The sequence below is a fragment of the Myotis nattereri genome, assembly GCF_964212035.1.
Source record: "Myotis nattereri genome assembly, chromosome: 6".
In the NCBI taxonomy this organism is placed as follows: domain Eukaryota; kingdom Metazoa; phylum Chordata; class Mammalia; order Chiroptera; family Vespertilionidae; genus Myotis; species Myotis nattereri.
In genome coordinates, this window is record NC_138081.1 from 3200046 (window position 1) to 3268552 (window position 68507).

Below are 68507 nucleotides of genomic sequence, written 5' to 3' on the forward strand. Positions count from 1 at the left end.
CTCAGTATCGAGGGAGGCGCCTGGGAGGCCGCCCCCTGCTCTCGGCCGCACCCTGCTCCCCTCACCCAGACAGGGCCCGCACTCAGCTCTGTGGGCCCCGCCTCCCCCGCCTCCCCCTCCAGCCCCAGCCGGGACCTGTCATGCTGGCGAGGTTCCCAGTCTCCGTGGCTACAGCACTGGGGGGGGCGGGGAGGGGGGGGAGCAGTGTTCCCAACCAGAGGAACGGAATTTTTATTTTTACCTCATTTCCATTAATTAGGCTGCAAATAGCCACATGCTGCTAGTGGCTTCCATGGGTCCTGGCCGGAGGTCAGGGGGCAGCCTCCCCAGGCGGAGGTCAGGGGCAGCCTCCCCAGGTGGAGGTCAGGGGGCAGCCTCCCCAGGTGGAGGTCAGGGGCAACCTCCCCAGGCGGAGGTCAGGGGGCAGCCTCCCCAGGTGGAGGTCAGGGGGCAGCCTCCCCAGGCCGGAGGTCAGGGGCAGCCTCCCCAGGTGGAGGTCAGGGGCAGTCTCCCCAGGTGGAGGTCAGGGGCAGCCTCCCCAGGCTGGAGGTTAGGGGCAGCCTGCCCTGGAGAGAGTTGATAAGGGGTGGGGCCTGGCCCCAGTCCCAGCTCACCTCCCAGCTGGGGGCCTTGCACCAAACTTTTCAGACCCGCGGTGTCCCCACCTGTCAGATGGGGCATTTCGGACGGTGTCTGCATTACAGGCTCAGTGGCCGTCCATGGGAAGATCTCAGAAAGTCCACACGGAGCAGAGGGGCAGGTGTTCCGCCATGGAGCCGCAGCGTCCTGCCTGCGTCCCCCACGGGAGCTCACCCTCAGCCTCCCTCAGCCAGGCTCTGCATCCCCGTCTCCTCTGCCCCCACCCCCACACCGCGCCCTCCTGGGACTCTCCGGCCCTGGTCTCCAGGCGGGAGGAGTAGCTGGGAGCAGGGAGGAAGGCAAGCAGCCTGGGGTTTGGGGTGAGGAGGAACTGGGCCCGCGAGGTGTTCCTTTCTAGCACAAACAGGCGTCAACGTTTGTCTTGTTTTCTTCCTCCCAGTCCTCCCGGCTTGTCAGACCCGGCCGCACCGCCCGCTGCAGGAGGCAGTCTCTGTGGGCCTCTCGCCAGGTCTCCGGCTGCCCACACACTGGTGTGCGGCCACATTCCCGCTCCCACGGTCCTCCCGTCCCGGCGGCTCTGCTCCCCGCTGTCCACCCACCTCCTCCAGGAGCTGCGCTCTGCTGTCCCTGGGGCTCACCACCAGCCCCTCTCAGCTCAGGCAACAAAGATCTGGAGCCAGGGGGGCCTAGGAGGGCAGGGGAGGGACACTGGCTGAGTGCCACAGGGCCAGGCCCCTCCTGGCCACCCACCAGTTAACTGACAACCACAGTTTGCTCGTTCCCCGTGACAGTTCCCCGAACCTGCTCTGATTTAAGTAGAAAGTAGGTCTCATCACTCCAGCCCCTCGTCACCCCCCACCTCCTGCATCCCCCACCCCCCAACCCCCACCCCCGCTACTGTGCTCAGCACCAGCACTGGCCACGCTGGGCCTGCTTTGGAGGTTGAAGGAGAAGCGGATTGGCCCGTCCTCAAGGAGCTGCAGCCCAGCTGGTCGCGGGCGTGGAGAAAGGGGGCAGGCACCGGGCTGCCTGGAGCCTGGAGGAGGGAAGAGAGGGCAGGGAGCCTGCGGGCTGAAGGCGCGTTTAGAAGAAGCTGGTTTGAGAGGGGAGGAGCAGTGGGTGGCTGGGAGGGAAGGCTGCGCCCAGCCCGCAGGTGGCCTGTGACCACAGGGCAGGGGGAGGGGAGGCTCTGAGCAGGGGAGGCCTGGCCCCAGGCGCTGTGGGCCAGGCCGCGGGGAGCCCTCGGGCCTGTGAGAATGCACAGGTTCCTGGCGCGGCGCCTGGGAGGTTAAGAGTGAGAAGCCCATCGAGGTGCTTCTCTCCTCTGCACTATGCCCAGGCCTGAAGCAGGACAGGCACGCAGCCCGTGGCAGACCGAAGGCTTAGGCCGGAGACGGGAGGGAAGGAGCGACAGGGACAGGAAGAGGAGGGGCCAGAAGAGGGGCTACTTTGTAACGGGGAGAAGTGGAGACTGAGGGCCGCCCCCTCCCTGCTCCGCACCAGCCCAGCGCCTTCCCTCTCCGGCCTCTCCCTCTCCCGCTCTCTGTCCCTCCCATGGAGCTGCGGCCTGGCTCTCCACCTGCCCCTCTCCGACCAGAACACGGGGCGGAGCCTTCGGGCGGCGTCCTGCTGGTCTGTGTGGTGGGCTCTGTAGCCCAGGCGTGCCACGATGGCTGAGGTCACCCCGCGGGCTCTCCCTCTACCGGCTCAGTGGTTTCCCGCGGAGAGGACACGGGCGGGGTCCATGTCTTCCTGGCCTGACCCCTCTGCCCTCTCTTCACAAGTAGACTTATCTGTCAGCCCCCACGGGTCCTCAAAGTGGGACCAAAACTATTGGCCTGGCCTGCAGGGTCCATGGCAGTGGACAAATCACGCGGCTGTCCACGGGACTCCCAGCACTGAGCCACAGCGGCCCTTGGTGACATGTCCAGGCCGCCCTTCCCCCACTTCCTCGGGCAGAGCCCACCGTAGGCCCAGGTGGCACTCGCCTGGCCGGTGGGCAGCAGGCTCTGACCGGCCCTGACCCAGAGCCACTCCCGCACCCGCGGACCCTCTGCCCCGCCTCTGCTCCTGGCGACATCCCTGAGCCGCGCTTCTCCCCACTGCACTCTGGTCCCCGAGAGGCAGCGCCCTCCCCGGCGCTGGGAGAGGGCGGGCAGTGCCCTGTGCCTCCATTCAGAGGTTCCGGGTGATGCTGTAGGGAATCCCACTTGGCACAACGCGTGGCCCGAGCTGAGAGCCACGGCTCTGGTGTGGTCTCTGCTCAGCGCTACCCTCCTCCTCCTCCACTCAACCCCTCCATCACTCTGTCCTCTAGGGCTGCCCTCCTGGGATGTGGCCTGCTCAGCCTCCACTGTGTGCTCCCTGTGCCCTGTCCACACCCTCTCACAGCCCCACGGGCACCCTGCAAGGGGCCTGGCACTGCAGCTGGGACCTGGGAGTGGGGCCTGGGGTCAGAGCGAGTGTCTTCAGGCTCTCAATCCCTAAAAAGGAGAATTCCAGAGGTGGGGCTCTGCCCACCACCTCCCACTCTCCCGCCCCCTTCCTGCAAACCTCTGGGAGTCAGCTGAGTGGTAGCATCCTCCCGGGCCCAAGACTTCATGCTCTAAGTCACACCTGATGTGGCCACAAGCTCTCTTGTCTTGTGAGGCCGTGAGTATGGAGGCTGTGATTAGCTCTCAGGGTAACAATAATATTTTTCCTCTTCCTGCCCGTGGCCTGTGCGCCAGGGAACCCGCGCCCAGCATGTGCTCAGTATGCTCACCACTTAGTCACTCTTTCTGCTGCGGCCAGTAATGCTTTTTATTGTTATTCGTCACCCAGAATTAGGGACCCACTCTTTCCCCAATGCCGAGGGCTGAGCAGGAAAGGGTGAGAGGGATGCCAGGGCGACATCTGGACAGACCCACAGGGAGGACAGACCCACATGAGGACGGACCCGCAGGGAGGACAGACCCACAGGGAGGACAGACCCGCAGGGAGGGCAGACCCGCAGGGAGGACAGACCCACAGGGAGGACAGACCCACAGGGAGGACAGACCCGCAGGGAGGACAGACCCGCAGAGAGGACAGACCCGCAGGGAGGACAGACCCGCAGAGAGGACAGACCCGCAGGGAGGACAGACCCGCAGAGAGGACAGACCCGCAGGGAGGACAGACCCGCAGAGAGGACAGACCCGCAGGGAGGACAGACCCGCAGGGAGGGCAGACCCGCAGGGAGGACAGACCCGCAGGGAGGGCAGACCCGCAGGGAGGACAGACCCACATGAGGGCAGACCCGCAGGGAGGGCAGACCCGCAGGGAGGACAGACCCGCAGAGAGGACAGACCCGCAGGGAGGACAGACCCACAGGTAGGGAAGAGCCGCAGGGAGGGCAGCGAGGGAAAATGCCTCAGAGCCCGGGAGGAGACCTTGTAGGCCCATCCTCTCTCCTGCCCCGTCTGAACCCTCCAGCTGAGAGCCCCTGGCAGGCAGAGAGTGCCTCCTGCCCGGGTGTCCAGCACCTGCACAAGGGCCAGGACACACCGATCCTGCTGCCGCGGCCGCATGCCCAGCTCTTAGGCCCAGGACAGTGGACAGGGGGTGGGCACGGCCCCTCCCCCAGGACAGTGGACAGGGGGTGGGCACTGCCCCTCCCCCAGGACAGTGGACAGGGTGTGGGCACTGCACCTCCCCCAGGACAGTAGTCAGGGAGTGGGCACTTCCCCTCCCCAGGACAGTGGACAGGGAGTGGGCACTGCCCCTCCCCCAGGACAGTGGACAGGGAGTGGGCACTTCCCCTCCCCCAGGACAGTGGACAGAGGGTGGGCACTGCCCCTCCCCCAGGACAGTGGACAGGGAGTGGGCACTTCCCCTCCCCCAGGACAGTGGACAGGGTGTGGGCACTGCCCCTCCCCCAGGACAGTGGACAGAGGGTGGGCACTGCCCCTCCCCCAGGACAGTGGACAGGGGGTGGGCACTGCCCTCCTGGCCCAGGACAGTGGACAGGGTGTGGGCACTGCCCCCCCCCAGGACAGTGGACAGGGGGTGGGCACTGCCCTCCTGGCCCAGGACAGTGGACAGGGTGTGGGCACTTCCCCTCCCCCAGGACAGTGGACAGGGTGTGGGCACTTCCCGTCCCCCAGGACAGTGGACAGGGAGTGGGCACTGCCCATCCCCCAGGACAGTGGACAGGGAGTGGGCACTGCCCCCCCCAGGACAGTGAACAGGGGGTGGGCACTGCCCTCCTGGCCCAGGACAGTGGACAGGGTGTGGGCACTTCCCCTCCCCCAGGACAGTGGACAGGGTGTGGGCACTTCCCCTCCCCCAGGACAGTGGACAGGGAGTGGGCACTGCCCCTCCCCCAGGACAGTGGACAGGGAGTGGGCACTGCCCATCCCCCAGGACAGTGGACAGGGTGTGGGCACTGCCCGTCCCCCAGGACAGTGGACAGGGGGTGGGCACTGCCCCCGGGCAGGCAGAAGCTGCAGGTGGCAGGTGGCACCAGTGAGGGGTTAGGGCCCACTGGCTCCCATGGGGCGCCTCCTCCTGGAGCCTCAGGTTTCCTCTCCTCCGGGACCAGCAGTGTCTCCCTCCTCTGCCATCTCTCTTCACCGCGGACTGCAGACCTGGCACCCTGTGCCCACACCCTGCGCCCTCCGTCCCCGGGCAGCTGAGCGTGCACGGCCTCCTCTGGGAGCAGCGCAGCGAACCGGGAAAGCCGGGATCAGGGTCGCGGGCGCAGCCGGAGCGAGTTCTCCTGAGGCCCTGGAGCTGCGTCATCCGTGCCTGACTCGCCCTAGAGCAGCGGTTCTCAACCTGTGGGTCGCGACCCCTTTGGCGGTCAAACGACCCTTTCACAGGGGCCGCCTAAGACCATCCTGCATAGCAGACATTTGCGTGACGATTCATCACAGTAGCCACATGACAGTGAGGAAGCCGCACCGAGAATAATGTTACGGTTGGGCCACAACAGGAGGAGCTGTACGAAAGGGTCGCGGCGTTAGGGCGGAGAACCACTGCCCCAGAGGGTCAGCCTGGCGCTGAGGGCGGCCGGGCGGCTGAGTGAGCGGCCACGAGCCACCGCCGGGAGCCCGGGCCGCCCGGGGGCGCAGCAGGGAGCCGAGCTCCGCGTGGGAGTTAGGCGGGGGTGAGGAGACACTCGCCTCCCAGGTGGCCCAGGGGGCACCTCGCTGCCGCCGTCCGCCCGCCGCGGGAGCTGAGGCGCTGCTGCCAGAGGCAGAGCGGGACGGTGCGCTCCGAGGCCGTTGGGGGCAGACACGTGGGGAGTGTGGTTTAAGTCACGGAGGCTGCGGAGCCAGTGCCGGGCCCTGCATTGACGATTAGCGGGCGAAGCGCTGCAGTGAGAGCCCTGGCTCACAGCACAGCCTCTGGCCAGCGAATTTGAAACGTGCAATCGGCACAGTGAGCACCCCCCACCCCCACCCCCAGCCCCCCCCCCCCCCCGCTGCACCCCGTTCCTGCCTCCGGTGCCTCAGTGTCAGTTTATCGCCCTGTTTGTTTCCTCCCTAGACAGAGCTCCTGGGGGGCAGGGGGGCGGGGGGCGCGGAAACTGCTTCCTGGGGCGTTGCCCTCGCCGGCACCCACACAGCACGGGAGGGGGCCGAGTCCGCTCCCTGTTTAGCTTACACACGCGCCCATCCAGGCGCTTCTCCCCGGCCACGCATCTGACCGCATGTCCAGGGAGTGAGTGCTGCCCAAGCCCGAGGCCCTGTTCTATCATCCACCTCCCTGACCCCAGGCTGACGTAGAGGCACAGCGTGCGCACCGCCACCCGCCGTCCGGGCGCCGTCAGCCACAGCGGGTGGAGCGGTGGGGGGGGGGGGGGCGCCGTCAGCCACAGCGGGTGGAGCGGTGGGGGGGGGGGGGGCGCCGTCAGCCACAGCGGGTGGAGCGGTGGGGGGGGGGGGGCGCCGTCAGCCACAGCGGGTGGAGCGGTGGGGGGGGGGGGGCGCCGTCAGCCACAGCGGGTGGAGCGCGGGCGCCGTCAGCCACAGCGGATGGAGCGGGTGGAGGGGGGGGCGCCGTCAGCCACAGCGGGTGGAGCAGGGGGGGGGGGGCGCCGTCAGCCACAGCGGGTGGAGGGGGGGGGCGCCGTCAGCCACAGCGGGTGGAGCGGGTGGAGGGGGGGGGCGCCGTCAGCCACTGCGGGTGGAGCGGGGGGGGGGGGGGGCGCCGTCAGCCACAGCGGGTGGAGCGGGTGGAGGGGGGGGGCGCCGTCAGCCACAGCGGGTGGAGCGGGTGGAGGGGGGGGGCGCCGTCAGCCACAGCGGGTGGAGCGGGGGGGGGGGGGCGCCGTCAGCCACAGCGGATGGAGCGGGGGGGGGGGCGCCGTCAGCCACAGCGGGTGGAGCGGGGGGGGGGGAGGGGGGGCGCCGTCAGCCACAGCGGATGGAGCGGGGGGGGGGGGCGCCGTCAGCCACAGCGGATGGAGCGGGGGGGGGGCGCCGTCAGCCACAGCGGATGGAGCGGGGGGGGGGGGGCGCCGTCAGCCACAGCGGATGGAGCGGGGGGGGGGGCGCCGTCAGCCACAGCGGGTGGAGCGGGGGGGGGGGGGGCGCCGTCAGCCACAGCGGATGGAGCGGGGGGGGGGGCGCCGTCAGCCACAGCGGATGGAGCGGGGGGGGGCGCCGTCAGCCACAGCGGATGGAGCGGGGGGGGGGGGCGCCGTCAGCCACAGCGGGTGGAGCGGGGGGGGGGGGCGCCGTCAGCCACAGCGGGTGGAGCGGGGGGGGGGGCCCGTCAGCCACAGCGGGTGGAGCGGGGGAGGGGGCGCCGTCAGCCACAGCGGGTGGAGCGGGGGGGGGGCCCGTCAGCCACAGCGGGTGGAGCGGGGGGGGGGGCGCCGTCAGCCACAGCGGGTGGAGCGGGGGGGGGGGGGCGCCGTCAGCCACAGCGGGTGGAGCGGGGCGGGGGGGGGCGCCGTCAGCCACAGCGGATGGAGCGGGGGGGGGGGGCGCCGTCAGCCACAGCGGGTGGAGCGGGGGGGGTGGCGCCGTCAGCCACAGCGGATGGAGCGGGGGGGGGGGGGCGCCGTCAGCCACAGCGGATGGAGCGGGGGGGGGGGGGGCGCCGTCAGCCACAGCGGATGGAGCGGGGGGGGGGGGGCGCCGTCAGCCACAGCGGGGGGGGGGGGGCGCCGTCAGCCACTGCGGGTGGAGCGGGGGGGGGGGGGGGCGCCGTCAGCCACAGCGGATGGAGCGGGGGGGGGGGGGGCGCCGTCAGCCACAGCGGATGGAGCGGGGGGGGGGGGCGCCGTCAGCCACAGCGGGTGGAGCGGGGGGGGGGGGCGCCGTCAGCCACAGCGGATGGAGCGGGGGGGGGGGGGGGCGCCGTCAGCCACAGCGGATGGAGCGGGGGGGGGGGGGGCGCCGTCAGCCACAGCGGATGGAGCGGGGGGGGGGGGGCGCCGTCAGCCACAGCGGGTGGAGCGGGGGGGGGGGGCGCCGTCAGCCACAGCGGATGGAGCGGGGGGGGGGGGGGGCGCCGTCAGCCACAGCGGGTGGAGGGGGGGGGCGCCGTCAGCCACAGCGGGTGAGCGGGGGGGGGGGGGCGCCGTCAGCCACAGCGGGTGGAGCGGGGGGGGGGGGGGGGCGCCGTCAGCCACAGCGGATGGAGCGGGGGGGGGGGGGGGCGCCGTCAGCCACAGCGGATGGAGCGGGGGGGGGGGGGGGGCGCCGTCAGCCACAGCGGATGGAGCGGGGGGGGGGGGGGGGGCGCCGTCAGCCACAGCGGATGGAGCGGGGGGGGGGGGGGCGCCGTCAGCCACAGCGGGTGGAGCGGGGGGGGGGGGCGCCGTCAGCCACAGCGGGTGGAGCGGGGTGGGGGCGGGGCGCCGTCAGCCACAGCGGGTGGAGCGCGGCCCCGTCTAACCGGGGGGAGAGTTGCAGTGGGTCCGCGGCTCATCCTCCCATCCAGTCCCCCTGTCTCCTCCCAGCTAAGAAACGGCAGTGGGTGCCGATCCTGGCCTATGGATAGGTATTAAATCTCCAGTCGCCTCACCCTCTTGCACATCCCTCCTTCTCTCTCCCACGCGCCCACCTGCTGTGTGACACTGGGGAGACCTGTTTGGAGCCCAGCAGCCAGGCCCGCGGCGTGCGCCTGTGCAGGGCAGCTTGATGGACACTTCTGGCCGGGCCGGAGAGAGTGAGGCACGCCGCAGACAAGGCTGCCTGCCGCAAGAAGCGCACACTGTACAAGAAGAGGGGGCATGGAAACCACATCATATTGTGGAAATTCAAGAAAAGAGCGAGCTCCCTGAACCCTTCCTGGGCCCTCGGCCTCGGGGTCAGCCCCTCGCTCTCCCCTTAGGAATTGTTTCCTTTCCATTCCCAGTGAGCTCCTTGCCACGGCATGGAGGTCAGCGAAGGTCAGCCAGGGCTCCAGGCTTCCTTCTTCCCTTCGCGGACGGAAAGGGGTGCTGCAAGGACTCCTAGACTCCTGACTGGGCGGGGCGTGGGGGGTCTCGCGGCCCAGGCCCCTGAGCATCTAGGCCGGCACACTGCGAGGCAGCGGTGATGCCCTCGAAGTAGTAAGAGAGCAACATCCCACCTCTCCTGGCTCGGCGCCGCCCCGCCAGCCCTCCTGGAGTCCTCCTCAACCTCAAGTGCAGAAAAGGAACTGTCACTTACTCTCCGGCCGTTGGGGGTCCCGCTTCCTGGCATATGTCATCCTTCTGGCTCAAAAAAACCTCACAAATTCACAGAGGGTCAGGGCTGACCCCTCCCAGGAATAGGGCATTTGAGGAGATAAATACTTATTTGGCCATCCACTTGTCAGTAGGAGGAGGTCTAATTAAAATAGAGATAAAAAATAATAACAATGGCCTGGCCAGTGGTGCTCAGTGGTTAAGTGTCAACCCATGAACCAAAAGGTTCTGGTTCCGTTCCCAGTCAGGGCACATGCCGGTTGCAGGCTCCGTCCCCAGTGTGGGGTGTGCAGGAGGCAGCGACTGATGTTTCTTTCTCATTGATGTTTCTAACTCTCCATCCCTCTCCCTTCCCCTCTTCCTATTTTCTTTTAAATGCAAGCTTCTTGTTTATTTTTTTTTTTAATTTCAAGGAGAAAGGGAGAGGAAGAGAGAAATACAAACATCAATGACAAGAGAGAATCATTGGTTGGCTGCCGCCTGCACGCCTGCAACCCAGGCATGTGCCCTTGACTGGAGTCGAACCTGGGACCCTTCAGTCTGCAGGCCCGCCCTCTAGCCACTGAGCCAAACCAGCTAGGGCTCCTCTCTTTCTAAAATCCATAAGATAAAATATTTTTTTAAGAAGACTGAGACACTAAGTGCTGTCCTCATATAAAAACTTTATTGTAATAATAATTACAGTGCCCCAGCCACACTCGCTGAGTGTTGTCCATACACCAAAAGGTTTCGGGTTCGATTCCCGGTCAAGGCACACACCTAGGCTGTGGGTTTGATCCCTGGTTGGGGCATGAATGGGAAGCAACTAGTGGATGTTTCTCTCTCTCTCTCTCTCTCTCTCTCTCTCTCTCTCTCTCTCTCCCTTCCTCTCTAAAATCAATAAAAATATATCCTCGGGCGAGGATTAAATAAATAGAAAAAAAGAAAAATAGTAACTGTGATCAGTAAAACAGTGCCCCCTAGGACCCCGACATGCAGCGGGTCGCAGCTTGAGAAGATCTCCCTCTTCCTGGGAGGCCCTCCGGCCGCAGCTCCACCGAGCAGCCCTGCCCAATACGCCAGCACCCTGTGGAGGAGTCATCCCCTCCAGGCTCAGGAGCCCCCCACCCGCTCTGAGCCCCACCAGGCCCTCCCAGGGAGAAGGGACCCAGGGATGTGCCCCGTTCCCCCCCCCCCCCTCCACCTCTCTCCTCTGGGCTCTCCTCTTCTCATCCACCCCCTGCCTGGCTTTCCAACACTGTCACCTCCTCCTCCGCTTCCTCCCTCCCACTTGTCTCTCTCACCTCCCTCACCTGCGTTCTGCCCTGCTGCTCCGGTCCTTTCCTACAGATCAGAGCCTGCCTTCCCACCTGACCCCGACGCTGACCCCGACCCCGACCCTGACCCCGACCCCGACCCTGACCCCGACGCTGACCCCAACCCTGACCCTGACCCCAACGCTGACCCCGACCCCGACACTGACCCCGACGCTGACCCCAACGCTGACCCAGACCCCAACCCCGACCCGACACTGACCCCGACCCCGACGCTGACCCCAACCCCGACCCCACCCCAACCCCACCCCGACCCTGAGCAGAGACTGGGATGTGCCCTGACTTGGCCTCACTGGGGTTAGACAGTGGGTAGCCAAGACCCAGGCTGCCCCTGGAACCTGGCCTTGGACACAGGACAGAGAGCCCCCAGGCAGAATGGGCGACCACTCCCAGGGCTCGTGCAGGTTAGACTTGGGGGGGGGTGGAGGACAGTGGGATGGCTGGGCTCCCCAGCCCCCCACGCCCCACCCGGCCCAGCTCCCCTGATCCTGGTTTCCCAAGGCCCCGAGGGGGACAGATGCAGGTGGCCTTTCTCAGGCTCTTTGCTGCTCACTCCCTGGGCCCTGGGCCCTGGGCCTCGGGTGGGCCCTGCGAGGCTGGCTGGGAGGGGAGGGTCTGGTTCCGGGCTGGGAGCCTCTGAGTGGTCCTGGAAGACCCGGACCAGGGAGGCTGCCCCGAGGCGCCTGGGGCAGAGATGTCCACACTCCTCTTCATGGATGTTGCACGCTGGCGCAGAGCCCTCGGAGAAGGGACAAGCGGTGGGGCCCTTCTCCTCAGGAGCCTCTGGGGACAGTGCGGCCGCGCTAGGACCTGGCGGCCCCAGAAATGAGCGCGGCCAGCCACCAGCCCGGGCACACGGACAGCGGGCACCCAGCAAACAGAGGAAAACGTCATGTTTCCTGCGCCCACGCCCTTCATCTCGCTTCCTGCAGTGCCCCTGAGCCTTCGCCCCTCCTGGCTGGGCACGCTCCCTGCTCCTTCCGCGCCCAGCACCCGCACCTCCCTGATCTCCCCAACCTACCTGTCCCACAACATCTCCATCTTTTCCAGGTTATAAACCCTTCACTCTAACCATTCCTACCACTCCCTGCTACCCAGCCTCACTATGCATTCAGTAATGATCGCAGCCATCCAGCGCCACGCGGCTAACTCCCTGCCCACTAGGCTGGGCTGTGGGACACCCAGAGAGCTGCTAAAATGGTGAGGGAGTGGGTGGGGGAGATTAGCATCGGAGTTGGGGGACTGAGCTCAGAAGAGTCGCCCTAGACAACTTGGGTGGGCGTTGTCCCATCTCTGAGGGGCGGAGAGAACTGGAGGTTCCCCTGTAGCTGGGACGCCCAGCCCCACCTACCCTGCCTCAGGCACCCTGGCCTCTCCTCCCTCCGTGACTGGTCTTACACCACCCACTCCCCAGCTCCCACTCCACTGCATCAGGGCACTGGCTGTGCTGGTGTGCAGCTTGCCATGGCATATAATGGCTCCATAGTCTCCAGCCAATTCCTACAATGTTATATGCTACTAGTGACCTGGTGCACAGATTCGTGCACATTAAGAGGAAATTAATTAGAAGGTTGCTGTCGGGGCAGGACTGGGGGAGAATGGCCAGACATGCCCTGGAGCCAACCTCCCAAGGTCCCTCCCCAGCCCGCCGCACCTGGGTGGCTCCGTGGCTTGAAAGGCATCTGCAGAGTGAGTGGGGTCCCTCCAGCAGGTGGGGTCCCTCAGCCTGGCCTATGCGGATCAGGCTGAAACTGGCTCTCCGACATCCCCTGGGGGGTCCCAGAGTGCGAGAGGGCATTCTGTAAAGTTGCTGTCGTACAGGGTGTGGAATGCAAACACAAGTGTGCAGTAACCAGATTCGGGGCCGACAGTGTCCCAGCAACAACATAACCCACAGCTGAAGGTGGAATCACACAGCCCCGCAAGGAATCAGGCTCCCTCCTCCCGACTCAGCAGCTCCTGTGTTGAGCATCTGCCCCCTGGTGGTCAGTGTGCATCATAGCGAACTATCAGGAGGAGGGAAGGACACAGCATATTAGCCTTTTATATATAGAGACTAGAGGCCCGGTGAACAAAAATTTGTGCACTCACGGGGGAGAGGGGGTCCCTCAGCCCGGCCTGTGCCCTCTTGCAGTCTGGGACCCCTCGGGAGATAATGACCTGCTGGCTTAGGCCTGCTCCCAGGTGGCAGAGGGCAGGCCCAATCCCTAGGTGCAGCCCCTGGTCGGGCTCAGAGGAGGGCCGATTGGGGAGTTGGGGCGCCACCCTCTGTCATGCACAGAGTAGGGCGGATTGGGAGGTTGCGATGCCATTCTCAGTCACGCTCAGGATAGGGCCGATTGGGGGGTTGGGGCACCGCCCCCTGTCACACTCAAGGAAGGGTCGATAGGGAGGTTGCGGCACCACCCCCTGTCACGCACAGAGCAGGGCCGATCAGGGGATTGGGGCGCTGCCCCCTATCATGCACAGAGCAGGGCCCATCAGGGGGTTGGGGAGCTCCCCCCTGTCATGCACAGAGCAGGGCCGATAGGGGAGTTGGGGCACCGCCCCCGGTCACACACAGAGCAGGGTGGATCAGGGGGTTGGGGTGCCGCCACTGTCACACTCAGGGCAGGGCCGATGGGGGGGCGGTTGGGGGGCCACACCCTGTCACACACAGAGCCGCAGGGCGATCAGGGGGTTTGGGCGCTGTCCTCTGTCATGCTGATCCCGGTGCTGGGAGGCCTTGCAGCTCCGCTGATCCCGGTGCTGGGAGGTATATTACCCTTTTACTATATAGGATAGAGGCCTGGTGCACAGGTGGGGGCCGGCTGGTTTGCCCTGAAGGGTGTCCTGGATCAGGGTGGGGGTCCCACTTGGGTGCCTGGCCAGCCTGGGTGAGGGGATGATGGCTGTTTGCAGCTGGTGACACACCCTTCAGGGTGGGGGTCCCCACTGGGGTGCCTGGCCAGCCTGGGTGAGGGGCTGAGGGCTGTTTTCAGGCTGGTGGGTGACTGAAGCTCCCAACCTGTCCTATTTTCCTTTTTTTTTTTTATTCTGGGCCAGCTTTAGCTCTGAGGCTCGGCTCCAGCTATGAGACCTCCGCTGCTGAAAGCAGGTTTCTGGCCTTTGTTTACCTTCTGTATTTGAAACAATGTTGCGGTCCTGCTGGCTGAAGCCCTGGGTTTTGTTTAGCTTCTATATGTGTTACAATGTTGCTCAGAGTGCAGCTGAGAGGCCGGCAAGGCAGGCAGGGAAGCTTGGCTTCCTCTGTCACTGAAGCAAGCAAGCCTCCCTATTCGCATCAGCTGCCTGGGTGCTGGCCGCCATCTTGGCTGGCAGTTAATTTGCATATCGCCCTGATTAGCCAATGGGAAGGGTAGCAGTCATACGCTAATTACCATGTTTCTCTTTTATTAGATAGGATGGGTTCTGTTTCTCTGGAGAGCTGTGACTAATGCAATGTATTAGAAGTCCTTGAAAGCCCAGGCACTGTTTGTTGTTTTTAATCCTGACCCAAGGATATTTTTCCATTGATTTTTAGAGAGAGTGGAAGAGGGAGGGAAAGACAAATATTAATGTGAGAGAACACATCGTTTGTTTGCCTCCCGCATGTGCCCCACCCAGGGCCCAGGCCCAGGAGGAGCCTACACCTGAGGTACATACGTGCCCTTGACCAGAATCAAACCCGGGACCCTTTGGTCTACAGGCCGACGATCTATCCACTGAGCCAAAGCGGCCAGGGGTATATTTTGTGTCAGGGGTACACAGGTGAATGAAGAGATGGGAACATGTAGTAGTTAAAACCAGACACACTGACATAGGACAGATCTGAGTTCAAATCTCAATTTTGCCATTTGTCCCCTGTGTGGCCTCACATGACAGTACCTCTCCATGGCCTGTTTCTCTTCTCCAAAATAGTGAAAATGGTGGAGTTATTGTGCAAATTAAGTGGAAGCTTAATCTGTAGGGCAATGACAACAGTGACCATACAGCACAGGCACAGGAAAAAGTAGCTGTGATGGTCTTCAGCGAACTGTACTTTGTGTCTTAGGTTGATTCACCAGAAGCAGATCCTGGGACAAATATTCAAGTAAAAGGGATTAATAAAAAGTGAGGAGGGTCCTAGCCGGTTTGGCTCAGTGGATAGAGCATCGGCCCAAGGACTGAAGGGGCCTGGGTTCGATTCCGGTCAAGGGCGTGTACCTTGGTTGCAGGCTCGATTACCCACTTGGTGGGGCACGTGCGGGAGGCAACTAATCCATGTGTCTCTCTTACATCAATGTTTCTGTCTCTCCCTCTCCCTTCTACTCTCTCTAAAAATCAATGCAAAATATATCCTTGAGGACTAACAAAAAAATAATAAAATTTAAAAAGTGATGGGGTGGGGAGAAGCAGAAGGGGGTAGGGATATTACTAGACTGGAACCTGCCCAGAGGGGGCCTGGCACAGGCCAGCTGGTGGTGTGTGAACTCCTGGCTTCCTGCAGGAAAGATGATTTTGAGAGGACGTTTATTAACGCTGGGGACAGTGAAACAAGGAAGGGCCTAGGGTAGAAGCAACAGGAGAGCCCAGGCTGGGCTGCTGGCTCACTGATAAGTGGAAGGAGAGGGGCCTTGGAGACAGGCTCAGGGGTTAGCCCCGGGCAGCTACCACCACCCATTGCTCCCCTGGTTGCACACCTCTTGCGGACCCTTAGCGTTTAGGACAGCCGTGGGCAAACTACTGCCCGCGGGCCGGATCCGGCCCGTTTGAAATGAATAAAACTAAAAAATAAAAAGACCGTACCCTTTTATGTAATGATGTTTACTTTGAATTTATATTAGTTCACACAAACACTCCATCCATGCTTTTGTTCCGGCCCTCTGGTCCAGTTTAAGAACCCATTGTGGCCCTCGAGTCAAAAAGTTTGTGCACCCCTGGTTTAGGAGATGCGCGCTGGGGGTAGGGGGCATGCTCCTGGGGAGGGCAGCCCACGTCCTTCCCTGAGGGTTTAAGGCTGGGTGTTAGGGGAGGTCTTAGGGGAGGATCTCAACCAGCTTTATGCTGATTCGCCAATATGACATTTATTCCCTGAACTTCGTCTGCCCTTAGGTGAGGGTGGCATAAATATCACTAATTAGACTTCTGCTATCTGTCTCCCAGAGTAGAGTGATTTAAGCTGTTTACCCTCTGATTGAGGAGAAGAATAAACCATTTACTTTTAAGTGTCCTCGGTCAGGGAAGACAGGAGTTTTTGATTTTTGATGGCTGTAAATTGCTTGCTGTTTTTAATAAACGGTTCTGCCTCAGTTTCCCTGCTCCGCTTGTCCTGACTGGCTGGCCTGTCTCAAGGACATGGACCTGGAAGGGAAAGAGACCAAGTGAAATCACACGGAGAGCAGCCTGGGCTCCGAGCACTGGGCGTAGAGAGCCCGTTTCTGTGGCTATTAGGGCTGGGCGGGAGGGGGCCAGTGGAGTCTCATCTCCAGGTGCGCCCAGCACTCCCTGCGCCTGGCACAGGCCCGGCAGCCGCAGGCGGGCAGCACACTGGGGTCAGGAGGCCCCCAAACGGTGCAGGTCGCAGTGGAAGGTACAGAACAGTCTCTGCTCCCCAGAGGCCGAGGGAGGAGGCCAGGCAAAACTGCACCCCAAGCAGTGGCTGGGAGGGCGGCGGAGGGTGGATGGAGAAATCCGACTGGCTGGGGAGAGGAAGGCGGCCTGCAGCCAGGACCAGCCCCCGGGAGCGGAGCCCTGGAGGCCCAGGCACACAGGCAGCCTGCCTTTCCCAGGCGTGCTCCCCCGGGAAGCCTGCCCTGACTGCTCAGCTCCCTCCCCTCGAGTCTCGTGGGAACTCAGGGCATTGACTATAGCCCACCAAGGCTATAGCGTGCTTCTGTGTTTCCTCATGTTGCCATGCAGTTACAGGCATCCCTGCTGCCTGTGACGGCTGTGACTTTGCATGTAAGCCTTGTGCCCCCAGTTTAATGTTAAGCTTCCTGAGACTGGAAACTGTACACTTTTATTCTTTACTCTCCCAGGGCACCCAGCATTGACGGACGCAGTAAGGGTATAAGATAATGACTGAGCGAGTGAATGAATGAATGAATGAATGAATGAATGAATGGTGAACCCAGACCACTTTGGGGCCCATTAATTTGTCTGTTCCAAAATTATTCTCTAAATCTAGGGCTGTTTTTAAACTGGTCGCTTACAGGTTTGGGGGGAGTCACCACATGAGCAGACCGGCTCCTCGGCGTGGAGTCTGAGGCCACCAGCCCTGGGTTTCTTCCTGCCCCTCCCGCCCCCACCGGGTCAGCCCCTCAGTTGGCAGGTCGTTAGGATCTCTGGACCCTGCCCTTTGAACTTTCCTGCTCAAATACGCCCTAAAAGAATTTTATTTTTTTTAATGCTCACCTGAGGGTATGTTTTTTAATTGATTTTAGAGAGGGAAACATAAATGTGCAAGAGAAACATTGGTTGCCTCCCTAACTCGCCCAGACCGGGGATCAAACCGGCAACCCTTTGGTGCCTGGGATGACACTCTCACCAACTGAGCTACCGGCTTGCTGATACCCCAAAGTTTCAGGTTCGATCCCTGGTCAGGGCACATACAAGAAACAACAGGTGCATCATAAATAAGTGGGACAACAAATCAATGTTTCTCTCTCTCAAATCAATAAATAAAAATTTTTAGGAAAAGAGCTTTGAAAAGCAATGTGCCCCTCACATATTCTTAAGTCAACAGCTAACATTTCCCCTTAAGAGTTTAAACATTTGCAATTCCTATGCTTTCCAGGGAATTGTCTTTGGGCAGCTGGGTGATCAGCGCCCTCTCCTGGCCTAAGCCTTTGAGCCGTCTGCAGACTCAATTCATTTCTTTTTCTTCTGTTCCACTTTCCCTCTAGAGTTTTATCCTAATGAAATTCTTTTGTTGTATCTTTTTCTGTGTATTTTATTGTATTTTTGGAAAGTCCTTATTGTATATCTCTGTAACAAAGATACGTGTATAAATTGAAGTGTATGTCCTGTGACCATGAGACTCTAAGTGTTAAAGTTATTCTGCAGTGAGCTTATAATTACAATTATAACAAGACACAATCGACAGGAACTACAAATATTGTGATGAACAATATTGACTGGTCTTCCTGCACATGGCGCTGGGAACGTCCGTGTCTGGGCAGGGGTCTGTAAAAACTATGAGCTGGTGAAGAGAGGCTTAGCTTGGCTCCGTTCTCCAAAGCCAGGGTCCCCGGATGCGGTATGGGTCTGAACCCTTTTGTCCATTACACTTCCAGCCGCCTGTGACTGAGTCCCACGTCCTGGAGCACATGGAAAGCCAGGAGCTGAAGTTACTTCCAATGTCTGTGGGGTGTAGCTGTGAGGATGGACCTCATCATTGGGAAAGAATCAACCTCAATTCAAAATTAAGAAAAAATGCTTTTTATTTCCATTTCACAGAAACACCATCATTGCCTCCTGACAGTTCCTAGTGTAAGCCACCAGGTGGCAGCAGAGAGCAGAGCGGTGAGGGGACCCAGGAAAGGGGCGTTGGGAGTGGGGGGGCGGGCGCAAGTAGAAGAGGGGACTGGACTGAGGTAGGGATATATGCTTATGCTGTTAGAGAAAGAGGGGGGATGTGGGCGCTAACTATGGCTCTCAGGAGGGGACAGGAAATGCTGAGAGCGCACCTTCATGACTGAGAATGCGATTGAGGGAGTGAGGAAGGAAGGGTTGGCTAATTCAGGGGAAGCAGTAGAGATGGGCTCGGGCGGCCTCTGGGAGGTCTATCTGTACTCTTCCCGGGGCAGGTCATGGTCTGGCTCCTCCTGAGGCCAGTGGTCCGTCTCAGGGGCAGGAGGCCAGGGGTTTTCTGGAGGCTGGGGTCCTGCTGGCCAGGGGTCGTCAGGCCGGGGAGGTTTAGGGGGATCAGTTCTAGGAGGCTTAGGCGGCCAGACTCCAGATTCTGGCGGGTCTCTCAAGGGATGACTGGGGCCTGGAGGTGGAGGGTCCTCAAAGAGAGGGGGTGGCCCTGGCCAGGGGTCACCGGGGATGGGGGCACCCTGAGGAAATGTTGGGGAGCCCTCCTCCTGTCCAGCCTCTGCCGGTGGGGGAGGGGGGTGGTCTCCACTGCCTGAGATGCCTATAGAGGAGGAAGGAGAAAGGTAAGAAGTGATGCAGGCCAGAGCCAGACCCAGCCAGCTGCAGGCCCAGGGGACACAGCCTGCCTGGGATGGACCACAGCCTGAGCAGACCCCACAGACCTTAGAAATAACTCCCCACACATTTACAAAACACCGAAGTGATCTTAAAATGACATGAAAACCCTGTCCCAAGCCATTAACTTGACCTTTACACTGAGAGGAACCCCTCACCCCCAATAAGCTCCATCCAGCCCTGATTGGGTCATCCCACTGGCATGGCCCCTGTGCTGGTCTGCAGCCCCCAAATGGTCTACACGTTGGCCCCAAGTGGCACCTGTGACCTCCACGCTCCTTCACATAGACCTCAGCTCCGCACACCTGAATTCTGACCTGTGGCCACATGGAGTACCTCCCAACCAGCAAGGCATGCGCCCTGAGCTACACGCACCTCTCCCGTCCCTGGAACTCTGCCCCTCAAGCCAATTCCCAGAACCTCCTCATCCCTATGCATCCAGGTCACCCCTCCTTCTTAGTGGCCGCCTTCTTCGCACCTTGACCATCCCCCTCACCCCAAACGCACCTCCCGGGTACAGGCAAAGCAGCAGGATCCCCAGCAGCTTCCAGTCGAGCCTCATGGCTGTCTCCTGGCCCCCAATGTCAGGGGTGGGCTGAGCCTGGGTGCCTGGGAACCCCAACAGGCTTTATAGGGGAGGAGGCCCATCTCTGGGGAGGGCCAGCCCAGTGACACAGGAGTCCCATCAGAGCCTAACCAGTCAAACACGCTTGGAAGGCCATGCTGACGTGTAACCCGGAGGCTGGCGTCCCTCCTTTTTGTCTCCCACTGTCATCTCTCATCACAGGGACTTCCGCCTCTTTCCTCGAAGCCACTGGAAGCCCAGGAATGGGAGCAAGCCGGCTGGCCGGGTGATTACAGGGCTGAGGGCAGGATGGGAGGGGTGGGTTCCTCTGAATGCCTGGGATGCACCGGGAGGGCGTCAGTGGTGTCAGAGCCCCGCCCTCCACTGTCTGAGCTCCCCCTGGGGCTCAGGCCTCCCCTGGAAGGTCCACTCCCTCAGGACCAAGCAGCTGCTCGGAGCACACGCCTGCTCCAGGGCGAGGGGCCTCGAGGAATTCCCTCCAGGAGCCGAGGGCGGGCCAGGAAGGCGAGGACTTCCTGATTCCTTCTCTCCACCTCAGGCTGTTCCCGCAGTCACGCCAGAGGCTCTCAGCGCAGTCATCCCAGCCTCCCGTCCGCCCTCTGGACCTCCTCCTGCCCCTCCAGCCCCCTCCTGACCTTGGCTCCAGCTCTGCCTGCCTCCCCCCCCCCCCCCCCCCCCCCCCGCACCCTTTAGGTCTAAGTCTTAGGAGTCCTGCTGGGACTCTCCCTCAGGAAGGGCTCCTCAGCCGACAGGTGAGAAATGATGCGGCCAAAACAGAACTCACTTCCTCCCCATGAGTTCCCCGCCGGGCCTCCCCCAGCAGCACAAGACACCACCGGTTTGACTCAGTGGATACAGCATCGGCCTGCAGACTTAAGAGTCCCGGGTTCGATTTCCGTCAAGGGCACATGCCCAGGTTGCGGACCAATGATCCTCTCTCATCATTGATGTTTCTCTCTTCCTCTCTCTAAAATCAGTAAAAATATTTAAGAAAAAAAAAGTACTCAAGCCCAGGCGACTGGCTCAGTGGTTGAGCATCAACCTATGAACCAGGAAGTCATGGTTCGATTCCCAGGTTGCGGCTTGACCCCCAGTCTCCCATCCCTTCCTCTGAAATCAATAAAAATATATTTTTAAAAAATATAAAAGTACTCGAGGGCTTTCTGCAGACTCAGGGTGAGTCCTCCAGCCTGCCCTGCGGGGACTCCTCCCGGTCGGCACAGCCGGACCCACCCCAGGTCCAGCCACGTCCCCCTCAGAGGCCTTTCCTGCCCTCAGAGGCCGCCCCGCCCCGCCCCGTCAGCGCCCGTCATACCACGGTCCTTGCTTTTCTCTCACAGCACTTGTTTGAAACGCTCGTTGTTCATCCGGCACTTGTCCATCGTCTCTCCCAGGGACCTGCCTTCCCCTCCCCCCCCCCCCCTCCTCCTCCCCCGGGCCCTGAGTCGGGGCCCTGCCTGCCGAGTGGGTGAAGGTTTATCCTCCTCACTCTGGTGCTGATCACTTTCCAGAGGTAAAGAGTTTGAAACTAGAGAATAAAGAAAACCTGGGGCTTCTCAAAAAGCTTCCCAGCAACCTAGGAAAGGGGCTGAGAAAGGCGCCCTCTCTGTGGGACCCCGTTTCCCGGCGGCGGCTGCACAGAGTCCCAGAGACAACACGTCTGTGCAATGGCTCTATTTAGTCATCTTTTTGAAAAAACATATATTTTTATTGATTTCAGAAAGGAAGAAAGAGGGAAAGAAAGATAGAAACATCAATGATGAGAGAAGATCATTGATCAGCTGCCTCCTGCACGCCCCCCACTAGGGATCGAGTCTGCAACCCGGGCATGTGCCCTTGACTGGAATTGAACCCGGGACCCTTCAGTCCACAGGCAGATGCTCTATCCACTGAGCCAAACTGGCTAGGGCTATTTAGTCATCTTTATTGAGGCACAAAATCCAGACACCTTGGTGGCTGGTATCCCTGAGGGCAGGCCCCCAAACCTCACCCCATTTCACGATCCTCCTGGCCCGCTGGGCCCCCCTGACCCCCCAGGCACTCCGAGCCCCTGGCCACAGGAGAGTTCTGGTTGTCTCCTTGAGAAACGGCCTCCTCTTTGGAAATGGCCTCACTCAGACTCTTCAGGTCATCCAGCAGGACAGAGAGGGATTCTGGGAAAGACAAGAGAAGGCCATGAGGTCCTGTGCAGAGGAGCAGGGCTGCCCCTGGGGGTGAGGGGGTTGAGGGAGGAGGTTCTCGGGTCTGTGGCAGATGTGAATAAAGGGTCGCAGAGAACAAGGCTCATGCACTGGAGTATCTGGGGCAGAGGTTCCAGAAGTGCTCCCCCACCCCACACACCATCTGTCCCTTCCACTTAGACCACTACCTTTAGTGGCTGCCCTGGGACCAGGCGCTGCTGCTGGAGGTGCTGGTGCCCATGGCCCTGCCGGCCGGGGGCTGGGCCGCGCAGACCCCCCCTTATCCAGGGGGGGAAGGACTGCCAACAGTCGCTGCTGCTTGTAATGGGAGAGGAGACCCTCCTGCTGCAAGGTGGCCTGGGAAGGAGAGGGTTCAACGCCGCCTAGCAGGGCAGAGCCTCCCCCCTTCGCTCCACACCGCTACTCCCACCAGCCCAGCCTCCGCCTCCCCTACCAGCAGGAGGTTCTTGTCCCTCTGCAGCTCCTGCAGGCGCTGGGTCAGCCGCAGCCCCTCCTCCTTCCGGGCCTCTTCCTGCAGGCGCCGGAGCTCCTGGTTCCGTTCCTTTTCCCGGGTGGCTTTGCGCTGCATCTGGCCCAGGGAGACCACTGTGGGGAAGCAGGGGCAGGTGTGGGGCTGCCCAGAGGTCGCGAGGCACCATGAAAACAAGACTGGGATGATGGGCAGGAGCGTTGGGTCCTAGCTTGGTGACCACCCCTTCTGTACAGGGAGAGGGCTTGCCGCTCTAGGACCCTGTCAATCTGCTCTCCACCCGAACCTTCCCGGAGCCCTGAGGGGAAATCTGGATATGAACCGAGTATTAGATTTTGTCCAACAAATGTACATTTTCGTCAATGTGGCAATGGCGTTGAGGCTTATGGGACACTTTCCTCTCTGTAGGAGATGCAGGTCAACAGCCATGATGCTTGTAATTCACTGACTCCCCAGAAATGTGTCTGGTGGTGTGCGCACAGAGGAGCCAGTGTGGCAGGTGAGCGAAGGCGTGAGCGAGGGCGGGGTCGAGGCGCAGAAGGACGGTGCAGGCGCTCATCACAGGACTGTCCACCCTTGCGGGGGGTTAGACATTTTTCCTACTAAAGAGCTGGGGGTCCTCGGTGGGGAGGTGTGGAGGGGCGTCGCCTCTGTGGAGGGTGCTGGCTAACTGGGTGCTTGCCCTGAGAACTCAGCTGGCCGTTCCCTGGTCACTCCAGCACCTTCCAAGGAAGCTTCCCAGAAAGCTTCTAAAATAACCTGTGTCTACACACGTCCACGTCCCGGACGCCCACGTCCACCCGCGAGCCTCACCAGCCTTGGCGTGCTCCCTCCGGGCCTCGTTCAGTCTCCTTTCTGCTTCCGAGAGCTGTTCCCGCAGCCGGGATTCCACTTCCGCCACTTTCTCTTGCAGAGCTGGGGTGAAGGTGCACATGGGGTGTCGGGGAGCCGTGGCTCGTGGACCCCACCCAACACCCCCATCTCCCTGCTGCACACCTTGCCCGTAGACCTCCTGCTGCTGGGTCAGTTCCTGCCGCAGGCTGGCAGCCTCCTCCATGCTCTCCTGCTGGCCCTGGCGAGCCGCTTCCAGCTGCAGCCCCACACTGGCCAGGGACTCCTGGGTCCGCCGCAGTTCCTGCTCCAGCTGCTGGGCCACCTCACTCAGCTGCTGCCTCTCCGCCTCCCCTGGGAAGGGGTGGGCTCAGGCTCCCTTGGTCCTCTCCATGTCCTCGGCCCCAGCCCCCAGCCCCCAGCCCCCAGCGTGCCGACTCTGTCCCAGCTTTAAGACAGGGACCCAGGCCAGGCGACCAAGCGTACCTTGCTCCCGGGCCCGGCCCACCTCCTGCTGGATGATGTGGGCACTGAGCTGCACCTCTGCATCCAGGCGGTTCCGCTCTTCCCGCAGCTGCTCCAACTCAAGGCTCACCTCCTTGGTTGGTGGGGCTGGGGGGTGGCTGAGACAGAGTGGGGGAGGGGTCACCCAGCTGCCTGACTCCTTCACCCCATCCCTCCTCATTCCTATTGTTTTGGGTCCCAACAACCAACACCTGAAAGCCCCACCACCATCCTCCATCCACTTCCAAGTGCCCCAAACTTCACCTCTCCTGGCGCAGCTGAGCAAGGACCAGTTTCCGAGCCATTAGACCTGGAGGAAGGCAGACAGCAGCAGCATTCGGAGAGGAAAGGGAGGCGGGGAGGAAGGCAGACAGCAGCAGCGTTCGGAGAGGAAAGGGAGGCGGGGAGGAAGGCAGACAGCAGCAGCATTCGGAGAGGAGAGGGAGGTGGGGAGGAAGGCAGACAGCAGCAGCATTCGGAGAGGAGAGGGAGGTGGGGAGGAAGGGGAAAAGGCTCCGACTGATGAGAAGGTAGGAGGATGGACACAGGCAACAGAGAGCTGGTGGGGCGGGGCGGGGCAGGGCGGGTCTGGTCTGGCAGCTGCCTACCCACCCTGAATAGTGTGGACCTTGCGGACGGCATAGCTGACTCGGCTACTGAGGCTGGGCAGCCGGGCTGCAGCCTGCTCCACCTCGGCCATGGTGTTCTGGATCCAGGTCTGAAAGCTGGACAAGATACAAGGCCAGTCACCTTCCACCCCACCTCATCCCCAGGACTTGACCTGCTGTAGAACACCTCCCTCCAGCCTGTTCAGCGGCGGACCTGCGGGCAGCAGGGAAGGAAATCGAAGCTGGGAAAAGAAAAGCTGAAGCCAAGTTGTGCCCGGGCTCCTTGGCTGATAGAACAGGAAAACCTGGGGCCTGAGCCCGGAGTGACTGCCACATCAAAGGGCCTAGCTGCTCATGAGCTCCTGGTCCCCCAGCTTCTCCTCGGGTCCCAGCAGTAAAGCCGCCACGAGGTTCATGGGCACACCTCCTCTGGGCCCAGATGCCTCTGCAGCCAGGGGCCAGCAGACACGGCTCTGCGGGGCCAAGGCGAGTGCCACAGGCTGGCTCATCTCTAGCAGATTTAGACTTCCACCCCAGGCCCCTGGTTCCTCTGCAGGTCGGGGCCTCCCCCAGCACGTGTGCCGCACTCGGGGTGTGCACTTAGGTGCCTCTTCCTAAGGAACAGAGCCATGGCCTCCGTTGGTTTTCTAAGGGGCCCATTCCCAAGAAGCATTAAGTGACATCAGAGATCACCGTCATCCCTCCCAGTGAAGGCCAGGGGTATCCCTTTGTTGGCTGGCTGTGCCCCCACCAGAACCAAAGTGGCTCAAAAGGCCCAGAAGCCTAAAGAGGCCCGGGGGGGGGGGGGGAGCCGGGGGGCATGGCAGCATCCAGGGGCAGGGATGGAACTCAGGGGCAGTCAAGTCTCCGCCAACAGAAAAACAGGCAGACACAAAGGCTGCCTGTTGTATCCCTCGGCACAGCAGAGACCACCCCCTGTGCCCGAATTTCATGCACCAGGCCCCATCCAAGAACAGCTGTGAAGGTGGGATCCTCCCAGTGCTCCACTAGCTCAAGCTGTTACTGGACCAAATGCAGGAGGAAGCTTCTTCACCTCGAGTCACATAGGCAATGGCAGTCAGAGTGACCCTCGTGTGAATGCAGAGGCACTGCCCCAGAAAACACAGGAGCTTTAACATGGCTATGTTCTCCAGCCCTGCACGACCACCACCTGCAGTGAAGTCCCTCGAACCCTGCACCCCAGTAGCTAAGTCCCTCCAGCCCACATCCCCCAGAGGCTAAGTCCCTCCAGCCCACACCCCCCAGTAGCTAAGTCCCTCCAGCCCACACCCCCCAGTAGCTAAGTCCCTCCAGCCCACACCCCCCAGTAGCTAAGTCCCTCCAACCCACACCCCCCAGTGGCTAAGTCCCTCCAGCCCACACCCCCCAGTAGCTAAGTCCCTCCAGCCCACACCCCCCAGTAGCTAAGTCCCTCCAGCCCACACCCCCCAGTAGCTAAGTCCCTCCAACCCACACCCCCCAGTAGCTAAGTCCCTCCAGCCCACACCCCCCAGTAGCTAAGTCCCTCCAGCCCACACCCCCCAGTAGCTAAGTCCCTCCAACCCACACCCCCCAGTGGCTAAGTCCCTCCAACCCACACCCCCCAGTGGCTAAGTCCCTCCAGCCCACACCCCCCAGTAGCTAAGTCCCTCCAGTCTGCACCTTCCAGTGGCCATCTTTCTAGCTGTGCTTGCCTAAGGCTCTTAAACTCCAAGGTGTCTCGGAAGCTGGGGAAGCAGAAATCCTACCCCACCCACAGCACCCCCACCTCTACCCAGACACCTGTTGATAGCTCTGGCCACACGCTTCAGCTGCTCCTCAGCCGAGGCTGTCTGCTGCTGCCCCCGGCGACAGGCTTCCTGGGCACGGCTCAGCTCCATCTGCAGGGACTGTGAAGGAGGCAATAAGGAAAGGGTCCTTTCTCTGGGGCCTTGGCCCCCTGACCGGGGCTCCCAGGCCTCCCTCAGCCCCTGACTGTGGCCGATTCTGACCTTGGCGCCCATCCGCTCCACCTCCACCTGCGCAGCTTTGTCCTCCAGGGAGCGCTGCAGGATGGCTTGCTCCTGGCTCTGGGCAGCCACTCTTTCCTGGAACTCTGCCACCTGGGGAAGAAGAGGCAGGCGGGCACTGGGATCGAAGGGGCAGGACAAAGGTCTCAAAATGAACTCCACCCGGGGAGACAAGCAGCTTGGCTTCCTAAGTCCAGGTCTCCACGCAAAGCCTGTGCCCTGCGCCAGGAGGAAGGCCATTCCTCACCATCGCACCTAAGGCTGCCCCCTGGTCTGTCGTGTGGTGGGTCACCCCACTCTTCACAGCACACAGGATTTCTTGACGTTACCTGTCTGCTTTGCCTGTTGTGTCTGCTCCAGGACCTAAGCTCTGTCTTTGTTTAGGGCTGCTCCCAGCTCGTGGCAGCCACTCGGTAACGCTGGTTAACTAAATGCCACCCCTTATGTAAAGGAAACAGGGATAACCATGGGGAGGAAGAACACCAAGTGACCTGTCCCTTCAGCTGCTGCACGCACGCTCCGTGCTCCAGTTCCTGGGCCTTTAGCTGCACCATGAGGGCAAACACCTTCTCCCGCCAGTGCTTCAGCAGGGCCTGGCTCTTCCTGGAGAACTCGGGCTCCAGGGAATCTGACGGTTGCACCTGTGGGCGGGGGAAGCGGTCGTGTGGCTCCTGGGGAGCAGAGGAGGAAGCTGCATCTTGGTTTCTCTCTGGGCCGCCCAGGTGACAGGAGCCACAGAGAGCAGAGGTGTGTGTGCAGGGAGGGGCGCTCTCGGCAGGGCCCGCCCACAGGGAGGCGAGGGTCCTACCTTCCTGGCCAGCTCCTCTTCCTGCGTGGACAGGATGTACGTGAGGCTCTGCACGCGCACCTGCAGCAGCTCGGCCGTTGTGTGCAGGCCATCCCGGTCCTCCTGCAAGTGCTGCCAGGGAGCAGGGCGGAGAGCACCGGTCTGCACCCTCCCTCCTGGGGCAGGTCCTCCCAGGTCCTGGGCCACCCGCCTGCACAGATGTGCCCTGCACCCTCACCTGCACGGTCTCTAGAAGTTTCAGTCGCTCTGACTCCCATGCCTGGCCGTGAATCTCGGAGGGAACTTGTTCCCCCACATATCTCCTTAGCTTCTCAACCAAGGTCACCTGAGCCTCCAAGTCTTCTTGGGTCTTGCTAGGATGAGTGTGGGAATAGGACAGCCATCAGGGGGCACCACCTGCTGGGCCCCCCTTGGCCACCCACCAACTTACCTCAGCTGCTCCCGCAGCAGCTCAGCCTCCCTCTGGGCCATGGCCAGCTCCTTGGCTTCCCCGGCCCTGCTGGTTTCCAGACCGGTCAGAGACTTCTCCAAGCCCTCGGCTTTGCTGGTCAAACTGGAAAGGGCCTCCTGGTGAGCCCGTGTCAAGGACGACAGCTGCAGAGAGAGGGGTCTCAGCAGGGGCTGGCTCACCCCCACACCTGGGCTTCCCAAATCTCCACTGGCTCTGGCCCTGTCTCCCACTTCCTGTGACCTTAGACAACAGCCCAGCACGGCGCCCACAGGCCTCAGAGGCCTGGCAAATGGGGCCGACCCTAGAGCCTTTAGGTCCCCATCACACTCCAACTCATCAGCAGTTCCTGTCTGGTCTTCCCCCAAATCGTATCTTCACTTCTCTCCACCTCCAGCCACCAGCCTGAGGTAGGCCATCCTCACCTCTGGTCTAGACGACAGCAACCATCCCCTGACCAGCCCTGAGGAACCTCCAGCAGCTGGCATTCTGAGCAAAACCCGGCTCCTTCCCTCGGCTGCAACGTCCCAGCGCCTGGGCCCCTGCCCACTGCTCTGAGCCCACTTCCTATGGCTCGTCTCAGATTCCACGTCACCTCCCAGGGCCCTCCAATCCCCAGCCACCACCACTCTGTCCTGCTGCCTGGCCCTGGCCTCCAGCACTTGCTGTCATCTGAGAGGTCCTGGCAGTCCCACAGCCCACACAAAGGAAGCTCTGGGAGGCAGGCGGCTCGCCCTTTCCTCACTGCACCTCTCAGTGGTGCCGGGGACACGGAGGGCGTCGTGGGACAGACAAGGAAGCGGGAACACGGCTGTCCTCATCTCCAGTTGGTCTCCCTTCGCCCAATTTCCACGCCACATTTAGAGGGAACTTTTTGGACATAAATCATAAATATGATCATGTCATTTCCCTGTTTTAAACCTTTCACTGGTTGCTCATTGTTCTTTTTTGAAAAAATATTTTTTTATTGATTTCAGAGAGGAGAGAAATATCAATGAGAGAGACATCGATAGGCTGTCTCCTGCACACCCCCTACTGAGGGCTGAGCTCAAAATCCAGGCGTATGCCCTGACCCAGGATCGAACTGTGACTTCCTGGTTCAGGGGTCGACACCCAACCACTGAGCCATGCCACTAAGCCGGGCGCTCATTGTTTTTAAGATAAAAAGTTCTGGATGAGCCTGAGGCCTCACAGTCCCAGGACCACCCAGAGCCGCTCAGCTCCTGCCCTCAAACCCCTCTGGCCGCCTCCTGTCCCACGTGCTGCCCCATGTCACAGCAGCTCCCATCTCCACCGCCCAGGCCTGACAAGCCAACTTCTACTCAGAACAAAAGTCACCTCTTGCCCTGGCCGGTTTGGCTCAGTGGATAGAGTGTCAGCCTGCAGACTGAAAGGTCCCAGGTTCGAATCTGGTCAAGGGCACATGTCCGGGTTGCGGGCTCGATCCCCAGTAGGGGGCGTGCAGGAGGCAGCCAAGCAATGATTCTCTCTCATCATTGATGTTTCTATCTCTCTCTCCTCCTCTCCCTTCCTCTCTGAAATCAATAAACATTTTTTTTTTAAAGTCACCTCTTATCATTATGCATCTTTCACGACTCTAAAGGCATTTATATTTTTCTTTGCACTATCTCTGGCTGGATTACTGTTTTCCTTGTATCAATTTCTACACACACATTATATAGTAGAGATATTTGCTTCTTTCTGTGATATGAGCTGTAAATATTGTTCCTAATTTACCAGTTGTCCTTTTTTTTCATTTTTTTATTGATTTCAGAGAGGAAGGGAGAGGGGAAAAAGAGAAACATCAATGATGAGAATCATTAACTGGCTGCTTCCTGCACACCCTCCTGGTCGAGCTTGCAACCCCGGGCATGTGCCCTTGACTGGAAGCGAACCCAGGACCCCTCAGTCTACAGGCCAACGCTCTACCCACTGAGCCAAGCCAGCTAGGGCTACCAGTTGTCCTTTAATTTTACTTTTATTGCCATTCCTAAGTTTACCAGTAGTGTTATATAGTCAACATTCCAATCTTTTCTTTAGTGGTTCAGGATCTTGATTCATATGTAAAGACCTTCCCCACTCAAGGTTACCAGGCATTCACCCAGATTTTCTTCCGGTATCATTATGGTTTCATTTCTTAACATGCTGACTTATTAAAATGACCTTTCTAACTCCCCTACCAGCTTAAGGCTCCCTTGTCCTTCTTCATGGCACTTCTCCCAATGGCAGGCAACTACTTAGGATTAAATCAGGTGTTGAATGTGTGTCCCCCTTTAGGCCGCCAGCTGCACCCAGGCGGGCAGGGACTCGCTGGTGTGTTCACCGAGGCCCAGCTCCTGTCTCAGGGGCGGAAGAGTAAGCACTGATAAATGCTCACCAACTGAACAGTCTCCTTCCCAGTTCACCTCGGACCTGCCCCGCCGGAGCTCCCAGATTAACGGGTACCCAGAGTGAGGTAGGAAGACAAACTACTTCCTACTGAGGGGAAGGAGGGCTTCAGGTGGTGGGTGGTCAGCTGAGTCCTGGGAATAAGAGCGATCTGAATAATGCCCAACACCAAGGCCCCCTCTTCCCAGGGCACGCTCTTCATCCCTCCACGGCTCGTGGGCGTCTTTTCCCGCAGCTGCTTTCTGCAGGGAAGCCCCCGGCCAGATCCCCACGTGAAGGCGAGGCCCTCCCACCCCCATTCACCTGCTCCTGGTGCAGCCTCTGAACCTCCTCCAGCTCCCGCTGGCTCCCCTCCTCCAGGTTCTTCCGGACGACCTCCGCCCCAGCCAGGGCGGCACGCAGGCCCTCGGCCTCAGCTCGGCCAGCCTTCTCTGCCCGTGCCAGAGCCTCCAGCTCCATGGCCTGGGTCTCCAGCTTCATCTTTTGCTGTAGCGAGTTTTCCTGCAGGACCCGGACCTCCTCCTCAAGCCGTCGCACCTCCTGCAGCTGCCGAGAGATCAGCTCTGCCTGCTGGCGCAAGGCCTGCGACCCCTGCAGCTCCACGGACCTTGAAAGACAGGGTAGCAGGGTGAGACCTGTCTCTGGGGCTGCGAAGGTGGCCCCAGAAGAGCTCCCTCTGCTCACATGTGGGAATGAACCTGGACCTTAGGGATCTCTGCATTTCCATCACCATCACCATTCAGCAAGGCCCTACTGAGCATATCAGGTCTAGTCTCTGGGCTCATGGCCCTCTAGAGCAGTGATTATCAACTGTGTGCCACAAGAATTTTTAAAACATGCAATACCTAACTATTTAGTCAGGGGCACTGACCTCTTTCCCTTAGATTGTCAAGTAAAAAAAATGACACCAGCTAACAAAATAGCTGTGGGATGTGAATACTTGGTCTTGGACCATAAATACATAGGTCATATACAGTTGTATCTTATTGGTCATGTTGAATAAGGTTGCATCTGATTGGTTCATTCTTGGTATCAGAAATCCTTAAATTACAAGTATAGGCACCTAACTTTTTACTTAATTTTTAAAAAATATTTTTTCATTGATTTCAGAGAGGGAGGAGAGAAAGAACAGCAATAGTGAGAATCATTGATTGGCTGCCTCCTGCACGCCCCTCACTGGGGATAAAGCCCGCAACCCAGGCATGTGCCCTGACTGGGAATCGAACCATGACCTCCTGGTTCGTAAGTCAACGCTCAATCACTGAGCCATGCAAGTTGGGCAGCACCTGATTTTTTAAAAGTTACTTTGAAGCAGAAAGGGTAGATAATTATTATTATTTTGTAAATCAATCAAAAGTATACCTATTTTTTGGTCAGAAAGGCAAAAAATAACATTTTTTGGTGTGTTGCAAAATTTTAGTAATGTGCCACGAGATGAAAAAGGTTGAAAATCGCTGCTCTAGAGAGAGCTATATACAGGCTGATGTCTTAACAGCAACTGTGCGTATCACTGGGCCACACATTCTGAAGACGTTGGAAGTGCAGGGAGGGACTTCTGAATTCTGATTTAAGGGCTCCCAGTATCAGTACGGCCAGGAGCTGGCTGGGAGCATCTACAGCAGTGGTTCTCAACCTTCCTAATGCCGCGACCCTTTAATACAGTTCCTCATGTTGTGGTGACCCCCAACCATAAAATTATTTTCGTTGCTACTTCATAACTGTAATGTTGCTACTGTTATGAATCATAATGTAAATATCTGATATGCAGGATGTATTTTCATTGTTACAAATTGAACATAATTAAAGCATAGTGATTAATCACAAAAACAATATGTAATTATGTATGTGTTTTCCGATGGTCTTAGGCGATCCCTGTGAAAGGGTCGTTCGACCCCCAAAGGGGTCGCGACCCACAGGTTGAGAACCGCTGGTCTAGAGTCAGGTACGCTGAGTGAGGGGTTCTTGAGTGAGGGGTTCGGGAGGACAGCACGTCAATAAACTATGCAGTCCCAGCCTTTAGCGAAGTCTCCTGGTGCACATGCAGCTTAAAGCAGCGGTCGCCAACCTTTCGGACCTCACGGGCCACCAGCGGTCCACAGCCACTGCTGAAAGCACCTGTGACCGGCTCTTGGCACAGATCCTCACTGAGGCGCGGGCCGCAGGACTTTTTAAGCAGGGAACGACAGCCTACAGAAACGAAGTGAACGGCCACACGACCGTAGCCGGTGCCGAGCTAGGAACAGAGAGCCCGTGTCCTGGCAGCAGCTCTGGTGCTCCCTGTCGTCATCTCCTTGCCCGCTGGTGGGGCCCAGGGAGACCCACCCGCAATCCCACTCTAGAGCACAATGCACAACGGCTGCCAGTTTATCAGGGAAAAGACACGCAGGAACCATCGATGAGAAGCTGTACAGACAGCACGTCGACAAGCAGCATGGCCCGCTCGGACGGCACCAGCCGCCAGAATGAGTCCATACTAGCACAGGACACGGTATCTTGCCTGATTATGATCAGCTGTTGGTCGATGTCTCTTCCCTTGGAATTTTAAGGAAATCCTTGATATCAGGATTTCTCCTATTTGTTTGTTATGCCACCCCCAGCATCTAGCATGCTCTTCGTACTATTTACGCACTGTAGGCACCAATACTTGCTACGGATAAATGAACAAATGATGGGACTCAGGGCTGAACTAGGGCAAGGCCCTATCACAGTGAAGGGCCACGGGCAGGCAAGCCTGAGAGCGCGGCAGTGCCCCCTACCTGCCCCTCCACCCCGGCTCCTGCCCATCGCCAGAAACATCCTGCTCCCACACGATCCCCAGAGGCCTCTGGAAGTCTGGCCGCCGCTCTGAGACGCCTCGATGGGCCAGGGGGATGTCTGAGACCCAGGTGGGAGCCATTCTCGGCATGGCTGGAAGGGGCTGCGCTTGGAAGTGGGACGGGGGGATGAGCCCCGTGGAACCTGAGGAATCACAAGGACAAAGACAGTCAGTTTCCCGGGGAGAGAGACAGCGGCAGTCCCCTGCCGGGTCCCACTGACCTGAAGGTCGAAACATCTCCACATTATTTGGAGCCTCTAGATCCTGTGTCCAGCCATCTACGTTCCCCTGGACAAGAGGAGAAACATGGGCACTGCAAGTCAGCGCTCAGGCCCCCCCCAGAGGGAAAGCCCCTCCGACAAAGTCTCGGTCCTCAGACCAGAGCCAGGCCGAGCTCCTCTTCCTACTTCCAGGAAGAGGAAGGAGACGCCCTCAGAGCCTGCTGGACCCAGCCTGCCCCTGGCACAGCCATGGCCACAGCCTTTACCCTCCTCCTCAAGTTCCTACGGACTCGGCCATTCCTGGTCGCGGGTGAGGAAGGTGTGCGGTGCAGGGGCTGCGAGCCCGGGCTCCAGAGTCCCCGCCAAGGCTCGGCGAGGCCCGGGGGAAGCCCATCCACACACCACGCCAGGACCCCCGGGTCCCTCCCGACCACAGCGCTGGCCCGCGGCCTGGCCCCGGAGGGATGTGGCCGCATGCCGGGCAGCGCGGCTCCCCAGGACCCCCGGGGGTCCAGGCAGCCTAGGTCCCCGGGCGGAAAGGCCAGCTCCCCGACATCTCTCCCAAACGCTCCCTGCAGCCTCCCGTTCCTGCCCTCGACCCCGTCCGCTGCCAACCTGCCGCCCCTGCTCCCTGCAGAGGCTCAAGGCCTCCCACCCTCCCACCCAAATCCACCTATTTCCCCCCAATCCGGGAGCCCTGTCGCCCGCCCTCCCTGCACTCTCATCTGCTTTCGTCCTGAAGGCATGGCCCGGCTCCCTCACCTCAGCCCGCTCCCGCCTCCCGCTCCCGCCTCCCGCCCTCCGCGGCCCTCCGCCCCGCCCCTCCCGGGACACCAGGCCTTCGCCCCGCTGGACCCTGCGCGCTAAGGCTGTTCTGCACCTCGTCCGTTCCTTCCCCGGCCCCTGTCCCCTGTACCCGACCACCCCCGGAACCCACCCCCGAGCCCCCGCTCGGCCTTTCCCTCCCCCAACCGACGCGCCCGAGGCCCTCACTCGGCGCGAGAGCCTTCACCTGGCTCCCGGCCGGCCGGCGGCCTGACCGCGCCTGCGCAGAGGGGCCCGGTGGGGCGTCCGAGGTGCACGCAGGCGCAGTAGTGTCTAAAGCCGGGCCGGAAGCCGGCGCTGCTGTCTCCGCGCCCTGGCGGCTCCTCCCAACTCCGGGAACCGGGAAAACTTGTTAACCAATCAGAAAAGGCGGAAGCGGGACCTGAGGGACCTGTCCGACCCTGACCAATGGAGCGGAGGTGACCCCGGGAGCTGACCAATCAGGAACGGCACGGGGCAGGCTTGCGGGCGCCAAGTTCGGACCCGGGAATTCCGAAGGCGGGGTCTGCGCTGCCCGCGCGCGGAGGCCGCGCCCCCCGCGCCCGCGCCCTCGCTGTCAAACAGCTGCGGAGCGCCCGCCGGGCCGGAGCCCAAGGGTCCCGGACGCCGCGCCGGCCGGCACTGCCTGCAGAGACCGTTCCGAGACTGCACCACGCGGTAGATCCGGCACCGGGCTGGGGTGGGCAGAAGGCTGGGTTTGCCTCGCATCGTCTCGGGGAGCTGTTTCTGTTCCTCCACCCCACCCCCCGGAGAAGCCGGCAGATGGGGTTTAGGACCAGTGTCTTGGAGAACGTAGGGACCCGTTCTCTCTGCCTTTTTGGGGGTGACAGTGGAGTCACTTCCCACTGGTTTCAACCTAGCTAGTTATGAGTGAGGGGTTGGCCAGGAGAGCGAGGCGCGGGCGAGCAGGAGGGCTGGCTACTCCATTTGGATAAGCGGGTCTGACAGGACAAAGCTGTTTTCTCCAATGTCATCGCGGTGACAGGTTAGCATTGCAGAATTAGGAGCGCGCCGGTTTGCAGTTCCCCGGAAGCTGCCTAACGGTATGTTGCCTCGAACAGATTGAAGGCACCCGGGAAATTCTGCGGCCTGAGGATCCGGTTCATCCAAGGTGCCTTATGACGTGCTCGTTGTGCACTGCCCCGAATTTTTCCGCTTTGGAGCAGCTTAACAGCCATTTTGCATCGCGTGCCTAGAATCCTTGCATTCTGAATTTGCTCAGGGACTGTGCTCAAAGTTGAAATTGCACAAAGCACAACTCAAGCTTGCACCAGACAGAACGTGAGCCTGGACCCCCGTGCATGGCCCAGGAGGGGGAGCGGTGATGGAGCCCTGACGTGGAAGAGCTGGTGTGCAGTGGCACTGCCTATGCTGCCCTGCTTCCAGCTGCTGCGCATTGGGGGCGGCAGGGGCGGCGACCTCTACACTTTCCACCCCCCAAGCGGAACTGGCTGCACCTATCGTTTGGGCCGCAGGGCCGACCTGTGTGATGTGGCCCTGCGGCCCCAACAGGAGCCCGGCTTCATCTCCGGAGTCCATGCAGAGTTGCACGCTGAGCGCCAGGGTGATGACTGGAGGGTCAGCCTGGAGGACCACAGCAGCCAAGGTGAGCAGTCAGCAGTTCGGGGATGCAATGATTAAGGGATTCCACAGGGACCCTGCCTGCCTCCCTGTCGGGTTGGATGGATGGGTGGACAAGGCAGTCCAGACCTGTCTTTCCACCAGAAGCATGACGCGTTGACTCTTGTTGGTCTCCATTTAGCTCAAACGGGGTAGGAGGTGGTTCCAGAGCCTAGGGCAGCATCAGGGAAATATCCATGGGGGTGTCGTGTGGCCATTGGGGGGGGCCTGAGCTCGGATGACTCTGTTTCCCAACTTGCTGAGACACTTGTTCCTGTCTTGGGGCAGTTAGGATATGTCTCACTCCGTTTTCATGATATGGGCATGTGTCTTACTCCCTGCCATGGAGGTGGTCACAGCCAGCCTCAGGCCTCACTTCACGTCTCTGGGTCTTAGTTCTCCTCTTGGGTGAAATGGATGGACTTTATATAAAGTCCGTTTGAGGAGCATGTGGGGGTAACTATGGTAGCACCTTCATTTAGTGCTTACTATTAAGCCAGGCACTGTTTTAAATTCATGGAATGTAGGTGGACATTAACATCCCCATTTTACAGACAAGGAAAATGAGGCACAAAGAGGTGTGCCTTGTCCAGGGTCACCCAGCTGGTAAGAGCTGGCATCAGGATTGGAACACAGAGCCTGAGCTATGCTGAGTGGAAGCTGGATGAGGGTGAGCATGTCTGACACTGGACCTCAATAGAATGTTCCCTCCCATGTTCTGTGGGAGGCAGAAGGAACACACCTGTTCCCAGCTCAGAAAGAGCTTAGGGTCCGATGCCACCTGCCGAGGGACTTAGCATGTGAGGATTTGATGTCAGGTGTCCTCTTTCTCATGTTCCCCAGAAAGTCAGGGCCATTTTCTCCACTCCTAACTGGTCATTTGCTTTTGTCATTCCCTGTATCTGTCTGGTGCCCCATCAACAGGGACTTTGGTCAACAATGTCCGACTCCCTAGGGGTCACAGGCTGGAGTTGAGCGATGGTGACCTTCTGACCTTTGGCCCTGAAAGGCCCCCAGGAACCAGCCCCTCGGAGTTCTACTTCATGTTTCAGCAAGTCCGAGTCAAACCTCAAGATTTCGCTGCCATTACCATCCCACGGTCTAGGGTAGAAGAGGGAACCGGGGTTGGTTTCCAGCCCATGCTGCCTCCCCAGGGGGCTCCGCAGCGCCCCCTCAGCACCCTGTCCCCTGCACCAAAAGCCACACTGATCCTCAACTCCATTGGCAGCCTCAGCAAGCTCCAGCCACAGCCCCTCACCTTCTCCAGGAGGGGGGGTGGGCCACCGAGCCTACCTCCCCACACTCCCCATGGGAAAGAGGGGACCACCCCTTCTGCCCCAACCCCAAGAAATCGAAGGAAATCAGCTCATCGAGTGTTGGCAGAATTGGATGATGAGAGAGAGGCTCCTGAGAGCCCCCCAGTCCTTAGAGAGCCCAGGAAGAAACTCTGTGTAGAGAAGACTCCACTGACACCCAGTGGGTAAGTGGCTAGATCACGGTCTTGTTTCCCTACCTTTCGATTCTTTTTTAGAGCCTCAGGTTGGGAGGTGGCCCTCGGCTGGGGATGAGGTGGGCAGTGGGCAGACAACAGGTTGAATGGCAAGACTTGGGTTAGTTCTAGCAACCAGGTTCACCACTATTCTGGTGAGTCTATCTGGACCCACTATTTTCATCCAAGGGAAACTTCTAGGCTTCTCCTACAGGTTCTCAATGACCCAGGTTTTTGTTTTTCTTCAGAAATCGACTTGGGCATCCTCCGAAGCACCCCGTGAGCACCCCCATGACTCCTCCTGTGGTTGGGGGCGGGGAGCCCTGTGCAGCCCCTTGTTGCGGCCTGCCCCAAGAAGAAACAGTGGCCTGGGTTCAGTGTGATGGATGTGACCGCTGGTTCCACGTGGCCTGTGTTGGCTGCAGTATCCAGGCTGCCAGGGAGGCTGACTTCCGGTGCCCAGGGTGTCACATGGGCGTCCAGACCTAAGGCCCACCACCAAGGAGCCTGAGGATAGAGCTGGCCATGGGTGGATACAGTGGGACACCAGTGGGTCCTAAGAAATCCCTCTTCTCTTGCCTCCCCAGGAGGGAATGACTACAGGGCAGGGGCCCATTGCTATGGATCCCAGGTCTGGAACAGGCCCTCTCGGCCAAGGTGGCAGAAGAGATGGCTTCCTGCCAAAGATAATACCTTCAGGAAGTTGCTAGTGAGCCGTAAATTCCGTTACAAGTCATAGATCCTTATTGTCACGGACACTAGTGTCTGATCAGAGCATCATCAACTACAGAGACCACCTGTGCCTGAAGATATAAGCCCCAGACCCAAACAAGTGAGTTCTCAACTTGGATGGTACCACCTAAGGCCTTCTGGGAAAACCTAGGGCACAGCCCCCAAACTCTAATCCTACCGCTGACTATGTTTGTAGCCTGTGGCCTGGCTTTTCAGAGATTTGCTTCCGTTTCCAAATAAAGAATGAAAATATTAATTTGCTGCTAGGGAGTTATTCCTCTGTGGGTCTGGTACACCTTGCTTTCCAATTCTTGGTAGAATGAACTTGGAAAGGTTGGGAAAACGTGAATTCTTAGGGGAAGGGGAGATGAGTGGAAAAGGTAGAAAAATACAAACCTGCTCACCGAAAAAGTGCAAATATATGGGATGACGTTGGAGCCTGAAAAAAGAAACCCAGGTAATGAAGGGTTCTAGTTTAAAAGAAAACATCCGCTGCCCTTACAGTTAGGTAGCTGGGGTTTGGCAGTTTCATGCAGATGGCAGAACTTGTACCAGCTTCCCCAGTGCAGGCCGACCTCAGATACTGCGGGTTCGGTTCCAGACCACCGCAACAAAGAGCCGTCATCTTTTACTGGTGGAGGGTCTTACCTTCGATTTGAAAAAGCACATCTGTGAAGTGCCAATGTGTGCCTGCACTACCAGGGCAGAAAACCAGCTAGAGCAGCTGCTGCCTGGGCCTGTGTCAGCTCAGCCCACATGTGGGGCATTGCCTTATCTTGATACATGTCCACCCTCTTTCCACTCCTACCACGGCTTACCAACCTATTTTTTCCAGAGGAAAGAGCTCCAGAGCAAGGACCCCTATGTGGGAGCAGCAGAGCCAGGACTAAAGCGCGGAGGGTCTGCTGAGTCACTCATGGACAGGACAGGCAAAATGAAGGGAAACCTCATGGACCCTGGCACCGAGAAAGCACAAGGAAGAGCTTCTAGCTGGGGTTCTATGCAGAGGAAATAAGTCCCCAAAGACCAGATTTCTTAGCATAATGCCACCGAGGACTTCCAAAGTAGCATGGGGAAAGCAAGGAGCCAGCTCCTAGTAGGGAATGGTCTATAACAGTGATGGCGAACCTATGACACGCGAACTCATTTTTTTGGTTGATTTTTCTTTGTTAAATGGCATTTAAATATATAAAATAAATACCAAAAATGTAAGTGTTTTACTATGGTTGCAAAGATCAAAAAATTTCTATATGTGACATGGCCCCAGAGTTAAGTTAGGGTTTTTCAAAATGCTGACACGCCGAACTCAAAAGGTCTGCCATCACTGGCCTATAAGTAACCACATCTGTGGGCAGAAATAAGCTCAACTCCAATTCCCTCGGACCCTGGGTCACAAGCTCCTAAGAACCGGCTGGCCTCTACGAAAGAAGTGGGTTCCAGGCCAGCTCCCCTGCCACTGACTCCTGAGTGGGTTCCGCACTTCGGCTTCAGGGTCATCCGCATACCGCCCCCTCCCTCTCAGTAACTGGAAGAGGATAAACCAAAGACACAAGTATGCACCCACTGTGTCCCGGGTTTCTTTATTAAAATCAAAGTGACGGGATTAAAATCAAGAGCATCACTGAACTTCACCTTCCCGCCAACCAGCTCCCCAAACTCTGCCCCCCACCGTTTGTGCTCCCAAATCTATAGTGAAAGGAACTTGATCCCAAAGCCCTGGGACAACCGGGTTCTTTCCCTCGCTCCCGGCCCGGGAGGCAGGCAGCTCAGTTTGAGTGCATGGGAGAGCCCAGAGTGGCGACGGGCACAGCGGGAAAGGCCTCGCCCTCAGGGAACTGGACCGAGGAGTACAGCGTAGTGAAGTGAGGGCCCGCATAGCCTGGGCCAAAGTGGGGCCCTGGGGCCATAGGAAAGGATACTGGTCCCCCTGAGAAAGGAGGCCTGGGAGCCTCAAAATCCTCTCGTTGAGAATAGTCACTGCTCGATCGTTTGCCCTTCTGGCGCCGGTTGCAGAACCACACTCGGACCACCTGGGGGTGGGGGAGGGAGAGGGACTGGCTCATAAACTCCAGGTGGGTCATTTGGCCCAAACCCAACAGATCCAGAGAGGTCCAAGGGCAGGTACCAGAGCTCGGGCCAGGGGAGGAGGGCAGGGCGCCCTGGGGAGGGCACTCACGTCCTTCGCCAGCCCGAGCTGCTGGGCGATGTGGCTGATCTGCTGCAGGGTGGGCTTCGGGCACTGCAGGAACATGCTCTCCAGGTTGCCCTTCACTCGGTTCTCGATACTCGTGCGCTTTCTCTTGCGGGCCTGCAGCAGGGTCTCTGCTTTGCATATCTGGGCGGGTGGGGAGGGGTGACAAAGAGCTGGGAGGGCAGGCTTCGAACCCACAAGGTCTGATTCGAGAGCAAGCTGCTAAGGGGCACTGGTGGAGGTGTCACCAGAGCCGGAAGGTGAGAAAGAAGGATCCTGCCAGGGCAGGCTTAGACCAGCGGCTGCACCCGGCCCAGCAGCACTGAGCAGCCACCTCCCCCGACGGAGGGCTATGCCCCAAGAAGCAGAGCTGCCAGCCAGGGTGGAAGCCGTGGACGTGGGGCACCCGCCCACCCTCACCTCCTGCAGGTTCTCGTTGTTGTCAGCTTCCTCCACCCACTTCTGCAGCAGGGGCCGCAGCTTACACATGTTCTTCAAACTGAGCTGCAGAGCCTCAAAGCGGCAGATGGTCGTTTGGCTGAACACCTTGCCTGGGGAGGGGGGTTGAAAGAGAAACAAGGTGAGGCAACCGGCAAGGCCCTCATGACCCCGAGACCCAGGTGTCCCCACCTCTTCCCACGCTCACAAGGTCCCACACCAGGATCCCACTTCCCAGACGGAGCACAGGCCCAAATCTCTTCCTCCCCCTGCACCCTCGTCCCGGGCAAGGGCGGAGCCTGCCCCGGAACCCGGCCCTCGTTCCCTTGGTCGCAAAGGCCCAGGATCAGGACTGCCCCTCCCAGGGGAGGCTGGTCTCTTTGGTCTGTGGGGCAGCACATGCTGAAGGGACCCACCAAAGAGAACGCCAAGGGTAAGCCCCACATCGGCCTGGGTGTACCCCAGGGTGATCCTCTTCTGCTTCAGGAGCTTGGCGAATTGCTCGAGGTCTTTCTGCAGAGCTCTCATGTTCTGCAACGGCATTTTAAAAGGCAGAGGATGTGTAAGAACACAGGCACACACCGCTGTCCACCCCTGCCCACCCAGGCCCCAAGGACTGGTCTGTGGGAGTACCTCTGCATCCAGGCTGCCCACCCAACACCTGAAACAACCCATCTACAGCCGTCATTCACCCTGAGCAGCACACATGCTAGAAAGAGCAGGTCACGGAGCCCCTGCTGGGCAGCTCTAACACTCAGAGGCTTTCTGCTGGAGGAACAGCCCTAGAGAAACCAAGGGCACCAGCCTCTAACTCTCATCTCAGTGCCACCTCCCAGCTCGTGGGGTCCCAGACCATGACCCGGCACACACACACACACCCCACAGAAAGTTACAGGTGTGTAAGAGGTGTGAACAAAGTGCTCTGCATATGGCTGATGCATTTAAAAAGCTGATTATCCCCCCTTTTTAAAATTGATGTTAGAGAGGTGTAGGTGTGGGGGGAGAGAAACAGGTATGGTAGCCTCCTGCAGGCTCCAGGCTCCTGACAGCGGAGGGGGAGGAGAGGAGAAGGGGAGGGAGTGGTGGTGGTGTTGAACCCGAAACCTGGGTGTGTGGTCATTGAACTCCCCAAAAAAGCCAATTATCTCTTGTTTTTATATCTTTTTTTGCAATATGGAAGCATCCCCAGTGATTAATTCAACAGATTTATTCTACACCTTCTCTAAGCCAGTGGCTACACAAAATAGACAAAAAGCCTTGGCCTCATGAGTTTCCATGCTAGTGTGGAGACAGCACATCCCGTGGAAAAAGTGAAACCAGGAAGAGGATCACAGGGCACAGCGGGTGGGGCACACGGGACAATTTAAATAAGATGGAGGTGGTGCACGGAGCAAAGGGGGAATGTCCTGAGGTGGCGGGCTAGGCGGGCAGGCACAGCCAGGCAGCAGCTAGGCGAGCTGGGTGAGCGGGCAGAGGAAAGGGGAGGGGGAGGAGCTAGGAGCTCAGAGGGGTGAGCAGGGCAGATCCGGCGGACGCTGCAGTGAGATGAAATGATCGGACTCCCATTGTAAGGTGTTCGGTCCGTTGACATGGTGACAAGAGACGAAGGAGGAAGTGAGGGGAGAACTAGGGAGGCAACTGCAGTTTTCCAGGCACAGCGGTGGTGGCTGGGACAGGGTGGTAGGAAGTACTGATCTCGGGGTGCATTTCCAAGGTAAAGATAGCGGTGTCTCCGAAGGAGTGGGCATAGGGAGACTGGGGGAATGAGGGTGCCTGGTTTGGGCCCCGAGTACTGGGTGAGGTGCAGCTGCTCAGAGAGCCATCCCAGCAGATGGAAAACGCAGCAGTCAAGTTTGTGAGGCCCTTGAGCCTTGCGGGTGGAGGAGAGCTAGGAATGGTGGATGGAAGAGAGGTGGGTGGGCCAGGGGCGCGGGGAAGAGGCAGGCCTTTGTGGGGTCCTGGAAGCCTTGAGGAAGTATTTCAAGGGTAATCAATCACATCAGCTTCACGCCCGCGCCCTTCCATTGCCAACCCTGCCCAGCCAAGGTTTCACACCCACAGCTGTCCCCATCGGCGCTCTTCCAAATCCTGCTTCGGGGCCGAAATGAGGTAAACCCCGGTTCAAATCCTAGCTTTATCATTTAGCAGTTTAAGGCCCGTGAAATAGGCTAATAATACCTCCCTGGGAGAGTTTGTGGCAGTTAATGAGATAATGATGTAGAAGCGAGCACACAGCCAGGCACTTAGGAAATGGACCGCAATTGGCAGCCATTATTATTCAAGGCTCAGCAGTCGCCTCCAGCCAGAGGCAGGGCTCGGAGGCCAGCTGAATCCGCTCACACCTCCCCGGCGGCCGGAGGCTTCCGACGTGATCCCTAATTGCTTACACTGGTCCCTTCGGAGGGCTGGACAGTTCACCCCAGGAGTCCCCGCAGGACTGAACGTGCCTTCCTTTGGGGAATGGCCTGGAGGGGCCAGTTCAAAGCTTAAGAAATTCCGCTGCACTGGGTACTTCGCGCTCTTGAGGGGGTGCGGGGGTGCCCTCTGCACCAGGTGGCTCTTGGCCCGGGCAGAAGCCATGGGGGACCAGGCCTGAACTGGACGGAGGTGAGCCCACCGCACGCGGCCACACAGCCCGAGGGGGAGCGTCTACAGAAACCGGCCACACCCTCCAATCTCAGGAACAATAACCCAGGGAGAAGTGAGCACGGTTTTACCCTCAGGCATTGGGGTAAGATAAGGATCAAGTTGTCCAGGGCGGCTCCAGGAGGGAGCAGGGGCTCAAACCCCAAGCTGGGTCAGGCGCTGGGCTGTAATAAGTCGGGTCAGGCCTAGGAAGCGGAAGGTACATACTTGGCAACGAAGGCCAGGCGCGAAGCAAGGCCAGCCTGGGCCAGCTTCGGACTCCCCGAGGCCACCCACCCCTGCCTCCCTTCGGCTCCGCCGGAATTCTGGCCTCGGTTCCCACCCGGTCCCTGCAGCTCCCCTGGGTTCCAGGCCAAGAAGGCTGCAGGGGCCGCTTCCCCGCCCCTCCCCGGCGCCCCTGCCGTCCAGCCACCACCCAGTCCCACCGCACCCCACTCACCTCCTCCTCGGGGCTGGGCTCCAGCTTCTCCTTGTCCAGCTTCAGGGCCCCAGGCAGGGCCGCGCAGGGCTCGGGGGAGGCCCCCTCGGAGTTGCTCTCCACCCCGGCTCCGGCCTCGCCCTCGAGCTGGGGGCCCTCCAGGCCGCCTTGGGGTGCCAGCCCCACTCCAGCCTGAGGCCCACAGTAGGCCACCCCCCCGCAGAACTCGTACGGCGAGGGGCACGGGGGAATCCCCCACACCTCCGCCCCGGGCGCCAGCCCCGGCCCGATGGCAGACCCGCCAGGAGGGCCCTGGAAGCCCAGCCAGGTCCGAGGGTCAACCCAGCCCGGCTCCGGCCCTCCTGGCCCATCGTCTCCACCACCTGGTGGGGGCGAAAAGGCAAAGTCGGAAGCCAGGTGTCCCGCCATGGGAAGGACGGCGCCCCAAGCCGGGGGCCTGGTGGAAGGAGGGCTCTCCGAGGCACTGCTCGCCACTCACCCCCTCCCCAACCCCACCCACTAGCCTTGACCTCTGGCCCCGCCCCCTGGGGGAGGGGGAGGAGAGAGCCATGGAGGTGGGAGAAACTGAGGCGCGGTGTTTGCCTGCCGGTAGCGGGGGTGTCTGTGGAAGCGGAATGCCTGGGAGCCCCCGTTAGGCGAGTCCCCCGGCCCAGCCCCCGATTAGGACGTTCTCTTCCAACTCCCGGCCCCACTGCCCGGCCCTCCCTCGGGCTCTGCGCGCCTCCAAGCCGTCTGGGGCCCCTCACATCTTCTCCAGGGTCTTCAGGAGCCCAGGGGCTGACCCCTCTCCAAAGACCCTGGCACCGTCTGCGCACTGGGGCCGCTCCTCCCACATTCAGGGGGTGCGCACCAGTACTGCCGGGCCACCCCTCGGCTCCTCATCAGCACCCTGTGCCCGCCCCCGCCCCCAGTCCAGAGACCCAGGCATTCATCCAGGTTACTGGCCAAATTCCATTACCCCAAAGCTGCGACGGCTGCTGCCCTCTGCGCAGCCTGCTAATTCCACCCCATCTCTAGGACAGACAGCGGGCAAGGCCTCCTTTCCACACCCGGGGCTTCCACTCCACAGCCCCTCACCGGCTGGACTCAGGGACCGACCCCCACTGCCCCTTCCAGGGCCAGGCTCTGGACTGGCTGTGCACGGGTTCCCCAACCTTTGTCCAGACAGAGGGACCCGACACCCCTCACTGTGGGACCCGAATATCCCAGTACCTAGATGGCTGTTTTCCCTCCCCCACCACCCAGCCCCAGCCCCAGCCTCCAGCCCGAGGCTCTGGGTGGGGAAAGCCCAGAGGGAGGGGAAGAGAAAATATCTGACTTCGGGTTCAAAGAGGCTTGGGAGGGACTAGGGGGAGGGGGCAGGACAATGGCCTTGGCTGGACAATCCAGGTCCCCAGAGGGGGCAGCTCTAACCCTAAACAAGTGCTCAACCCTTGAATGGGCCTGGATGGCTCCCCTGGGGACAGCTTCCTGCCACCCCCCAGCCCCAGTCCCCTCACAGGAAAACCCCTCAGAGCGGCTAAAAGAGCTCCGGGAGCCCACCCCAAATCCCCTCCAAGACTGAGCCTCAGACAGGCCCTGCTGGGGCCCAGGTATCCTGCCCCCTTCCTCTGGAGGCCCAGGCGTCAAGCCTGACATCCACCCCACCCCCTCCGGGCCCTGGGAGGCTTTGTTGGGGGTGGGGGGTGCTCGGCAGACAGATGCAGAGGAGTTGGAGAGCAACTGAGGGTGGGGTGCGGGGAGCCTGCCCCAAGCGCACCCTCAGGGTCTGTTTCCTGAGTGTCCTCAGGGCTCGCTGCCAGCCCAGAGCATGGCCCTCAGGCGCCTGTCTGAGACAGAGGTATGAAGTTTGTCTGCTCCCAAAACTTGCCCTAAATGGAAGCCCCGGGGAAGCTAGGGGGGGCGCTCCCTACAGCTTGCAAAGCTGGCACCTGAGGCTGGACACTGACTTCTGCCGCCTTCGGGCATCTGCACCTCGGCCGCGTGTGGGTCGCCTGCCTTCTGAGGGGCTGGCCCGAGGTGCCCTGAGGTGCTTGAGCCCATCTCCCCTCTGAGCCTGTATCGCTGGGTGCCATCTACATGTAGTTTCCGGACGACGATTCATGCATTTCAGCTCTTTCCCAAGGCCTGTTGGAACAGCCACAGGGAAGTGGGCTGGAGCTGCACTCACTTCGAACCCACTAACTGCCCAGAAGGATGGGTTTAGGGGCCTGTGGGGGTGGAGAAACTGCTTGGAGCAGGGGGAAGTCCTCCCCAGCCATCTCCCCAACTCCCAAGACAGAGCCCTCCCAGCACCGTGGGCATGCACGCATCTGTCTGCCAAGGAGATGGCATCCCTGGGAGGGGAAGGGAAGGCCTGGGACTCACCTGCCCTCCACACCCAGGCTCCTCAGCTCACCACCCTCCAGGCCAGGCCAGGCCAGGGGTCCTGCTGCCCCTGTCTTCCCAGCGGCTCCGCAAACACCTTCCCCAGTTACCCCCTCAACACCACCCTCTTGTTTGGTTTGTTTCTGGCCTGGGCAAGGGCATTCCAGAGAGAGCCAGAGGAGGGGCAGGTCCCTGGGTCCTGGGTCCCCGATGGCTTGTGGCCCGACATCTGAGTCGGGTCAGCCCTGTGCTTGCCTGGTTCTGACCCAGGACCTTAATGGCAAGTTAAGTTTGTCTGGAGCCCTAGCTGGCCTCCAGCATCGCTCCGTGCGGACGGGGCTGAGACGTGCCCGCTCCCTGCCCAGCCTCCCTGGAGGCCTGCAGGGTAGGCAGCTGCACTTCGCTGGGACTTCCTCGGCCCGCCCTGCGCTGGCCTGGAGGAGACTGGAAGCGGGCTGCAATGTCAGACCTGGCTTTCTGACCTTCCTGCTCTTAGATTTTTTCACTAAAAAATCTCAGATTCCTGAAACCAGTGTGGGCTGGGCTCACAAACTCTTCACTGCAGTGCAGGGCCAAGGCCCTTCACAAGGCCGTTTGAGTGCGTGCGGCTGCAGAACGACCAGCGAGGGCCGCTGAGCCCGCTAGGTGATGCCACCCCTGGGGGCAGGTGGGTGCTGCTTGGTTGGGAAAACCAACTGAAGGGGCTCAGAGAGGGACCAACAGAGACCTGCTCTAGCCAGGGCGGCAAACCACTCGTCTGCCTTCTGGGTTCTGTTAGGCTGAAGGCAGAAGAAGGGAGAGAATGGAGGGCTGAGGAGAGCAGGCTCAGGCTGTGGGCCCAACAAAATTCATTTGTGAACCCCAAGAAGGAGTTCTCCTGGGAGATGAGTCTGCTGAGAGGGGCTCCCTGAACTACGCACCAAGGCACTGGGAGCACCCAGCCTGAATGCACAGCTTCCACTTGTGCCTCCAGGTCTTTTGTTTTGTTTTGTGTTAATTCTCACCTGAGGGTATTTTTTCCATTTATTTTTAGCAGGAGAGGAAGGGTGGGGTAGGGACACATGGATTGGTTACCTCCCACACGTGCCCTGACCAGGGCCAGGGATGAGCCTGCAACTGAGGTATGTGCCCTTGACTGGAATCGAACCTGCAACCCTCCAGTGGGCGGGCTGCCACTCTAACCCGCTAGAGCGGTGCCTCACTTTTACACGGTCTGGGTCAATCACTGCAGGGCTGTAGGCCGCCGCTATAGGGTTAAGCCTCAGACTGACCTGTTGGCAAAGCCACAAACAAGTGCTGCATAGAGGGCCCAGTCCTCTTAGCATAATTAGGCTTGACCTTATGAGGCTCCCTCATCCTTCCTAGGTAACTAATGGATTGTGGGAGGTGCAGCAAGTGCTGCCAAAACAAGTGAAACTCACAAGAACATTGTAACTATGGTGACCACTACCTTGTTTACCTCTGGCTCAGCTTGCCTCTGGATCTCTCTCTGTGGCCTCAGCCAGGCACAGGAGATCCACCTAGACCCAGCTTATTCTCTCTGTCTGTCATTTCTCCATCCTTTTGCCGCCCTCACTCAGGCTTGCGAACCCTTGGCTGAGCTGGCTCGGCACATGTGGTGCCCAACACGGGGCCTGAGTTCAGGGGAACTACAGTTGTCAGGTGAAAGGACGCTCCAGTGAAGCACGTGCAGAAAACAAGAAGGAAGGTAAGGAGCGAAGTTCAGTGTAAAACATGGGAAATCCAGGATCGCAGGAAAAGAATGTATACGTACCCATGCTTAAGGCTATGCCCCAAGCAGGGGGCTGTTCTGTGAGGTATGAACAGCTTTTCGATTTGTTGGGTTTTGTGAGTAAAACCTGTCCATGGTTTTCTGAGGAAGGAAAGGTAAATATAGAGGCAAATATAATGGGGGAAGGTAGGAAAACAACTTAAAGATCATTATATCGCTGAAGGTCCAGAGGAAATGCCTGCCTCTGCTTTCAGTCTGTGGTCCCTGATTCGGGACTGCCTAGAGCCCACTCCAGAAAGGGAGTGGATGAATGTGGCAGGGGAATCAGGACAGGTGGGGGAAGGCTGCCAGAGGCTTCCGACTCCACCTGTACCATCAGCGCCTCCGCTGCCTCCTCCAGTCCCTGGGGCTGCAGCTCCTGTGGGAGAGAGCCCTCCGGACGATGCGCTTCCTCCCAAACATGAGCGAGGATTGGAGGAAGCAAGGGAACAGCGCCGGCAGGTTTGGGGTGATGGGGTCTGGTGCCATCATTTGGGGAGCTCACTGTTGCTCATAGCCTCTCCTTTTACCCCCTAAAGAAGCAGAAACAAGAATGGTGCCTTTGTCTCTACTCCAGCAGACTCGTAAAGGCCAGGCAGGCTGGGGAAGACACGTCAGGATTCAGTTTATATCCTGTATTTGAGCAGCCTGGTCCTCAGAATCCAGGCCAGATGCTCCGTGGCCATGATTCTATACCTTTTAAGACTTTGAAGGAGTTGAAAACTTCTTGTTCTATGTATGGACCAACCTCCCACTTTGTGCGGGGGTTACGAGATGCAGTATCTGAGGAAGCTATGGCTCCTGGTGACTGGAATGCTGTCGCGAAGGCTTCTCTCACCTGGAGATTACTTACTATGGAAATGTAATTGGGCAGAGCTTAGTGCGGAGCAGGCTAGCAGAGACCACGCTCATGGGGTGCCCATTACAGTTAATATGCTCATGGGCACCAGGCCTCATGGGGCTTCGCAGGCTCAGTTAGTGTACCCCACGCGAGCTGATCAGCAGATATATATGTGCCGCCAAAGCCTGGAGGCAACTGCCAACAAAAGGGAAGAAGTCTTTCCAGCGGTTCTCAACCTTCCTAATGCTGCGACCCTTTAATACAGCTCCTCATGTGGTGGTGACCCCCAACCATAACATTATTATCGTTGCTACTTCATAACTATAATTTTGCTACTGTTATGAATCATAATGTAAATATCTGATATGCGGGATGTATTTCATTGTTCTGGACCCACAGGTTGAGAACCGCTGCTTAGACATAAGCAGAATTAGGCAAGGCCCTGAGGAGCCGTATCAGGATTTTTTTAAAAAAATATATTTTATTGATTTTTTACAGAGAGGAAGGGAGAAGGATAGAGTTAGAAACATCGATCAGCTGCCTCCTGCACACTCCCCACTGGGGATGTACCCGCAACCAAGGTACATGCCCCTGACCGGAATCAAACCTGGGACGCTTGAGTCCGCAGGCCGACGCTCTATCCACTGAGCCAAACCGGTTAGGGCCATATCAGGATTTTGTGGCTCGTTTCTTCCAAGCCGTAGGCAGGGTTGTGGCTGACCCTGAGGCTGGAATGATACCTGTGAAACAATTATCCGTTAAAACTGCAAATAGAGTATGTCAAGAGGCTTTACGTCCCCACAGGAAGAACGGTGCTGGACATGATCTCATCCCTGTTTGTGCTGACATTGGACCAGCCTACATGCAAGGAGCAGTATTAGCTGCCACATTAAAGGAAGTGTTGTTCGCTGGTCAGCAGAAAGGAGAGGGGGATGCTTTAACTGTGGCAAACTAGGGCATTTTGCTAAGGACTGTAATACCTGAACTAGAAGTCAAAGGGCTACAGGGAGTGGAAACAAGCTGTCCGGACTATGTCCAAGATGCAGGAGAGGAAAGCATTTGGGTAAGTGAATGCCACTCCAAGACTGATGCTGATGGTAATTTAATACCCCCTAGGCAGGGAAACTTCAAGCGGCAGGCCCCACCAAACAGTAGGGGGCCTTATCCTTAACCCAGTGATGGCGAACCTTTTGAGCTCGGTGTGCCAGCATTTTGAAAAACCCTAACTTAACTCTGGTGCCGTGTCACATATAGAAATTTTTTTATATTTGCAACCATAGTAAAACAAAGACTTATATTTTTGATATTTATTTTATATATTTAAATGCCATTTAACAAAGAAAAGTCAACCAAAAAAATGAGTTCGTGTGTCACCTCTGACACGCATGTCATAGGTTCGCCATCACTGCCTTAACCCCACTGCAGACTTTCCAGCCGGCTCGGTCCCAAAACCAACTGTTTGAAACCTCTACCGTGCCACCCCAGGAAGTGCAGGATTGGCACATTCTCCCTGGGGTGATAGATCAGGACTCAGGCAATAGCGGAAAGCACCAATCCTACTCTTAAAATGCGACTATAAAAACAAAAAAAGGGGGGAGAAGAGTGTTAAATTTTTTAAATTACAATGCAGAGTTGTACAGCGGCCGAAAGGCATTGGGCCTCCTATACAATAGCCTCTGCTGGGTTAGCCCGATGGAAGGATACACAAACCAGCCAAGAGTTTTACCAGAATCAGTAATGATGTGGGGAAGAGGTTGTGTTTTATATCTTTCCAGAAGGATCAGTGCAGCCAATTTGGGTGCCAGAGCATTACGTGCATCACCACAATGGACCCAAAGAAGCTCCTTGTCCCTTCATTCAAAAGACTGAGAGTTGCCCCGATGACAGCAAAGTGGAAAAAAGAAAAGGAAGGCCATGCAAAGGACTGAGGTGCCAACATTGGGTCAGCTGAAGTTAACAACTGAGGCCCAACAGATGGTAGAAAAGCAAGATGTGGAAGCTACTCCCTCAATCATGTTTCTGTCTATGCTAGCATTGGTTAGCTGCCAGTCTTCTGCAAAGTCTTGCGCAGCCAAGTCTGAGGACTTTGAGTAAATCAGCAAAAGAAACTCATTTAGCAGAAACTCACTCATTGGCATTGTTTTGTTAATAGCCAGAGCTTTATGTTTAAGTTTTAAAATGCTAACATGTCTGTAGTTTGGGTTTTGCATTGGCATTGTTTTGTTATTGTTTTAATAGCCAGAGTTTTGTTCTTGATGCTTAAGTTTTACTTTCATTATAGTAGCTTAAAAATAAAAAAGGGTGAGATGTAGGCTGCGGCTATAGGGTTAAACCTCAGACTGACCTGTTAGCAAAGCCACAAACAAGTCCCAGCTTAGAGGGCACAGTCCTCTTAGCATAATTAGGCTTGACCTTATGACGCTCCCTAGATCTTATCTGGGAAGCTAATGGGCTGTGGGAGGTGCAGCAAGTGCTGCCAAAACAAGTGAAATTCACAAGAACATTGTAACTATGGTGACCACTACCTTGTTTACTTCTGGCTATAAAATAAAGGCTCAGCTTGCCTCTGTGGCCTCAGCCAGGCACAGGAAGATCCACCTAGACCCAGCTTATTCTCTTTGTCATTTCTTCATCCTTTTGCCACCCTCATTCAGGCTTTTGAACCCTTGGCTGAGCTGGCTCAGCACACAGGGCAACCCTGATCACCTCTACCTGTAGACTGGGACCTGCCCCATCCAATCAGAACTGCATGACTTCTATCCTCATTTGCATCTATACCGACCAATCAGATTGTCCAATTTGGAAACCTCCTTTACCTGAAATGGACCAAAATGGGAACTGTGGGCAGGAAAATTCTGTACAAAAGGTGACCTCCCCCTTGTCTTGATGGAACCAATATAGGTTGCTATCTGAATCTGTTTCTTGGAGTTGCAGTTCTTTTTCGAAAATAAATGACTTCATTCCTCATTACAATCTAAAACTAAGTGGTTGACAAAGGTTTGCCCACTGTGGGTGATTATCTCCTTTTATTTCAATTTACACATATTCCACTGCTCCCTGCCAGTCAGCCATCCTCTTCTCAATAACTGACCCTCTGGTCTCTCCCATAAGGTCTGCAAACTAAGTCTTCATTTCCCAAATCCAGACAGTCTTACCTCAAATAGCGAGTCAGCTAGTTCCCTTCCTGGAAAACCTGGCTCCAGTTTGGTTAAGATAAGTCTGAGGAGCCTGGGAGGCCCGTTTTGATTTGGTTTCAGTGCCTGGGAGCTTACAGGAAACATTTCAGGAGGCAAAACTTCTCATGGAAAACAGCGGTGTGTTATAAAGGAGACCACCCAGGCCAAAGGCTAGAGAAGATAGGAATGCTAACCCACGCCCTCTCCCTCCTCTCCTTTTCCATCCATTGCTCTCTACACTGGCCTCACCCTCCCAGAGAGGGACACCACATGGTCCCTAAGGTCCCTTCAGCTCTACAGTTCTGAGCATACCTGCTGTCCTGCCCTTTTCCCACTTCTTCCAGGACACCGCAGAAGCAGGAGCCCACAGTGGATCCAGGCAGGGTTGCTTAGAATGGGGAGACTCGGACAGAACGACCGGTCCCCCCTCCCCTGCCTTTCCCTGGGCCGCTCTGGCTGCTCACGAGGTCGGCCAGCTGCTGCACCAGACAGGAGGTCCTCTGCGCATGTCGAAGTGCATCTCCTGGACTGCGGGCTCTAAGCAGCCCCACCCTCCTGGGCCCAGTGGCTGAGATCCCCGGCACTAGGAGGCCCTGAACTAAATGAGCTGGACTATGCAGGACGAAGTCAAGGGCCACAAGTGTTGGTTCCCTCCAGGGCCTTTGTAGAGTCACATGCACTGAGGGCTGCCAGGACAGGGAGGAGCCCTAAAGACTTCCTAGACCGGGGGAGCCTTGCTGCCTCCAGTTTTGCAAACTGCATGACCCCACACACAGGAGCTGCCACCCGGCTCGGGCACCACTCGCTGCATTCCCGTGCCCTGTGGTGTAAATAAGCCCTGGGTCAGAACTTGAGCAGCATGTGAAGGGGCTGGCCAGGTATGTGTGACAGAAGGGAGCACCATGGCTGGAGTGTCAGCAACAGAGCTGTGCACACAGGTACACAGGAAGTGCGGTGGAGTTTGAGGGGCTGTCCCATCTGTCCTTCAGCCCTTCCTCCTTCCCTACTCCTGTCCCCAAGAGGGTAGCCGCAGCTCTTGGTCACAAAGGGCTGCTCCTCTTCCTTCTCATCTGCAGTTCCCCCAGCAGCTCTGGTTCCCCAGTAACTCACAGACCAAAGGTCTGGAGTATGAGACTGAAGTGCCAAAGGCCCAGAACTGCAGAGTTACAGACCAGCCCGCGGTGGCCTTCCCCAGCCCCACTCCCGCCACGTCCGAAATGCCCGGCAGCCCCTGCTCCCGCTGGTACCCGTTCTCCACAGCACACCTTCTCTGCTACCACATGCCCAGCAGTCCTGCAGCACCTCGCCCTCCATCCCTAGCCCCAGTTGTGCCCTGCTGCGTTCCCAGCATGCATCACTCATGCCACAGCTATGGCACTTGGCTGACCCACCACACCGAGCCCTCCTGAAGGCAGGGCCCCCCGTCCTGTGCCCAGCAGAGCACCCTGTTTAAATCCTAGATGTGAAGGTCACCACTGGCTACACTGCCCATAGCAACTGTAACTGGGCCCCTCTAGGCCTTTTCCTCTCCTGGGATGGGAGGCAATGACAGTCCCTCCTTCACAAGTAAAGGTCAAAATGAGAGAGTGCATGCCAGTGTTAATGCAAACTGCCAATAAGAATTCAAAACTGGCGGCTGCTCTTGCAATGTTTATGATTGGTAACAGCCCCTCAGATGTTTGCTAGATGAAAAGAAAATGCAGGTTAGAAATAATCTTAGCTTGGGACCCTGACCGGGTTTCCAGGATTCCTCTAACTTTAGGGGGTTTGGGGGGAAGAAGCCTGAGTCAGAAGGCGGCCAGTTATTTCCCAGGTTCTGGATTTGAAAATGTTGAATATAACTTTTTTTTTTTTTTTTTACCACAGGGACTCTCTAGTCGTTTCCTGTCTGGGGAAGGATGGGAATCATATAGTTATGTTCCACCCTTTCCAGTGGCCAATATCCAGTCCTTCTGGCACCACTGGGCACATAATAGGGTCTGGAGTCAGGGATGAAGTCCGCCTGACTCTCAGTGGACAGTGGGCATCTAGAGTGCCAGCTTGGGGCGCACTGAGCCCAGTACATACTCCTTGGACAACCTGCCCTGTCCCCATCACCCTGGCCTGGCTGTTCTGCTCCATGATGCACCTTAGGGTGACGACAAGGTGCCAGGCTCTGGCCTTCGGTCTGAGGAGAGATTCTCCCAAGCCCCTGGGTCCTGGGCGGGGACCAGAGACCATGATGCCCAGGACTCTGCCCACCTGCCTTCCTTGCAGCCGTGTAAGAAAGGCTGGTCATTTAAGCAGCCTGGAATTCACAAGGGGCTACCCAAGGCTGGGAAAGAGCAAAGAAGTCTTAGCACAGAGAATGGGCTGCTGAGGGGAAGGCGTGGGAAAGGGTTATGCCAGCAGGTGTCAACACAACACTCAGGGCGGGCCCCACAGGCTTCAGGGCATCTAGGGTGGGTAAGGGGAATGGGGAGTGGACCACAGGAAGGGGACTCGCCTCCCTGCAGGATCTCCTCCCGGCTCATCGTTTTAGACCAGGGGTGGGCAAACTTTTTGACTCGAGGGCTGGACCAGAGGGCCGGAACAAAAGCATGGATGGAGTGTTTGTGTGAACTAATATAAATTCAAAGTAAACATCATTACATAAAAGGGTATGGTCTTTTATTTCAATAGTTTTATTCATTTCAAACGGGCTGCATCTGGCCCGCGGGCCGTAGTTTGCCCACGGCTGTTTTAGAGTAATGACTACCAGTCTCTAAATTCCTGCACTTGGCACCAGTGCATCCAAACAGCTGTGGGCCACCTTGACCTAAGGTCCAAACCAAGCACATCCCCTAAACCCGCCCCCCCCCCCCCTCATCCTATACTCCTGGGAGGTTGTCTCACCACTCAATCTACCCGATGACTCAAGGCAGACCTGGGCTGTGATGCCACAGTAGGCAGCCTCCACGGAACAAAAAGGCTCCCAGACCAAATTAAGATCAAATCTCATGGTTTATTCAGTAAATATACAAGACACAGGAGCACAGGACAGTGCCAGGGGCGGCTAACACGTTCAGGATCAGGCTTATGCAGCAGGCACCTGTCCCATCACATGGAGGCCTCCTCAGGACGGAGTGCCCGCCTCCGACGTCTCCTGGCTTTAGTACCTCCTAGGTGCTCCCTCCCTTTCCACCTCAGGCCACAAAAATACATTCCTGCCGATGTCTAATGCGTCGCACAGGTTACCACTCACTCACCACGTGCAACGCACAGGAGTCCTGCCCATCCCACCGGCTTTTCCACAGCAGAACTGGCTGTTCCCAGCCAGGGAGCGCCTCACCGGTGAGTCCTCCAGCCGCGCCCTCGGCGCCTCCCAGCCACACCCTGCCATTTCCCTCGGGTCCCTCGGGTCCGGACACCCCCGTCACCACAGCATGGCCTGCGCGGGTCCCAGCCAGCCTTTCCAGCGGGTCTCTCCCTCCAGGCTAGACACTGACACGGTCCTCCCTCAGTGCCAGTGACTCACCTGGAAACACAGCTGCTCGCATACACCCTGCTGCTCCTTCCGGGCTCCTGAGCAGGCTAAAGAAGCCCCCCCCCCCCCCCCCCCCCCGCCCCGCCAGCTGACTTCTCCAGCTTCACGCCCCCACTCCCTGCCTTCACCCCTCCCGGGGCAGGACTGTTTGCACCCCTCGGGACCCCTGCCGCTGCATGTCCGTGTCTACCCGAGACTGTCCACTCTCAAGGTAAGCCTTGCTCCCCTTTCTGCTCCTATGCCAGCCACTTCAGGCCTTTCCCCCGCCTGAGACCACTCCCCACTGCTGCACCCTATTTCAGAGGGGGGGCTGACCCACGACACGCTGCACTCCCTCAGGGGCCCCCCTTTTCTGGTTCAAAGTTCCTTCCTCCGTCTCCCTCGGTTATTCCCCTTGGCCCGGCAGGGACACCCGCCCCTGAGGGGAGGAGGGCAGTGCCCCACCCCAGGCCTGCCAGAGCCTAAGAATCACCTGGGCCCTTTGTTTCCAGCCCTTTCCTCTCTAGAGCCTGACCTGGAGGTTTGGGTGGGGCCCAAGAATCTAGTTTTTTGTTTGTTATTGTTTTCAGAGAGAGGAAGGGAGCAGAGACGGAATCAGTAATGAGAGTCACCTACAGGCGCCTCCTGCACTAATGGGGACCGAACCCGAAACCCAGGCATATGCCCTGACCGGAATCCAACCATGACTTCCTGGTGCATAGGAGCAACCCCGGCCGGACCCAAGAATCTCTTTAACAAGTACCTCATGATAATTCTTCCGAGATGTACTATAAAATGAGGAAATAATGCCAATCATAGAGGATTAGGGGACTCCCCCCTCCCCCCAAGCACCTAGTAGGTATTTTAAAACATTTGTTTTTAATCCTCACCCGACGGTATTTTTTTCCATTGATTTCTAGAGTGGGAGGGAGGAGGGGGAGAAACATCTAAGTGAGAGAGACATCGACTGGATGCCTCCTTCAGGTGCCCCTACCAGGGCTGGGGAACCTGCAACCCAGGTCGATGCCCTTGACCGGTTATTGAACCCTTGACCCTTCAGTCCCCGAGCTGATGCTTCAACCACTGAGCCAAAGCAGCTGGGCAGTTTTAATCAAACAGCTGCTGTTATCATTGGTCTTTTCCAGAAATGTCTTCCTCTGGACTCACTACTTTCCCCAAACAAGCTCCTGGAATAAACTGTCCTCCCCTTCCTTAGCACCCCCCTCCTGCCCCCCACCTCCCGCCACACACACACACTTTTTTTTTTAAAGAATTGATTTTTAAAAAATATTTTATTGATTTCAGAGAGGAAAGGAGAGGGAGAGATAGAAACATCAATGAGAAAGAATCACTGATCGGCTGCCTCCGGCATGACCCCCACCAGGGATCCAGCCAGCAACCCCATGTGCCCCGACTGGGAACAGAACCGTGACCTCCTGGTCCACAGGCCACACCATTTTAATTAACAAGATACTTTACGTGACTGATTTCCTTTCTGATAAAAAAGTAACATCAACGCTCTCAGAACAGCATTAGGACGGAGCGATAGGCCCTTCTCCCCAACTTGTCAGCTTGGGAAACGCGCTCCGGCACTTCCCAGACCAGCCTGCTCAGGCCGCCACCTCAGCAGGACCGGACCGCGGGGTCTCAGCAGCCTGTGCCCCGGCTTCTCCTCCGGTCACTCGGCGCGGAAGCTGCTTCTCCGGCCTCTCCTGGGGCGCAGGGCCGAGCAGGCCCCCCTCGGCGCCGCCCGAGGAACCCACTGCCCTCTGGCCGCTCCCAGCTGCTCACGATCTCTCCAACACGGGTGGGACCGCTTGCCTGCCCCGCCCAGAGCCTGCCCCGGGCGTCCCCTGCTGCCTTCCAAACCGCAACGTCCGGGCCTGGCTCGTGCGGGAAATGGGGACCTGCCTAGGATTTGGAACCAGGAGGACGACACCAAGTGGCATCCTGCCTGGCCGGTGAGGCCCAGTGGTTGGGTCCGGGGCCGGTTGTGGGGTGGGGAGGGCACAGGAAGCAGCCGATCAATGATTCTCTCTCCCTCACCGTCCCTCTCTGAAATCAATTAAAAAACAAATTTTTAAAAAGTGACACCCCTCACTCACCAACACACCAACAGTGTGCGCTCAGGGGCATCACGTGCCCTCCAAGCCTCCCCTCATCTGAAACCTGGGAGAAAGGTCCAGCTGGAGGGGCATGGCGGACACGCGGCCGCTTCACGTTAGAAGGCCCAGGAGGCCGCGGCCGGAAGCCGCTCCGCAGCCCAGGCCCCCTCTGCGGACGGCTGGGCGTTTTGCGGCCCCGCTCCGCCCGCACCTTCGGGTCGGCCTTTCCCGCACACCGAGCCGGGAGCACTCATCCGTGCGCGGCTGGAGGTCAGCCGGACCGCACTGCTGTCTGTCCGGGCCCCGCGGCAGGATCCGGCGTCGGGGGCGGCCGGCGGTCCGCTCGGAGGGCGGCCAGCATCACAGCAAACGCGAACCCCCGGCGCGGCCCTCCCCAGCCGCCGCCCTCCCTGCTGGGCTCCGGGACTGGTCACCGGGGCTCGAAGGGCCGCGGTTCGGGGAGGGATCCACACCGTCCGACCCTCCCCACACCCGGCGCCTGCGGGTCTGGAGCATCCGGCCCGTTTCCCTGGAGGTAAGCCTCTCGCTGCGGGGCTGGAGGCGTTCAGACGACCTGGAAGGCGGAGCGGACTCCGCTCACCCGCCTCCCGCGCTCACCACCAGCGGCCCGCGAGCCCCAAGCTGGTGAGGAGCGGGCGCCCCACGCACAGCACAGCCAAGCTCCGCGCCTGCGCAGTCGGGACCCGCCCTGCGCCGTCCAGAGGCTCCCATTGGGAGCGGCGGCTTGAGAGGCGGGACTTCCCCCCTCCCTAGGATCTCATTGGACACCGTGTAGTCCGACGGGAATTCAGGCGCAGCCTCACAGTGAAGTGTTGGATCTAAAAGTCGTTTTTAAGTCATTTCCGAGCCTCTGACGGACCCCAACTTCCATTTCCAGACACAGAATAATTTGGGGGTGCATCAGAAGTTGTTTCTGTTTTGTTTTTTAAAAATGGTGGTAAAATAGCCCGCTGGCGTGGCTCGTGGTTGAGCGCCCATCTGTGAACCTGGCGGTGGCTTGGATTCCTGGTCAGGGCACAGGCCGGAGCTGCAGGCTCCATCCCTAGTGTGGGGCGTGCAGGGGCAGCTGGTCAGTGATTCTCTCATCATTGATATTTCTAACTCTCTCTCCCTCTCTCACATCAAGAAATTATATATATATTTTGTTTTTAGACTTGTAACATAAAACCATTTTAAACCACAACCCGCGCATGTGCCCTTGACTGGAATCGAACCCAGGACCCTTCAGTCTGCAGGCCTACGCTCTATCCACTGACACTGAGCCAAACCAGCTAGGGCTTATTTGGATTTTTAGATTTAATTGTTGATAGATGTGTATTTGTTGCCATTTTATTGTTCGTTTTTTTTTTTTTTTATCCCTTCTCCTCCTCCTCTTCCTACTCCTTCTTCTTCTCTCTCTTCTTAAAGGATACCCTTCAACGTTTCATGTAATACTGGTTTGGTGGTGATGAACTCCTTTAGCTTTTTCTTGTCTGTGAAGCTCTTTCTCTGACCTTCAATTCTGAATGATAGCTTTGCTGGATAAAGTAATCTTGGTTGTAGGTTCTTGGTACGCTTGAAGTTGTTCCAGAGGCTCCTTACGCTATCTTCATATTTTTAGATTCTCTTTTTCTTTTTCTTTCTTTTTTCTTTTTTGTGGTGCTCTTCTGCTTGGGTGTTTTTTGCTTCCTCATATTCCAAATACTTGATATGATTCCCAGAATCCTCTACTCTATTGTTGAATCCCTGCTTAATTTCTGACTGGTCCTTTTTCATGTCTGACATTCTCACTAAGATCCTTGAAAGTCTCATGAAGATCCTTGAGTAACCTTATAACCATGGTTTTGAACTCTGTATTCAGTAGTTTGCTTGCTTCCATTTCTTTCATTTGTGACATGTTTCTTTGTGTCCACATTCTGACTGCATCCCTGTGTTTTTTCTATGTATTAACTAGAGCTGCTATGTTTCTTGGAATTGGTAGAGTGGCCTTGTATAGTAGGTATCCTGTAGGGCCAAGTGGCTCAGCCTCCCCAGTCACCTGAGCCAGGTCTTAGGGTTTTTATTGATAGGTTTGGGGCATGTTGTCACCAGCTATAGCTTGTTTGAGAGATTTTAACAAAGTCTGAAGCCTGGGCCAGGATAGGCCATTCATATGGAAAAGCTGCTGCAAACAACTTGGATGGGGCTGCAAACTGGATGGAGCAGGGTCTCAGGGATTCACCAAGGCTGAGCAAACAGTGTGCTCCAGGTAGTTGGAGACTCAGATATGGCTGCCAGTCAGCCCTGTGACCGGGGAGTGCCCAGCACAGGAACAGTGATCCCTGTGAGCACCCCTGTCTGGGAGAAAGCTGTCCCAGAGTTCCTGCCCAGTTGCCAGACAATCCAGTTCCTCCCCATATGTGTCTGGGTACCCTAGAGCTGCCAGAGCTGCCCAGTACTGGGAATCCTAGTAAGTTCATGTCCCGACCCTTTAAATAGAACACTTCAGCTTCCAGCAGCCTCTGGAACCTGAAGACCTGGCTCAGTCACTCAACCACAATCCCTGCTGGTTTTTATAGCCTGTAGTAGCAGGGACTTCTCTTTCCAGCTCTGGAAATCTGGGCTGGGGGTCTGGTGTGGGGCTGGGACCCCTTGCTCCTCACAGGCAGCCTCCATAGAGACGATTGCTCTCTCGATTATAATGGCTAGTAGTTTCGGGAAGGGGTTCAGGTAAAAGCCAGACACCAGGGAAATGTAGAGGGGCCCCTCAAAGGCATCTGGCTCCAAAGGCTTCTAGTTGTGCTTGAGGGTAAACCTTTTGAGAGATACTCGCCCAGCTCGGCCTGGGGCCTGGCAGCCTGCAGATGTTAGTCAGGTGTCACCCATCTTCTTGATGAGTTTCACTTCTTCATCCAAGAAGTGGTTCTCCAGGAAGTCACAGAGATGAGGTCTGCTCTGGTAGAACCCAGGACCTGCAGATCCACAGGGTCTGGGTCAGGATCCTCTCCAAGGCCAGGGCAGCTTCTATGACATCCTGAGTTTTACCCATTCATCTTGGAAAGATTTCAGCACGTTCTGGAAGAGAATTCAGCCGCCATGCTTGATTTGCAACTTTAAGAGATGCTCAGAGCCCTCGCACTTCTTCACCAACTCATGGAAGAAGTGGCCCATGCCCTCGAGAGCCACATCATCACTGTCGAAACAGTAGCCCAGAGAGAGGTGGGTGTAGGAGGCCCGCAGATGCAGGTTGGCCAGGTGGTTGACTGCAGACTCTATCTTGGTGGAATAATTCTGACAAATTTGGGAGCTCATGGTTGTTCGGAAATAAGAAGTTAAGGTAGAAAAAAAAAATAGTGTGTTGGCCACCCAGAGGTGTTTCTGAAGGTGGTGACGATAAGGAGGGTGGCTGGAGGCTAGAGCTGGAAGAAGGGGCATCCCTGAGTCTGCTCCATCCAAACTTGGTTGAAGCAAGAGACCTCTGGGACCACCAAGGGCACTTCCAAGAAACTTTTGATACGTATGAAGTTTAACTTACAAAAGTAGTACTTGCTTGTTCCTATAGACTGGTGAACATTTATAAACATTTATAAAAGACTAGAGGCCCAGTGCACAAAAGTCATGCATGGGGAGGGTGGTCCCTCAGCCCGGCCTGCACCCTCTTGCAATTCAGGACCCCTCAGGGGATGTCCGACTGCCACTTTAGGCCCAAATGGGATTGGTTTTGGGCCTAAACTGGCAGTCGGACATCCCCCTCACAATCTGGGACTGCTGGCTCCTAACTGCTCATCTGCCTGATCACACCTAACCACTCTGCCTGCCTGCCTGCATGATCGCCCCTAACCACTCACCTGCCTGCCTGATAACCCCTAACCACTCTGCCTGCCTTCCTGATTGCCCTAACCACCCTGCCTTCCTGTCTGATCACTCCTAACTGCTTGCCTGCCTGATCATCCCTAACCACCTCTCCCTTGGCCCCTACTGCCGCGGCTTTATCTGGAAGGACGTTCAGAATGATATCCAGAAGGTCCTTCAGCTGTCCAGTCTAATTAGCATATTACACTTTTATTATTATAGATAAGTTAACAAATGCATTCTATTTTCACCACCAGGAGTAGCCACCAGAGTGGTCTCTGGGTACCCTAGTGTGTATTTCTCTGAGTATCGTATAAACAGATATTCATAGATTTGAGGGTTTTGTTTTTTGCTGTCACAAAGCTAGGATAGCACTGTTTTAATACTCTATAATTCATAAACATCTCTCCATACAATTGGTTTGTGGGGGCCCTATCTAGCATACGCTGGATGTTCAAGGCCACTCTGAGCATGGGATCCTAATCAGGGTGTTCAAGGCCAATTTGCTATCTGCAGGTGCAAAAGCAAGGACGCAGACCCTGTGCAGGGGTGCCCTTCTATAAACCAAAACACTGATGTCACTATTCGGCTAGAAGCCTCTTTTGTCTAAGTTGGTATAAAGTGTGTTACTGACCAGCCAGTGTGGCTGGCTCCTGTATAGTTCCTATGTTGGGGCTGTGCTATGGGGAAGATGTGTCACTGACCAGCGGGTGCGAGGCTATTTGGTGAGGCTACTTTGTTAGCAATAGCTCCTGTATTTGCTACTGTATTAGCAAGGACTGCTTTGCTGGACTGTTTTGTCTGATGGCTCCTTAGTAGCAATGGCTACTTGGACTACAATAAACACTCTGTTACATACCTATGACTTAGCATGTCTTCTCTGTCTTCTAAGACCCAGTGTCCAAGGAGTTCCAGCCCCTGGCAGAGGGACTCAGACCCAACAGTTGCATCGTGGAGCAGGATTCAAAGAGTAAGCACCCCAACAACTGCTATAGCAAGCAAGGTCAAGGAGAAACTTACTCCCCAACAAGGTTAAACTCCTTTTTAGTAACTGCATAATAGTCCATGTGTGCATCTATCAGTCTACCTAATCTTTGTCTCTTTTAAAAAAAAAAGGTTATCTTTATTTTTGCTGAAAGTATTACAGATGCCCCCTTTTCCCCCCATTGACCCTTCTAGCCCACCCTCCTTGACTTCCCCAACAGCTCTTGACCCCCCTTCCCCAGCCCCAGAGTCTTTTCTCTTTTGATGGACATTTGAGTTGTTTCCAGCTCAACATAGCATTTTGCTTTTCCGGTTGGGTGTTTTTGCTTCTTTGTATTTCAAATCTTTGACTTGATTCTTGCAATCCTCTAGTCTGCTGTTGCGATTCTGTATAATATCCTTTATTTCAGTCAACCGGAAAGGCAAAATGAAAAAAGAATCCAAAAATACGAAGATAGTGTAAGGAACCTCTGGGACAGCTTCAAGCGTACCAACGTCCGAATTATAGGGGTGCCAGAAGATGAGAGAGAGCAAGATATTGAAAACCTATTTGAAGAAATAATGACAGAAAACTTCCCCTACCTGGTGAAAGAAATAGACTTACAAGTCCAGGAAGCGCAGAGAACCCCAAACAAAAGGAATCCAACAAGGACCACACCAAGACACATCATAATTAAAATGCCAAGAGCAAAAGACAAAGAGAGAATCTTAAAAGCAGCAAGAGAAAGAAAGTCAGTTACCTACAAGGGAGTACCCATACGATTGTCAGCTGATTTCTCAACAGAAACTTTGCAGGCCAGAAGGGAGTGGCAAGAAATATTCAAAGTGATGAATGCCAAGAACCTACAACCAAGATTACTTTATCCAGCAAAGCTATCATTCAGAATTGAAGGTCAGATAAAGAGCTTCACAGATAAGGAAAAGCTAAAGGAGTTCATCACCACCAAACCAGTATTAAATGAAATGCTGAAAGGTATCGTTTAAGAAGAGGAAGAAGAAGAAAAAGGTAAAGATACAAATTATGAACAACAAATACACATCTATCAACAAGTGAATCTGAAAATCAAGTGAATAAATAATCTGATGAACTGAATGAACTGGTGATTATAATAGAATCAGGGACATAGAAAGGGAGTGGACTGACTATTCTTGGGGGGGAAAGGGGTGAGGGGGATGTGGGAAGAGACTGGACAAAAATCGTGCACCTATGGATGAAGACAGTGGGTGGGGAGTGAGGGAGGAAGGTGGGGTGGGAACTGGGTGGAGGGGAGTTATGGGGGAAAAAAGAGGAACAACTGTAATAATCTGAACAATAAAGATTTAATTAAAAAAACAGAATACATTTTAAGGAAATTGGACACTGTATTTGTGGCTAGAAAGAAGAACTGGCTGCAATGCACAGCCCTGACAGTAGCCCACAGAAAACTGTATAATAGACTTAAATGATGCCTGCGTCTTCATGGACATGGCTCCAGAGAGACAAGGAGAATTTTGCCTTGTGTGGGAAGTTCAAGAATAGACTTTAGTTACCTCCCTAAGATGTATAGCCCGACCATATGTCATGTTTAGTAGCAGAAGATTTAGCTGCCTGAGGCAGCCATGGTGCCAATATTATGTTTCATTGTATTAATATGTTATATTAACCTTTGATTCTCTTACAGGTTTGAATGTAGCTGTAGCTGCCAGAAGTTGCTGTAGACCGGTGATGGTCTACAGTCCTTGGTAGTCTTTGGGAGTAACTGGTAAGTGTCCAGTCTCCCACACTGAGGGCCATTGTTATGGCTATGTGTTAGCTGTCCTAAAAGGAGGCTATGTGGGGTGAACCCCAAAAGTAGAGGGTGCCTAGCTGCCGAGAGGCCAGGTGCCCAACTGGGCAAAGAAGAATACCCATTAGGTTTTGGTCTCTATTCAGAGACCGTTGGCAGCCTGTATACTGTCTTGCAAGCCTGTGTGACCATGCCCATGTCAGGGGTGGCACAAACCTCAACTGTAGAAAACTGGGGAAGGCCTGTTTAGAACAGAGGGGGCTAGTAAAGTGGTGAATACTAGCCCTCTGTTACAGGAATTACCAACCCTGTGAGGTCCTGTGACATGTAAGACCCTGTAAAGAAATAAAGCTCCTTTAGTCCGTTCCGAGAGAACAAGTCAAGTAAGGGAAACCCTACTACAGGGATAGCTGTGACTGTCTATTTGAATGTAGACATGTTGTAAATTTCTTCTTGCCATTTAAAGACAATTACTCTGAAGAGTCCATGAAAGGGACTGGCAAGGAAAATCAGAAAATCTTAGAGCAGGTCAGTATGTTTTTCTCCTTATATAATTCCTCTGGAATTTGGCAATGTTTAATAAATCATGGTAATACATTTCTTTGAATAGACTCAATAAAATTGGTTCCTTATAGTGGTTTTATTAACGGAAAACTTTGACTGGAGTATCATGTTTTAAAGAGACCTGTCTGGACTCTGAAGACTTGAAGCCAGTAAGAGTGCCACGGGAAAAGCCTGGTATCCTGCTTGGGAGCCCTGAAGATGGCTGGTGCTGGAGCTTCAGGCCCATGCCCTCCCATCACTGGCGGTTGGTCAGAGTAGAAGGGGAGCAATAAGGACGCCTCTGCATCCCTGCAGAACCCGCACGTACTCTGGGCCGCAATGAGTAGGAGGGCTACTAAGATGGACCTTAAAGCCTAGGGCATAGGCCCAGGTGGAGTCACTACAGGTGAGGGATTCACCTAACTCAGCAGATACTTCAGGCAGGCCTGATGGCAGCTGGATGGCTTGGCTTCCTGGCCCTACGGGGCACATTAAGATTCAATCATGAAATTCCGGCAAAGGTAATCAGTTACCATTCTTGTGTTTATGCAAACATCAGGCCAAATTGAATACAATAGATAAATTAATCTTGATTTGGTTTTTGATAAACACAGAGGTAATTTTGAGGAGAAAAACTCTATTTCAATTGAGGTTATTAAAACTGAAATGTTTTCTTTTCTTCAGGTCACAAGCCCACCTCCTTCTGTGCCCAGGCCTCATCGTCCCTCTGACAGACAGCAAGGATCTCTTGGCTCTGAGCGAAAACTTCATCCCTCCTCAGCACGAAGCAGCTACAGAAGAAATTCAATGCCCATTTTCCCTGAACGAATTCAGAGCCAGGATCCTTGAGGTAATATATTAGGCAGTTAGACAGACATGAGCAGAGCAAGGATGATGGGTCAAGTAGTGCTACCAGATGTAACTAAGTATTCCCACCTCTAGGTATGTGAGACAAGGGGCATAGCCAAAGAAGTACTCACCTAAAGTCTCAGCCCCTAGAAAAGGTTGGTAGACTATTTGTCCAAAAGACTTGACCCCTTTGCATTTGAGTATTTAGGTGACCTACTTGCCTCTGGGCGGCGGCAGCCCACCAGCCTAGTGATGCCCAGCCTCAGTACAAGGTGACCTCTGACCAGACACACCCGCTGCGGATCATCCTCAAGAAGACAACAGACCTGGCCAGTCAACCTGCTCTGATCAAGCAGCAAAGGAAGCCGCCAAAAGACCAGTAGGGGCCCTACAGGTCTTAGTGGCCCTCCCAGACCGCCAGCTGCCAGACACCCCAACCTACACCAAGAAGGAAGAAGAGCAAGCAAAAGGACTAGGGGCCCAGGTGACCAGGGGAGGATGGCTGAAACTCCCAGACCACCGTCTGTTCCTCCCAGAAAGCCTGGGCAGAATCATCCTAGAGCAGACCCATAGGGGCACCCATCTTGGAGGCACCAAGCTGGCTGAGCTTCTTTGCAAGAATTACTATGTTCTGGGACTACAGAGGATGGCCAAGGATGTGGCTCGGAGATGCCAGGCGTGTGCCCAAATGAACCCTGAGCCCCCCTATTAGGTAGGGATCAGAGCTTCGGCTCCATTTGGGGAAAGTGCGGCCCACATCCGCAACGTGTCCATGAATGCAGAAACCCCGGGACTATGTGCATGGGGAAAGGGGAGGAGGGGATTAACTTTAGGAGATATTACTGGAGCCAGGCTGTGTGTCGCATCCGCCAATTACTCCCTCCCTGATTCCCCCTATGCAGAAAATTGTAACCAGACACTCCGACTTCCGGAGAGACCAGGGTCCGGGACCCCCTGGTATCTGGTGGCCCCAAATGGTACCTGATGGGCATGCATCACCGGAATTACCCCCTGCATACTCTCCCTAAACCTCCAGACTGGGCCCGAGCCAGGGCTCTGCGTCCTAACTCATGGTCCTGCATACCCAATACTCTCAGCTAGTGGATACTAGCGACAAATCCAGGGTCTGAATTTGTCTCTTAAGACCAGTAGGGAGTGTGATGAATTGAATGTCAGTAAAAAATTTTAACAAGGATAGGTAACCAGGCATAACTCCAAGTTTCCCACTCCCAGACATCGGTGCGTCAAGGTCCTGATTAGACCCTTGTAACTGTAAATCAAGGACGTTTGTGGTTTCTGTGTATAAAAGCTTGCCAAGCACAAAGCTCAGGGCTGTTACAGGAGGGGCCTGTGGCAGACACTGGCCAGCTCAATAAATCCTCGCTTGCTGTTTAAGACCGAATTGGAGTCAGTGGTCTTATTCTCGCGAATTTTGGTCCACAACAGATTGTGTGAGTTCCTTATCTGTTTTGGATATCAACCCCTTATCACATGTATCATTGCCAAATATGTTCTCCCATACAGTGGGCTCTCTTTTCATTTTGTTGATGGTTTCTTTTGCTGTGCAGAAGCTTTTTATTTTGATGGCTCATTTGTTTATTTCCTCCTTAGTTTCCTTTGCCCTAGGATATGTATCTATAAACATATTGCTACAAGAGATGTCTGAGATTTTGCTGCCTATGGTTTCTTCTAAGATTTTTATGGTTTCTCAATTTATATTCAAGTCTTTTGTCCATCTTGAGTTTATTCATGTGTATGGTGGTCTAAGGTAGTGGTCTAGTTTCATTTTTTTGCATGTATCTGTCCAATTTTTCCAGCACCATTATTGAAGAGACTCTCTTGACTCCATTATATGCTCTTGCCTCCTTTGTCAAATATTAATTGAGCGTAATGGCTTGGGTCAATTTCTGGGGTTTCTGTTCTGTTCTATTGGTCTATATACCTGTTCTTGTGCCAGTAACAGGCTGTTTTAATTATGGTGGCTTTGTAGTATAACATAATATCTGATATTGTGATTCCTCCAACTTTGTTATTCTTTCTCAAGATTGTTGCAGATATTTGGGGTCTTTTTTTTGGTTCCATATTTTTGGAGTATTTGTTCCAGATCTGTGAAATATGATGTCGGTATTTTAATAGGGATTGCATTGAATCTGTAGGTTGCCCTGGATAGTATGGACATTTTAATGATGCCAGTCTACCAATCCAGGAACACAGTATATTCTTCCACTTGTTTATATCTTCCTCCATTTCTTTTTTTCAACATCCTGTTGTTTTTTGAGTATGGGTCTTTTATCTCCTTGGTTAAGTTTATTCTTAAGTATCTTAATTTTTTTGGTTGCAGTGGTAATTGGGATTGTTTAGTTTCTCTTTCTGAGAATTCAATATTAGTGTATAAAAATGCCATCAATTTATGGGTGTTGATTTTGTATCCTGCTACATTGCCTAATTCATTTATTAAATATAGTTCTTTTGCCCTGGCCGGTTTGGCTCAGTGGATGGAACGTCGGCCTGCGGACTCAAGGGTCGCGGGTTCGGTTCCGGTCAGGGGCATGTGCCTTGGCTGCGGGCACATCCCCAGTGGGGGGTGTTCAGGAGGCAGCTGATCGATGCTTCTCTCTCATCGATGTCTCTGACTCTCTGTCCCTCTCCCTTCCTCTCTGTAAGAAATCAATAAAATATATTAGAAAAAAAAATATATAGTTCTTTTGATAGAGTCTTTAGGGTTTTCTATGTATAATATGTCATCTGCAAATAATGAGAGTTTTACTTCCTCCATTCCAATTTTGATGCCTTTTATTTCTTCTTCTTGTCAAATCACTGTGGCTAGGACTTCCAGTACTCTGTTGAGTAAGAGTGGTGAAAGCGAGCATCCCTGTCTTATTCCTGATTTTAGGGGCAATGATTTTAGATTTTTCCCATTGAGTATGATGTTGGCTGTAGGTTTGCCATATATGACTTTTATTATGTTATAGGGAGATATGCTCCCTATGTTCTCATTTTGCTAAGAGTTTTTATCAAAAAATGGGTGTTGGATTTAGTCCAATGCCTTTTCTGTGTCTATCAATGTGGACATGTGGTTTTTGTCTTTCAGTTTGTGTATGTGGTGTATCACGTTTGATTTGTGAATATCGTGCCAGCCTTGCATCCCTGGGATAAATCCCACTTGGTCATGGTGTATGATCTTTTTAATATATTGCTGGATCCGATTTGCTAATGTTTTGTTGAGGATTTTAGCATCTGTGGTCATCAGGGATATTGGTCTGTAATTCTCTTTCATTGTAGTGTCTTTACATGGTTTCGGGATTAGGATAATGCTGCCTCATAAAAACAGCTTGGATTTTTTTTCGACTAATTAGAGGAGGGCAGGTGTTAGTTCTTCTTGGAATGTTTGGTAAAACTCCCCTGTGAAGCCATCTGGACCTGGGCTTTTATTTGCTGGGAGAGTTTTGATTACTGCTTCTATTTCATCAGTTGTTATTGGCCTATTCAGGTTTTCTGATTCTTCCTGATTCAGTTTTGGGAGATAGTATTTTTGTAGCAATTGTCCATTTCATCCACATTGTCCAGCTTGTGGGCATATAGTTGTTCATAGTATTTTCTTACAATCCTTTGTATGTCTGTGGTGTCAGTGGTTACTTATCTGCTTTCACTTCTGAGTTTATTTATTTGGGTCCTCTCTCTCTTGATGAGTCTGGCTACGGTTTATCCATCTTGTTTTACTTTTCAAAGAACCAGCTCTTGGTTTCATTGATTGTGGTTCCCTGTCAGGGACACGACTGGGGGAGAG

General features: G+C 56.6%; 4 protein-coding genes across 8 annotated transcripts; 1 reads left to right on the plus strand and 3 right to left on the minus strand.

Moving 5' to 3' along the window:
• Positions 1-18305: 18305 nt before the first annotated feature.
• Positions 18306-19297, minus strand: PSORS1C2 (psoriasis susceptibility 1 candidate 2; the record flags this gene model as incomplete). The annotated part of the gene is made up of 2 exons (XM_081093725.1): positions 18306-18661; positions 19243-19297. The coding sequence occupies 2 exons, from the start codon at positions 19295-19297 to the stop codon at positions 18306-18308; spliced, it is 411 nt and encodes a 136-aa protein (XP_080949851.1).
• Positions 19298-20983: 1686 nt separating this feature from the next.
• CCHCR1 (coiled-coil alpha-helical rod protein 1) lies at positions 20984-33669 on the minus strand. 4 transcript variants are annotated; one of them, XM_081093721.1, is made up of 18 exons: positions 33636-33669; positions 32624-32690; positions 32344-32545; positions 29891-30194; positions 27182-27345; positions 26969-27104; positions 26752-26862; positions 26435-26584; positions 25926-26036; positions 25717-25823; positions 23939-24051; positions 23591-23636; positions 23309-23445; positions 22988-23176; positions 22805-22906; positions 21956-22107; positions 21690-21858; positions 20984-21474 (listed from the first exon to the last, which is right to left on the minus strand). In XM_081093721.1, the coding sequence occupies exons 2-18, from the start codon at positions 32637-32639 to the stop codon at positions 21308-21310; spliced, it is 2376 nt and encodes a 791-aa protein (XP_080949847.1). In that variant the 5' UTR covers positions 32640-32690; positions 33636-33669; the 3' UTR covers positions 20984-21307. The 4 variants fall into 4 exon arrangements, with proteins under 4 accessions (XP_080949847.1, XP_080949846.1, XP_080949849.1 ...); XM_081093723.1 differs by having other exon boundaries at positions 21001-21474; positions 21690-21816; XM_081093722.1 differs by having other exon boundaries at positions 21034-21474; positions 21690-21819.
• Positions 33670-34003: 334 nt separating this feature from the next.
• On the plus strand, positions 34004-37517 carry TCF19 (transcription factor 19). Its single transcript, XM_081093596.1, has 4 exons — positions 34004-34105; positions 34510-35054; positions 35993-36548; positions 36806-37517. Exons 2-4 carry the CDS (start codon positions 34817-34819, stop codon positions 37044-37046), a joined length of 1035 nt encoding a protein of 344 aa, XP_080949722.1. The 5' UTR covers positions 34004-34105; positions 34510-34816; the 3' UTR covers positions 37047-37517.
• A 1538-nt stretch (positions 37518-39055) lies between these two features.
• On the minus strand, positions 39056-43411 carry POU5F1 (POU class 5 homeobox 1; the record flags this gene model as incomplete). 2 transcript variants are annotated; one of them, XM_081094891.1, is made up of 5 exons in its annotated part: positions 39056-39319; positions 39466-39624; positions 39901-40031; positions 40335-40449; positions 43004-43411. In XM_081094891.1, 5 exons carry the CDS (start codon positions 43409-43411, stop codon positions 39056-39058), a joined length of 1077 nt encoding a protein of 358 aa, XP_080951017.1. The 2 variants fall into 2 exon arrangements, with proteins under 2 accessions (XP_080951017.1, XP_080951016.1); XM_081094890.1 differs by having other exon boundaries at positions 42995-43411.
• Positions 43412-68507: the final 25096 nt, after the last annotated feature.

Bases quoted from the DNA above. Each gene is read 5' to 3' on its own strand.
- CCHCR1 (XM_081093720.1), bottom strand. The intron at 27,105-27,181 runs GTAAGTTGGTGG...CACTCATCCTAG, and splicing joins CTGCTGCGGGAGCAGCTGAG to CAAGACCCAAGAAGACTTGG. The intron at 25,824-25,925 runs GTCAGAATCGGC...CCTCCTTCACAG, and splicing joins TGGAGCGGATGGGCGCCAAG to TCCCTGCAGATGGAGCTGAG.
- TCF19 (XM_081093596.1), top strand. From the start codon at position 34,817: ATGCTGCCCTGCTTCCAGCTGCTGCGCATTGGGGGCGGCAGGGGCGGC. The intron at 35,055-35,992 runs GTGAGCAGTCAG...CCCCATCAACAG, and splicing joins GGAGGACCACAGCAGCCAAG to GGACTTTGGTCAACAATGTC. The intron at 36,549-36,805 runs GTAAGTGGCTAG...GTTTTTCTTCAG, and splicing joins ACTCCACTGACACCCAGTGG to AAATCGACTTGGGCATCCTC.